Genomic DNA, 72,089 nt, shown 5'->3' on the forward strand with positions numbered 1-72,089 from the left:
TGCCCACTAGCCCACCACTAGCACTCTATCAGATAAGGGCAAAGGAAAGATTCAAGAGGAAGCCAAGGCCACACCACCCCTTCCCCCTATCTCCATGCCAACAATATCCCTCAACCTCAACCACCCCACCTACCCTTATCATACGACTCCCCCGTTACACCCCTTCTCAAATTCTTACCTCCCGACCCCTAACTGTCAACCACCTCCCTCCCATGAGGCAACACAACTACAAGAAGAGCTGCCACCCTTGCCCAAACCTAATTGGACCCGACTTCTCTCCATCACCGATTGGGTAAGGAGTCAAAACCCGCAATGGGGTGCTGACCACATAGTCCCAATGTACAAAAATTGTTCATCAAGGTGCCCAAAAAACATCCCTAAGGAATAGCGAACGGCCGTTCACTCCGCAAAGCCACGACTATTCACTCAGGCAAATCCACAACTGCGGCGGCGGCGGTCACTCTGCAAAACCACTCATGCGGTCACTCCGCAAAGCCACAGTCGTTCACTCATGCAAAACCACGGTTGTTCACCACCACGGCCATTCACTCTACGAATCCATGACCATTCACTCCTTTGCAAAGCCATGGCCGGTTAGTTGTTAATCCATGGTTGTTCACTCTGCGAAGCCACGTCCATTCAATAATCAATCCACGATTGTTCCCCCCCACGCCCATTCCTCTGTGAAGCCACGATCGTACCCCCCCTACAAATCCATATAAGGTTCCACCATCATTCATTTTTCTCACTTTTCTCTTGCCCCCTAGCTAAACTCTTGCAGTTTTTTTACTCAAATTTTCCCAACTTCCAACGCGCTGCTCCCATGTGGCCAATCCTGAGCACTCCGACTCCTCTCTCAAGGTGGTGGCTCAAAATCGCCAAAACAGAAGAAGAAATAGCACACAGGCCACCGATTCTAGGAGTACGACAAGAACCTGATCCAGCTCTCCCATCTAGGTGAAGCCTTGATGAAGCATGTCGATGGCCACGCCACCCACAGTCTAATGAAGAACACCCACAAAGTAGAGCACAAATTTCTCTACTACACTGAGACCTGTTACTACCGAGCCGTTGTGCTAACCCAGCCATCGCCACCTTCCTAGAGTAGATTGGTCTTGGCAGTTTGCCAACCATGTAGCACTGGGGACCCAAGCTCCTTAGCTTCCTCTACTTTACGAGTCATACAATGCCAGCAAGGCTACAGGGCAAGTGCTAGACTCACAAGGTTCTCCCCATACAGTGCACCTTAGCCTCAACCTAGTTCGGGATGTGCTCCACATCTCCCAGCTCAAGTAGCCTTATGTGTGCTGCAACACCATGTGCACGACACTTTCCAGATCCCCACCACCAAAGACGGCGTGGAGTGGCACAACATCACATGGCAGGAGCTTGTCATACTCGCCTGCGCCCTCTCCTTCCTCCTCACGACTGTTAACCCATTCCTAGGGTTAACAAGAGCAACTACCATTATCTTATATCAAGGAGTCAAGTGGATACACCAAAATGTCATACATTCAAGATATGAAGCAATGGTGTCCTAATTTACAACTTGGATGGGCGCCCGTAATGGTCTTATGTAATCCCGCTAAGAGCATGTGGTAGTAAGTTAGGATGAAGTCCCAAGTTATGTAATTCATGGATATATTATGAGAGTAGTCATTGTAATAGCATTAGGTCTCTTATGAGCCTAAAGTGCACGGCCGCCAGCCACAATTTAAGTGAGTCTGAACACTTATGGCCATGTATATAAGTGAATATCTCTCATAATACAAAGGACTCTCCCATTGTACAATAGAGTCTCGCTCTTGCTATTCCTCTTGCGAATCTCTCTCTCTAATGCATGCTAGTGAGTGTTGTGAGTGATGTGAGGTAAGAGGAGGGACAAGTACATATAGTGCAATGTGGTAGTGTGACAACACTCGCGGGACGTGGTGGAATCGCTTCTCAAGGAGTTGTGGAGCTTGGAGACCTCGAGGGTTACAAGCTCGGCCACTGGAAAGATCCTCATGAAAGTTGCGGTTCACTAAGTAATCTCTTGTTGGATGTGTTTTAAGAGGAGTTAGTGTGAGCCATAACAACGACACACAGGGCTTGCCGCTTTATAAGGTGTAACCTATCCATCCTCTCTCGTCCATCAAGTTGTACCCATAAACTGGGCAGAGTACCTCCACAAGGAACTCCACGCCATATGCTCCAACCCACAAGATAAGTTCGCTGCCTCATCACTCCTCACCCAAGTCTTCTACCATGTAGCCGACTGGGAGGAGCTTCCCCCACCTATCCGTGCCCCAGGGCAATAAATACCACCTCCCTCCCACAATCCCTGAGCCACAGTCTTCACCTACCACACCCCCTCCAAGAACCATCATGTTGATGTTTAGGAGCAGGATGAGGAGCTTTGTCAAACGTCCCAGTTCCTCGAAGAGACACTACTCCACTCCACCCCTAGCCCCAGGGGCCAATCCCTTTTCTCTCCCTCACCAGCTCGCCTTGACAAAGGCCCGTCGTCGGCCTCACCCTCCACCTCCTAGCGCCACACCATGGATACCCTCTGAGGGGTGCAGGCCGGCTCTTTTTTCTCCCAACAAGCCTTCTCTAAAGGAATCAGGTCCTCCTAGACATCCTACCCAACTTCATAAAAGGGTTTTCTAACCTCGCTCGGGAGCTCCTCACGTTCATATGACGGACTACATGCAGACGCAGCATGAGCAGGTCACAACCACTCAATCCGCCATTCTCCTTGCTGGAATAGATCAAATCTAGAACCAACAGGATCTCAAGGCTGCACTCCTTGCCAACACCGACCAGCTACAAGCTTCCCTAGAGGACCGGGAGCCCTCACCCAACTCCACCAGTAGCTCCACATAGCCCTTGAGGATGCCCAAACCACTAACCATGCCCACTCCCTAGCTCAAAGGGAAGGCTAGGAGATGCACCGCCTAGCCCAAACCACTGAGGATGGATGCAAAGAGATCCGTGCCTCCTTCGATTCCTACAAGCAAGTCACTGAGCATACCCTGCGGGGCAATAGGATGCCCAGCCGGGCAGTTGAGGAATGCACACTTCAAGTGTAGCACGCCCCTCTCGGGCAAACGCCCAGCACCAATGAGCGCAAAGTCAATGCTTTGATGGACGCTACCACCAAGCTACCCAGCCTCTCCATCCCACCCCAAAATCCTACCCAGCTTCTCAAACTCCACTACGGGGCTCTCCATCTAAACCTCCTCTAACACAACCTTTTCCTCAACGACCCTCTCACCACCTCCACCCTTTCCTACCTCATCACCAAAATCCCTCCTAGCTCCATTAACCTCCTCATCGTACTCTTTTTTCCAAATCCAAATTCCTTTCAACAACCCCACCATCCTCCTCACCTTTCCCATTCACCCTCTCACCGCCAACCTCATCAATTGGGCCACCCTCCTAGAGTATAGACGAGCCACCACCACCGATGCTTCCATCGAGTTTACAGACACCAATGGCCTCTATCCGTACCCCTATGCCTCTTCGAAATCCCTTACCTCCCTCGCCTTCCTAGAGCGACTCCGCTAGACCACAATCTACTTCACTTACAAGGCCCTCCATCGTCGCGCCCTCCCCCCTTACTACCCTATGTCCTCATCCTCTACTACCATGTCTACCGCCAACTGGAGGCCATCACCGCCACTGCCATCCTCCGACGACTCCCATATCGCCTTTCCCCAGGATATGTGACCCTTGATAAGGCACAAGAGGCCAAGGCCTTCTTCTTCTCCAAATGCCTGGCATGAGACCCCGTCGACAATGATGATGATAAAGGCAATGATCCCCCCACCTCAGAAGATCTAGCAGCCTCTCAACCTCCCCCACATCACCCTCCACCTTACCCACACTCCCACTCCCAAGCTCCATCTCTTCACCCAACCCACCCCCCACTGGTTTCCCACCCTCCACGCCAAACTCCTCTCGTGCACCAGATTCCCCTCTCCAACCTCTTCCCCTACCATGCTTCCCCTCTTTCCCTCACCTCATACAACCCCTCCTCATGTTCCCTCGCCACCCTCTTCCCCAACAACACCATCATCCCCTTCATCCCTCCATCTTGTATTGGGTCCGCCCTTGCTCCCAAAGGATCTTAGTTCTTCCTCGGCATGCCCACATCCTCTCCTCGACGTCTCCTTCATCACCGCCTCCAATTCCTCTGCCTCATCAACCCCACCCCACTGACCTACCTTCACCCAGCCCCCTAGAAGAAGATGAAATCCCACCCCAACCCCCACAGGAGCACAAGGTGGTGGATCCCCCTATGAATCCCCTTAACTAGTGCAATCCCTTGGACCGCACCGAGTTCGAGAGCAGGCCATCGCATCATGCTACCGACAGCTACAATAGGTGTCACTCGCAAAGATCATAGATGGCATGGACATTCATGTCCTTCGGCTCTACATGTAAAGATATATGGGATGACAGAGCTTACGACATGTGTAACGCCGGCCATAAGCAATAAGCCTAGGTGTACATAGAGCTAGAGAACCAATTTTGGCCCCCAATTGTTAAATGGACGGCTGACCATTGTAAAAAGAGAGCTCATCTATATAAGTAACTTGTGAAATATGAAAAGGATATACAATACCATTATCATATTCCTTTGTTTCCCTCTTGCTCTCTTGTCGCTATGGTGGTAAGCTTGTGTGTGATGCATGCTTACTAGATTGATTGTATGTGTGTGCTTGTAGGTGATACTCCCTTGCCTGCCTCTTCTCCTTCTTCTTGATCTCTCTCTCACACTCACTCTTGCACACACCAAGGCATTGAGATAGGCGTTGAGCTCTCCATAGCTCCTTCTCTCATTGCTCCTTAGCGTCTCCCCTTAGGTGTGATACAAGTGGTGGTGGAGTGAGTCCCTAGCAGCTTCACATCAAGGAGTTAACCCTTTGAACATTAGGGTTGGCTAAGTGCATGTTCCCAAAACGACCCTTGCTTTGTCTCTTTTCTCTTCTCTTCTTCCTCTTTCATGCAGGGAGTATGCTCATTTAGGTGATCAGTGTGCGCATGCATGCACGCACAATAGTCCCTTATATTTTGAATACATAGAAAAGGGGAGTCTCGCAAGCATAAGGTTCTACTTGTATTTAAAAAGTGTTTTCTTTGACAAATTCTAAGTTAAAACACCTAAGTTTGTGATATGCATAGATTGGTCATTCCCACAAAAGAGTTCATGTTTAGATGACTGAATTTAGCCTACCTAGATAGAATGAAATATTATCTTAAGTTTTATTTTGGTATATATAGCCAAGAAAGACTTTTTATTAAATGTAGTTTGAAAAGTTTTTTTACGCCTACATTTAAGGCTTTTCTAATATAGATTGGGAATACCAGGTGCACTAGGAGCTTCCACATCTCGTCATTGCCAAATCAGATGGGGTCGAATCCTTCGCACACCTCCGTTACTCTTTGGGAGGCATCCGCCAGACTCGCATATGGTGGAAGTGTTAGAAATGCGGGGTGTGCTACACAAAAAAGTAAATCGTGGCAGGCCTTTTGATTGACCGGGCAGGCCCGCGGAGCAACAACAGCGTCCAGATAATCTATCTATCCGGCAATTCATCCGGTGACTTCGCGGTCCCTTCTACTTGGCATTCGCCAAGTGCTTCCCGGTTCCTAAAAGGTAGGCAGGTGGTATGGGCCTCTTCTTCTCTCGTGCTCACCACCATAGTACCTTCACCAACATGAGTGTGGAATAGTAGGTTTGGCTTATTAGTAAGTCTCTCCACAACCCTTGCTCTATCATGGCTAAATAAGGCCTGAAAAAATGTTCGATTAAAAATTCATAGTCATGATTTTGCAAGCTTCAAATCATGTCTTTTGCAATTGCAAGATTTAAGCCACAAATTTCTACTTAGCCCATGACAAGCTTATTGCAAGCTTCAAACCACAAATTTCTACTCAACCCATGAGCACATTTCCATCAAATTCATAGGCCGATGAAAAAAGAACGCCTAAGCATGTCCATCCATGCTCTTAAGCTTGTTGTTTAAGATCTCTTAAAAGCAAAGATTTTTTAAAACATCTTAGTTTTTTTACCTTGGGTAGCCTAAGATGCTTGCACAAAAGCACGCATAAAGAGAAAACCACCTGGCACACTAAATAAAGCTAAGGTAAACATGATGCTGGTAAAAAACAAATTCCTTCCAGTATATTCCTTTTCTCAAGTTTTTTTTTCTTTGATTCAAACGAGTTTGGCGCATGTTTTCTCTCTTATAATCCTGCGTTTCACCTACAGCAACTTCCCCCTCACTGATAAGCTTCTTCTTGCATGCGCTAAGTTTGGCTTCACCTTCGCGAGCCCCTCTCAGACCGACATCAGCCTCTCTGGTAGGTATTTCTCCTTCCTTGTGTCTGATAAGGTTCCCCCTCACTGATACGCTTAGAGATGCAGCAGGTGTTTCTCCTTCCCTGCGCTAAGTTTGGCTTCACCTGCGCGAGCCCCTCTCAGACTGCTAAGTTTGGCTTCACCCTCTCTGGCTATGGCAGAGCCTGCGGCACCAGCTTTTCCCTTAGACTGACTTGAGCTCTAGCTATGGCGGAGATGCAGCGGGTATTTCACTAGGAAAGGAAGTTTGGAAGTAGCTCGATGACAGCTGCGAGTGGAGGGTAGCCAATTATGCAGAACTAGCTACACAGACAGAAGTCTGCGATAGTCTATTCATGCTGATGAGCAGTCTACACAGATTGGCCTTTTGGCAGCAGGACTGTGACGCCGACCCAGGCTCTTCGCAATACGGGCTTCTCCATCTTCGTAGATACGCTGCAGGTCTCCAATCTGCTAGAGCTACCTTGCAATTTCACTCTGTTTTCCTCTCCAAACATGGCGTTGCAAAGGCAAAATCAACACAGAGACCCATGTGTACTCGCACTTCCGGACATCTAGTCTGAGGCCAATGAAGTAGGCGTTGATGTGGCCTTGCCGTGGATGTACCCAGCAACGGCATCGCCTTTGCCTCCCGCTCGTCACACAGCAGTAGCAACAACATACTAGTTAGTTTGGAATCGCATATCAAGCACACTGATTTCACACACACACATCATCATCATCAAAACTAGGTGCACTCCATGCTCTTAAGCTTGAAAAACAAGATTGTTTTTTTTGTCTTTTTACCGTGTTTTGTGTGAGTGCTTGGGTAGCATGCTTCGTGTAGTGTTGAGCATATTTGAAATGCTCGAATGAACATAAATTTGACAGCATACTTGGAAGCGACAGCATACTTGGACGAAATGCTAGAATAACATTTGCAATCGATGAGCTTGAAGCTTGCTCTTATATTTGACGGGGATTCAAAAGTACCTCGCAAATTAGAAAATTACAAATTCATTACCACATTTGAAAATGAGTTTTGTATCATGAATCAATATATAGGACTAATGGTCACCTTCAACACTGAAGGTGTTTTGGTCCACTTTCAATATCGAAAGTGCTATTTGAAAAACGAGGGAAGGGCACGTTCTCCTATATTTATAGAATTTCGGGGAGGACTGTGCCAACTCCCTGCCATACTTTATGTATGGTTTTTTTTTTAACTTCACTCACACAAATGAGCACGAAAATCGTATGAGTTGATGAATGACATGTAACTTAGATTCAAATGTGGTAATGAATTTGAAATTATCAACCTTGCGATGTACTTATGGGTTGCAGTGTCCATCTTCATTCAAGCAGTTTAAGATGTTTATACATAAACGGAAGGACACATGTTCTTTCAAAGTATGGGTTGCAGTATCCATCTTCATTCAAGCAGTTTAAGATGTTTATACATAAACGGAAGGACACATGTTCTTTCAAAGTATGTTGACAACACACAGGTATAAGCAATGAAGAGGATAAGGGTACCCAAACATTGTATTAGCTTAATAGGCTCTTCAACTTGCTTCCTTGCTTAATGCAAATCCACGTTGGACCACCTTGCATAGGGTGCCACAATCGATCACCTTGCCGCGTTGAAGATCGTGGAGGAAGCCATTGAGTGTTGCTTTGGACGCCACGACGGCATGCATGTGAGGCCCACGCTGGCAATCGTGTGAGACACAGCAGGTGGAGGTGCTGGCAAGATTTTGACAGTGCCATCATGCTCGCAGGCGTCATGGAAGGAAGAGAGCCAAGATGGAGAGGGAGCCGGATGCTAGGACATTGAGAAGGTTCTAGCAACATGATTTTTTAACCCTTCTAGTATCTACACAAGTTATCGCTTTTTTGTCCCGACTGAGGTAGTGTAGTGGTCAAGCTTGTGACTTGTAACCTCTAGGTTATGAGTTCAAGTCCCACTAGGCTCTCTCATGTTATAAAGGGACACCTATGCTCGATTGATGTGTTTGGTTGCTCGGGCTCTTGCCCCTTGAACACTCGAGTGACTCCTCCTCCTCGGGTGGTGGATCACCCGAGATAGGAGGATCCATACGAGACCCCTCCGTTGTTCCAGCGCTCGACTCATCGCGGTGGTCATGGGGGATGCCTAATTCGTGGCTCTTGCCCGATGGTACGTGGCCCTTGCCTGACCATTATAATTGGCTAATTGTTGGAAGGGGAAATCAGCTCCACCCACTTGAGTGGGCCCCGGCGCGGGTGTGTACGAAAAGAAAAAAAAGGTATCGCTTTTTTTTGGAAATAGATATATATATAATAATATCACTCAAGAATTTTACAAAAAAGCTGAGAGGCCCTAGGTTCCAGATCATTCACATTACAATTGAGCAACTTACATAAGATCCCATCTATCATCTTCCCAAACAAAGAAAGATTGGCTCTAAGAAACATGCTATCATCATTGGTTCAGAGGTACATCCTTTCAGAGGCAGCTTTTCCAAGACTTGTTTGCCAACCCACACCTTCACCACTGGCATGGTGCCCAAGGGTTCTCTGTAAAGGCCACAAAGGTGTAGATGGGGTGTTTTTTCCTTGAGATACCACCTTCTTGTTTTTGGCCCATGTTTGGGAAGCCTTGCCTTCACATCATAACCTAAGTATCCCTGCATAAAACCAAACATTAGGAAATCTAGTATGTACAAGGGTTTGCTAATCATCAGCAGATCAACTGATCCCAGTCTCTGCAGAGAGTATATTACCTGGAATATGTAAACATTATTTAACTTATTAACATAATATATGGACCAGCACAAATGAATACATTTATACATTAGCTCAATGACATCGAGACCAGTATTCCCCTCTTTTTGAAAGACAATATTGTTCCTGGATACCCATATCTCCCATAAGCAACCAAATCTAATAATGTTAAATAATAGACTGATGACATCCTCAGCATCAACCCCCCTTCCAAGAACCCAATCCCCGCAAAGACCCTGAACTTCTAGGGACTTGGCTACCCATTTCCCAATTCTAACCCAAGTTCCCCTAATGGCAGGGCATTCCCAAAAAGCATGCCTCCCATCCTCCAAGGCTGTTCTACACCTAGGGCAACAACCTGAGGTGAAGTTCCTTTGAAGAAGTTTAGTCCCAAGGGGAAGGGCCAACATGTAGACTCTCCATAGAAAAACTTGAAATTTCAAGGGGATGTTTGCCTCCCATGTGTGTTTCCTCCTCTTTCTCCAAGTTCCAGCTTTCCTGCTTACAATATTCAGTGTTCAATTCACTTTTCCTCAATTCCAGGTATAGAACCTTAGCTATCCCTTTATCCAACTTCACTCCATTAAGCCACATCCAGTCTTTTATCCAGCAGGAGTCATCAAAGGCAGTGGATACCCATACTTTCTATATTTTTACCATCATCTGTCCTACTAGCTGCCTCTCTCTGGGAAGTAATCCAAAATCTATCACCAATTGATCTAGCTCTTTCCACCCTGCCAACAATGACCAATCCCAGACAGCTAGTCTTCTCAACCCTTTGTTATTTAGTTTTTTGGATAAAGTAATGTCTAAAAGAACCAAAGGAGGGTTAAAATTATGAGACCACCAAATCCCCAAGCTGAGAAAGGAATTACCTCTAACTCTAAGGCCCAATAAGTCGTGTTCAACACTTCCTTCCATTTCCCACATAGAAAGTTACAAAAGGGGGAGTTCAAGATCTTGAGGGGAGCAAAAGAAAGTAGCTTGTTTTTCTAGTTAAGTCCAAGGCATCTGCTTTCACCACATCTTTAAACATTCTAGACCAAACCTCTTCCTGAAGTAGGCATTTGTTACGAAGAAGAGCAATTCTGGCAAAGAGCATGAGTAGGAAGTAGCAATTCTGGCAAGAGCATGAGTAGGAAGATGCAAAATACCCAAACCTCCTTCCATTTTAGGCGTACTTAACTTGTCCTAGGCTAACCGCCACTCTCCTATTATTACTGCTCTTGTTCCTCCATAGAAAGTTTTTTACAGGACCTATGATTCTATTCCACTGGGCTTTGTCAAAGTTGATAATAGGACACCAAAACATGATATAAGCATTCAGTAAAGTATTGCACATGATTAATCTATCATGGAATGGAATCCTTACCCCTTTCCATTTTTTCAATTTTTGGAGAAATCTTTCTAACGCCCAATCAGATATTTGCTTGTTGGTAACCTCCACTCCAAAGGGGACTCCCAAATGCCTAATGATTTGGCCTCTCTTGACCACCTCACAGCCCCATCTTTCCTGGTCAAAGTCATTGTCCTCAATTAGACTAATTATTTTAGATTTTTAAATATTGCATTTAGAGCCAGAAGCATCAGCGAATTCATGTATTATGGATGAGGCCTATCTCACATTGTCATTATCTGCCCTTAGGAATAGCAAAGAATCATCAACAAAACATTGGATTACCAGTTGTTCCCCACTCCTCAGTTTTAGTCCAACAACCCTCCCTTTTTCACTAGCATCTTCAAGGGCCACAATAAGGGGGTGTCAGGCAATAGCAAAGAGCGAGCAAAGAGCTCAAGTTATCACTTTTAAAGAGGCCATTACAAAAAGACCCTAGTAAATAAATCATTCAACAAGACAATAACACTACCAAAAAGAAATATATTGACTAGAGGACACTTGACGTGCACTTTCCATAAACTACCAAGAAGAAATATATTGACACTATCCATACACTAACATTAACTTTAAAACATATGAAAGAAACACTTCTTGCACTTTTATGTGAAAGAAATAAAAATGTTAAACTTACGTAATAAACTTCTTGCAAAGAAGTAATTAGCTAAAACATAGAAGATTTAATTTTTTGTATGCCATATATGACATGCCCGAATATAAGCTTCTGATTATCTTCAAATGGACAGATAAATGCCAATGGGAGTATGAAAAACTGAAGAAAGCATAAGCAATGTAGCCATCCTTAGTGCATATCAACACTTTAGTATTTGCTCTTAGATACATGTTAGCACAGCCCAAGGAGCACAACATGGACTTCCCTTCAACCTTTGCTAGCCATCAACTTAATGGCATTAAATTAACTACACAACCACTGGGAGAGAGGGTTTAGCCATGGTATATGATGTGAAGAAGTATAGGCATTATCTCCTAGTATAGGCATATGATGTGAAGAAGTATAGACATAACCACCTAGCTCTACCAAATTTATTTTCTTTGTCGACCATGAAGCATTGATATACTTAGTGAATAGGCCTTACACCACAGGGTGCATCACTAGATAGTTGCTTATTTTTTTGGAGATTGATTTCACCATCACCGTATGTGAAAGGGGTTTGAGCATGTCTATGCCCAACCACCTTTCTAGAATTCCAAATGGAGAACCCCCCCCACCCCCCCAAGGTGGAAGATGAGCTTTGTGATGCTCCATTATTTCATCGAAATGGAGTAAAGACATCGCGAGAGGACATCGCCCACTTCTTGGAAGGATTTCCCATTGACCATCCCATCAAGAAGGATAGAGCCAGACGACTCATTAGGAAGGCGGTCCCCTATCAATTGATAGCAAGAATGCTTTATAAGAAGGGTCAAGATGGCATCATGAGGAAATGCCTTCATGAAGATGACTTTGTCGCCCACGATCTTGAGAAAGCCCATTTTGACATAGAAAGAGGACACTTTTCTATGGACACGGTTCTCCACGTCCTACTTTGGTGCACTACACTCTTTGTGAATGCGACTGAGTTTCTTAAATGCTATGATAAATGCCAAAGGTTTGTCATATTCTTGGAGAAGAATCAAATGCTCCTAACCCTAGTAATCTCAGAGTAACTATTTGAAAAATGGATGGGTCCTGTTAGCCTAGTTGCTAAGAGAACTTGTGGGCTTTTCATCATAGTCACATAGATTATTTCACAAAATGGGCCGAGGTCAAAGCTACACAAAAATGTAATGCAAGAGCTAGTACCAAGTTCCTCTATGTAACATACCTCTAAGATTAACCAAGTTATGAATAAAGATAATCCTAAGTTTTGGATGTTACAGATTTCAGTAATGAATTCCAAGAGGTTTTTAGCAGTTTTTCAGAGCATGCAAAAATTCTAAGTGTTAAAATTAAGTGAAAATTCAAGTTTGAGTCTTCTATTAGTTAATATGCTCAAAGGTAGCCTTTGTGTATAAATGGACATGCAAATCAAAATTTGATATTAAAAAAAAGTAAAACGTGGCCTATTTTTTGAGTCGATTTTCACATACAGCTGATTTTGACGATTTCGCCTCCACAAAGTTGCAGACCGTACACGTTCTGGTAATTTTAACTACCCACATTAGGGGAAGGTTGAGGTCTATAGGGGCCCTTTAAGCTGCCATATTATGATTTTAATGACTTTTTGTTAAAATGTTAAGTTTCTTTGACTTTAGATACCTTCTTATTCTTCAAATGGCTAGAAGTTTGAATTTCAAAGTTTCCCGCCAAAATTGAATTTAAAATTGAGTGGACAAAACCATATCATGTGACATATCTATGGAAAGAGCTCAGCGAGTAGATTCTGGATCTCTAATCTCCGACAAATTTTGAGCTCATATGTAGAAGTTATGGATGTCCGAAATTTCAAAAACTTCCCCCCCCCACTTTTTGGGAATGAAAAGTACAAAAAGGCATCTTCTAGAGAATCTTTTGACCACCTTTAGTCACCCAACATTTTTGTATACATGGCATCACATGATTGTCCCTTTTCCTTAATAACCTTTAAATCACATGGCATCTTAAAGGGCCCCTATAGACCTCAACCTTCCCCTAATGCATGACTAGTTTCCGGATAACTGTGTGCGAAGTTATACCTGTTGCAGGTTGCAACCGTGACAGTAAATCTGAGAGACTTACGAAATCTACAAACAGCTCTTCCACAACTTTTGGGGAGTAGACATGGATTCCCAATCAATCAAGACATCAGCAAATATATCGGGGAAGTTTACAAACACTCCTCTTAATTATTTTGCTTTAAATTCTTTTGAGATTAAATAAATAAATCGATAAGCATGTATATATGAGAGAATCTGAGTTGAGGTATGGCACACTTAACGGTTGAATTTTTTTAATTATAAATGATCGCCTTAGTCTAAAGACTCATAGAATAAACACTTTTGGAGATAAAGAATTAGAAGATAGAATATTTGACTAGTTTATGACTAGATTCTAAGTAAAACCTTCATTAGGGGCTATTTTGCAAAGAGTTTATCTTTTCGTGTGTTTACACGAAAGTTTTAGAGGAAAAGAAACTCTACAAGAGTGTATGAGACTTTAGAAAGCCAAATCTCTTTTGTTTTTGAGTTATTCGAGTGCAAAGTGGGGCACTTGGCTGTTTTTGAGTGTTTTATGCTGAAAACACAACTTTGGCCATTTTGAATGCTCTCAAAGAGACCTTAGAACTCATTTTTAGAGAACCATCACTGAGATATATTTTATAGGGCGTTAGAATTACTAAAACTTTGTAGTTTTGACTTTTCTCGAATTCCAAATGGATTCAAAGATATTACTCTCCCAAAGAGATGAATTATCAAGCTTTCCCTTGGAAATTATTATCAAGATTGACTATCTTATCTATATAGACCGAATGGACTAATGCATAAGCATAGTTTAGACTTAGCTAGCGACTAGAGATGATCTCAGTGGTTAGAACATGATAATTGATTATGTTTAAAACAAAGATTGCCATGTGACTTGAAAGAACTAAAAGACTAAGAGAAGTTAAGGACTGTTTGAATTAAAAACTTGTTTTATACTTGAAGTTGATTTTGATTGATTTGAATGTGCATGCCTTGAAATATTATGGACTAGAGATGAGTGTAAGATGATATGCATGACTTGTGATTGCTTTGTTTTGGAATGAATGATTGATATACATGTGTATGATGAGACTCTACGTGAGATTTTGAGATTCGGGCCGGCCGTTCTTAAATATGGAATGCGGGACGGAGAATGAGATTTATGTCCTTTTTGGGATCCATGTGGTAGAACCCAGAGAGGACGAGATTCAGAAAAATGTATACCCGAGATAGTCGCAATGTCCAGTATGGAGGTTGGGTGGATGGGCATCGGAGAAAGCCCTAGATTGACTAGATTTTGGTCATTATGACTAATCATGTTGTCGAGCATTTTGATAATGACAAAATCTTTGAGATAGACACATACATAGTGATTGATTGAGATGCTATGTTTTAATTGATAGAGATTTCTATTATGTGGATTTTAGATTCTATGATTCTTTGCTTATGTGATAAGAATCTTGGATATGGCATGCATGCTTGTTTGCTGTCTGAAAAGGTTGATTTGATTGTATTGCTATGTAGAAATAGCATGATTAAGTGCATTTTTAATGTTTTCTTAGATTAAGTGGTACAATTAAGATACAGTTAGAATTTGGGACCGTCACACTCTATCAAAATGTGATCACCCATTGTGGTTCTACTAGAACTAGTGAGTAATTGTGGTACACATTTTATAAATGAAGTGGTGGAGTTCTTGCTCAAAGAGTTCCTTGTGATGCATTGAAAGTCGACACCTTACCCACAAGTGAACAGCTAGGCCGAGAGTACAAACAAGACCTTGTGCACTATTCTCACCAAGATGGTAGAAGTATAAAGGAGCACTCTGGGAGCACAACTTGCACTCTGCTCTATGGGGCTATAGTATCAGTGTTAAAGAAATAAGAAGCTATAAAAAAAAGGAGTCAAAAAAAGAAAAATGAAACATGTCAAAAGAAAGTAGTGTGTTGGAGCTTTCATCGGAAGAAGCTTCTACACGGGCACACCTGCCCATGCACGCCACCTGCAATATATACACGGGCTCTAGATATAATAGAAAATAGGTATTTTTCTTTCACAAACTTGTATTGTACCACAAAACACCATCCAAGTACATTTCTGGATAGGGGGCCGTGGCGGGAGCAAGCCTACCCCAACATATGACCCATCATTTTGGAGCTTCCTCAAATTAGTAGAAACCTTCCATGACCTCCTCTTTGACCACACCGCCCATTTGATTCGCAGTGCCTCAATCCCAAATGCTTACTAAAGCCAAATCCATTAAGCCACAGAGGCTGCCCAGCTCCATTATAGCTTTGGACACACAACCATGCACAAAGTTCACTACCATGCATCAATAAACAATCTAATGATCTTGAGTTCCCAAGCAAAGGGATTTCAAGTAAACATCAAAGAGAGTCGAAGAAAGAAGTTTAGTTGGAGAAGTGCACACACACCTACACACATTCTTCCCATTACCCATACGTGTCACCTACATATTTCACTAGCACAAGAAACACATGCACCTGCATTTAACCTTGTCAATGCTAGCTCTCTTGGTACATCTCTGGATGGGTATGAACTATGACGGGACCAAGCATGGCCCATGATGGTACAACCTATCGCGTGGAGAACCCTCGACCTTGCAGGTACCTCCAACGAGCTTCCATGCATGTAACCTTTTCTTTGACTCCAATTCACCACCACCACAACCTCGCCCTAGCCACAATGTATTCACCATGAAGAAGCCGCATCTCTCAACATCACAATGTAACATTAGGCCATACTCTCATGCCATGCTATGACGATCCAGATTGCTATCTCTCCACATGCCAATCATTCCACGGTGGTCCTTGCTTTCATTTCCACAATCATAGGGTGCGTACTGCTTATACCAGTTACCTCAAAGTGAAGGTTCCACTCCACTTCCATAACTAACGGAGGCCTAGCATGAAGAACCTCTACATCACCTATCACTTTCCATGCCACCTCATTAAGTTGCCTACCACTAGGGCTACCTAAATCTTCCCACCACTTTGCCCTACCTCCCAGCCTACTGTTGTGGATTGGTCTCAAACGTTACCACTTAACCTTGGCCATTAACTTCATGGTGTATCTTGGAACATCCACATCTTTCCACCCTAAAAGTAGCTTCACCACCACTGACTTGGGTGATGTGAGGACACGGTCACCATTAGAAATGGGCATATGTTAACTATACCGTAGATTAGCATGGTTTCACCAACATATAAAGCGGCCTTACTATGTGCTTAATGTCAAATAGGAAAGTTCTACGGACTTCATGTACATAGTTTCTTAAGACTAATAGTATAGGCCGTACCATTTTTAAGTTTGGTGGGCATCGTGTGAAAACTAGTCATTTGTATATAAGTGATTTTTTACAATAAGAAATACACAACATTTCATTCCAACAATTTACTTGTGAGATCTCCTCTTCCTGCTTTCTAGTTTGCTTGTATGCTATTAAATCTTGCTTGCTTCTTTGATGGATGCATGCTAGATAAGTTTGGTTATAGGTTGTCTTCTTGCATTAGTTTTCCCTTCAATCCTCGCCTTTTGTGAGAGAGAACCATCATGAAGGACCATATCTTGTTGTCTCCATCTAGGCATAGAGAGCTCTCTCTTCACCTCTTTGGCAAAGGAGCATTCCAATGTGATAATGGAGTGAGGAGGCGGTGTGGACAAGCTAGTGTACCCACATAGAGAAGTTGCAGTTTACGACTCTGACGTAAGACCCAACAACTTATGCTTGGGCAAGGCTAAGGTAAGCTCTTGACTTGAACACCACCGACATAACTAATGACCCTAGGGAAGACACTTGTGCATGCATAATGACCAAGTTAACAAAACACAACTATTTCTTAGATGGTCAATTTCTCTTCATATTCCTTATGGTACCATGATATTTAAGTGGCCCATACATGTTGGTGGCATTCTCTTTGTTCAAGGGTCTAGTTATATCTTTGGCAACCAAAATACTCTAGCCAGTATATGTGTCTCTATGAAGATGCATGTCATTCATCTTAATTGACCGACTATCTACTTTATATGTTTCTATGATTTGCCTTGGGAGTGAAGAGATTTTTTATTTTTCCCATTTGGGAAAACTCCTTTAGTTTCCGTCTTCTAGAGAAACTCCTCATTAAGGAGATCCTTTAAGCCGATTAAGATATAAAGAAGTTGGATTTTATGCAAAATGAAAAGATACACTTCACACATGGGCTTAGCCCATAACGCACTTATAATTTAGTATTTGCTACATTGTTTGACTTTCTATCACTTATTTTTCAAGTGTGCCCTTGTGCTATCTTTGGGTCCAAGAATGCCCTTATGCTATCTTCAACTCCAAGTTTCAATCATGTATAAAATAAGAGATTGGCATTCCAAAAACCTTTTGGTCACATGTTTGTTGGATCCATTCCATAATGAAAATATGACTTTGTAGCTAGCTTGACTACTATGTGTAGTCCTATAAGATAGTCAATGCGATTGATCATGCTAACATTTATGCATCGTTATGAATCTCATATGTCAGCTTTTGCATAGAAAAAGTTTATCAAATTTTATCTATCTATATGCATGGACATTCACATTGGGGAATAAAGGTATTGATGTGCTTATTTGTCTATTTTGTAAAATTTAAATCTATGTTATCTTCTAGTAAGTGAAACTCTACGTTGTTTCTTCAAGATTACAATTCTAATGTCTTTCATACTGAAAGAAATATGCACACATGTTCAATCTTGTAGCACTCACTCTCCTAAGGCTTGCGAGGTTATTTGTGGCTATAAAAATAAAATTTTCATATGTGCTTAATTAGCTAATGTTAAAAAAGAAACTTATGGTGCTACATCTTGTTTGGCATGTCATTTATGCCCTCCTTGGGCATCAACCTTTATATGAAAGTTTACTAGTTTTCTTCATAATGTGAAGAGAGATGCTTGGTGACAACTCAAAAGTAATATCATTGTGACAGTTCTTAATGCTGAATTTTCTAGTGTGGAGAGTGTATAGAAAAACAACAAGTATGAAAGGCACTAGGGGAGAGTGTATTGAAAAAGAACAAGTAATATCATTGTGGTCTTCGTGGTGGTAGGAGATTGTATTAAAAAACAACAAGTATGAAATGGCACTAGGTTAGTTGGGCATGATAAAGCAAACCGTGCATGACAAAGAGGTTTGGCATTAAATGACAAGTAGATTGCACCAAAAGGGCTTATGAAAAGGAGAATTGTTGTAGAAAAAAGTTTATACAATGTATGGAAAGTCCAAGCTCCAAAAAGCATAATATGTGCCGCTAACAACTAGCACAATGGAAACGAAAAAGAAAAGAAGATAAAAGAATTGGACGGGACAACTATGAAAAGGCACCTCACTCAACACAGAAAGCAAGAAAACATTAAGTGTTGCCATGTGAGTAAGTGTTGCCGACTTTTGTTTGTCCCATTCTTTTTGTTCAATTTTGTGGTTGTTGTAGCATTTGGTTTTTTATGACAAACTTGAATGAGTAATCACTTGGGTTGTCATTTCCTTGTGTAAATTGGGGTTGTCAAGCTCTCCTTTTCTTCAAAGCAATGAAAGCCCTATCTATGGGAGCTTGAAAGCTTGCTTGAAGTTGGAGCTATGAATAATGACATTGTTTTTCTTCATAACCTTTAAGATTTCATGCCTTAGGTCTACATACGTGAAGGCCGGATATCTTGAATGGGCCCACGAAATTTTACTTTTTCTTTGAATAACAATTAGCTTGACTATGTACCTCAATAATTCAAAGAGTGGGCTACCTTGAATGCAACTTATTCAGTGTATTGTAGCTAGGCATCACAGGTGACCAGTTCAGTAGGGTAGACTTATAGTATAAAGGTTATCAAATCGTACTCTTCAAAGGGGGATTTATGTTTTACAAAAACACAACAAGGGTATGAAAAATTTACTCGTTAAGAGAAAGGTAATCTTTAGATGGGCGATAGTATACCCTTCAAATCTCTCTACATAGAAATGGTGGACCCTTTAGATAAAATGCAGGGGTTAGTGGTCACCTTCAAATTCAAGGTTGGGGAGGGAGGCATGGTAAGTGATAATGTTGGTTTTGAACTTTGCACAAGGTATTATGGTAAGTGAAAAGGTTTGGTGAGTGGACACTCACTGCCCAAAGTCGGGGGAAATAATCTCTTTTTAAAGTCTCTTAAGAAGAGAGAGCATTTATCAAAAGAAAACCGTCAAGCTCAAATATTAATGTAGACTTAAAATTTATTTACTGTACTTTAAATGCTGTGAAGGCGTTGCAGTCGTGCAGGGAGGGAATCTGTGCACGGTGCAACTACACACATATACTCTCCCAAAAAAAAAACCAGATCGAAGAGGGAGTCGAGCCAATCCTATAGTATATTTTACACCGGGAAAAAAAACCGATTGATTTACTCGTCTTTACTAAAACCGATTGATTTATTTTTTATTTTTTTGTGTTAAAACAGAGGAATATATTAGAAAAAAGGTGAGGTTACAAGTCCCATGAGGAAGGTCCATGGGGAGACCCTGAGAACTGTTAAACCCTGAAGATAATGGGAGAGAGAGAGAGAGAAAACCGATTGATTTACTCGTCTTTACTAAAACCGATAAAATTTGTAGGTTTTTAGTTATTAAAATGAGATTGTGTCTCTTGGCTGGGAGAAAAGTTTTCGTAAATTTTTTTGTGCTTGCCACCTGGCACGCGCCCACGCCGGGGCTTGGGGTTGGAGTCGTAAATGGGCGGTTGGACCGATGGGGGTTGCAGAGATAAAGTCAGACCCACACAAAACACACCACAGTTGAAACTTGAAGGCCATCTTCTTTGACTGGTTTCATTACCCTTTGGGAAGGTACCAGGTACTAGGGTGGCAGCTAGAGGCTGGTCCAATTTTGAATATGTAATATTTTTATATTAATGACCCTCGGGAGTCCCCCCCGTCTAGACGCTTTGTGTCATGCGCGCCGGAGGCATCAGGATCCGATGGAGTGTTCAACAAAGCCTCTCTCATCTGGTTTCTTTTCTAACCTTTTCCTGGCGCTGCTCTCTCACGTTGATTGCTCCTTGCCTCCCTTCCTTTCTTTGGTGAACCTGGCAAAACACGTTGCCCCCCAGAGGGCCACACATAGACTGGCAATGTCTTGAATTTGTCCTCCTTTTCTTTTCCTTTTTTTTCCTTTCTTTTTTCCTCGGGAACTGTGTAATTTTTCCTTTTTCTATATTGATTATTATTTCGGCCTTAGAATTGTTCAAGAGTCTCTTAACATGTGTTTCTATCAACTTTAAAACTCTGCTTGAAGCGATGCCCCAATTTGCAACGTGACATTAATTCAAAGTTCAAACTCATTTGCCCCGTGACACTCCCTTCAAACTTTCACCCAGATAATTTCGGCTATTAAAACAACGGCGCCTTTTAAAAAATTGTACCTTTCAAAGGACACTTGCAAGAAAGGTTATCCTAAAACGAAAATTTGGGTTACCCTTCAAACTTCAAATTTAATGCATGTTGGAACACACTAGTGTCGCGGTCCCGTCTCCAACGGGCAAGAAGCATTTTGCATTTAGGTACATGCAAAAGATATATGTGTAAAATCACTCTTCCTTTCCTTTTAGAAGCTAGGCACATCGAGTTACACACACACGCATAAAGATGTACGTATGTATGTACATGTACGTATGAGTACGTGTACGTAAAATCCATTGAAACCATACATGCCACAACTGGAAGATATGTGTAAGTGTGTGCGCGTCTATGAAAGCATGTGTGCATGTCACATACACACATGTAAATATGTGTCTGTGTATGCGCACGCATCCATAATATCCATAGATACTGGTCACACTCATACATATATGTATACATCGCCCTCAACTTGCCAAACTAATATATACAAACATCGTGATTGCCATATATATCCATATAGAAGCTTCTAGCATTACAAACCCATAAAATGATGAGTATCTTAACACACATGAACACAACCTCAAAACAATCTTCGAACAATAGGATTCTCTCTCCTTGGTAGCCTATATCCTGCGCCTCCATCTGGCAAAATGTATGCCATAAAAAATATTAGCATTGAAAATATAACTCTTGTAGAAAAAAGTTGGATAAAGATAAAAGCTTACAAAACTCATTTGGTGGATCAATATTTGAGGCGAACGGCGTTTGAACAGGCTTGTAAACAGCAAATCGAAAAATTCTGTATTGTCCGATGTCTATGTACCGAAAATCTAACTTATCAGGCTTTTCATAATCCACAAACATTACACGTACATGAAGCTGATCTGCAACCTTCCCGCATAGATTGTAAATTCCTAGGAGCCCAAAGCTCCCGTCTCGTAACTGTCTCGACCATACAAACCCAACAATAATCTGGGTTCTAAAAAGTGAAGATATTCCCTGTTGCAAATGAATGTTTCAATAAAAATATAAATTAATCAAACAAAACACAAAAGCTACATAAAAAGAAAGTTTGTATGTATACTGTAAAACACCAGTGCTCTCTAACAGTTCGATAATTAGAGAAACTGTTTGCTTGGCCTTCCCAAAATAGAGGGTCTACAATTCAGCCATGAATATTAAATAAATCTTAGAAAACAATAATACTTAAATTATAGCAAACGTCTAAAACATTTACCTTCAATATCTTGTCCATCCCCATAAACGAACGAAAATGATCTCCTTGCCACATCCATCCTAAGCAATATATGCCTGATTATCAAATATAACACACTCTCTCTCTCTCTCTCTCTCTCTCTCTCTCTCTCTCTCTCTCTCTCTCTATATATATATATATATATATATATATATATATATACACACACACACACACACACACATAATATATAAGGGCACTGTATATAAAAGCAATCCAAAAGTAAACAAAGACTACACTTGCACATCTTCAGAAACATCCTTCATAAACAAAGACTGCACTTGCACATCTTCAGAAACATTCTCCAATCAAATGCTTCCTTCATTGCACAAAGATAGGTATAAATGTAGTCTCTTACATTTGCAAACTGTCATTTACATTTAAATTCTTCGACATGCCATTTGCAAAACCTCCTTGTAGACAACATTGGTTGTGAAGAGTTCATTTGAACCTATTGTGCCAATTTCCTATTCCACAATATGCTTTACACACACTTTCATTGCATTGGATGATCTAACACGTGACATAGCGACGTATAGTTGTCCATGTGTGAATACTTCTGTGGCACGTAAAGTCCCAATACACTCAATGTTTGTCCTTGGGACTTATTTAATACCAAAAGCTAACCTGACAGAAAATTGCCTCCTCATGTCAAACGGTAATTGAAGCATGGTAGGCACAAATGTTATCCTGGGAATAAAGACTCTGTCTCCAATGTTTGTAACTGTAATGATCTCTGCTTCTATCACCTTTGAGTTAAATTGCTTGCATATCAATGTGGTACCATTACAAAGTCCCCGTCAAGGGTCCAAATTGCGGAGCAAAGTGATGGGCGCATTAATCTTTAGAAGTAAGCGGTGAGGAGGGTAACCACCACCTAAGTTCAAACTGTTCAAGTACTCAATTGGATACAGTATTGCGTCATTCTCGCAAGAAACAATAGAATCTGCACTAAGGTATTCTCTTTCAAGACCAGGCAACGAACTCAAGGCTAGTTCATTGATCTCATCAACCTCTAAATTTCGTGGTGCAAGAATAGCACGGTCTTTGAAGAAGCATACATAATCCTCAACTCTATGAAGATCTTTGTATACCCATTCTACCAAACTCAAAACAGAGTTGCCATGGATCAACATTTGCGATGTAACTCTGCTTTCATTGTTTGGCTGACCTATAGTGCCATCCCCAATTTGTAATGTCCATTTGACAAATTCATGTTCTATACCACAGTAAGCACTCTGTCTAACCCACATGTTTTGGGTGAGCTTTAAAACACTCACATATCTCCAAATATGTAACCGGCATAACGTTGCATCAACAATGTCTTCGCGCGATCCCTTTGGCACACAACTGGTAAGATTTGCCTAAAGTCACCACCAAAAAGCATAACTTTTCCACCAAACACTGTATCACTTTGCATAATGTCTCTCAATGTCATGTCCAGTGCTTCATATGCGTACCTATGCATCATTAGAGCCTCGTCCCAAATGATTAACCTTGCAAGCTTCAACACCTCGGCCAAGGGGCTATTAGCTTTGATTCCACATGTGCTAGAAGCATTAAGTACCAATGGAATTTTAAAACGTGAGTGAGCTGTACGACCATTCGAGAGTAATAATGCGGCTATTCCAGACGATGCACATGCCAAGGCAATGTGTTTCTCTCCACGCAATCGAGATAGCAAGGCATTGTAAAGATAAGTTTTGCCTAATCCACCTGGTCCATCAAGAAAAAAACACCACCCTGGTTCAAAGAAACGGCTCTAAGGATAGTATCAAATGCTCTTGATTGACAACTATTAAGACTCCTTTCCATGGAAACAGACAAATCAGCCTGCTGAACAGAATCAAACATCATCTCTTCCATTAGCAAACCATTGTTGACAGTGACAAAACTTGATCTATCTTGAGTAGGCAACCCTTCAAAATCAGCTCACCGCTTTCCATAATGGTGTAAGAGATCTTGCATGTGCAACAAAGCCTGATTCTTTGCTATAGAATGACAAACACCGACATCCACACACCCTCTTTGTAGCAATGAATGCAAAAAATCTTTCGAAAGTTCAGCGGAGAATTTATCCCAAAGCTGCCCAGGGTATATAGGCTCACAAAAAACCATTATAATGACAAACAATTGACACAACTAAAATCTTGTATTCTGAATCGCAGCTTCATAGAGACACATGCACCACTCCTCATCACTCTCTAGCATCCCTCTGGCTTCACATGCAGCTTTAAAACATGGATACAAATGTCCATTCACTGTTCGCAAATCCTCAAAAGATTTGCACCCTTTGCACACTGTGAGTAGCATCCGTAAGTAATATTGCTCACCTGCTCACCTGCACTCGGACTAACATTATACATACGTCCAATCATATTTTCCCTTTTTCTTTTAGTCCATGAGCGAAGAGCCGAATTCCACACCCACTTGCAAGGGAAATCAACATATAGCATGCTATTTACATCTGCATACAATTGATTGGCTTTGAACCATTCATTCAATGAGAGAGATGTTCTTTGGTTTCTGTCACATCACGCAAGTTATCCTGGTCATTGAAAAGCACATTGTTGTGCATTGGCAAATGAACATGTAACCTTTGTATATCGGGCTTTTCATCGTGCAAATCATATTGATATATGCACCCACACACCTCTGAAGCAGAAACGTGTCGTGCATCCAGATATTGACTAACCTCATCAATAACCCATTTCTGTCTTGCAATTTTATAGTAGCTCTATCATGTCATTTGTATACATACTTATACAAATATTTTACAGTTGTAATGGTAGAGCATACTTCTATGTTAATATGGGTTTTGTACCTCAAAGAGAGAAAAGGGTTATATGGAACAACCCATCGACTCTCCACCCTATAGTCCTTTACCTGGATGAAACTACCATCATCTCGTCGCATGTAAGTTGGATACCCATTGTCATCATCAACGCTAGTACTATCGTAAAAATTTTGTGGATACCAATGTTTGCAACTCCCATTAACCATGCAAGGAGAGCGCATATTTAATTCACCACATAGTCCATGGACATTGCAATGACTAATTATGCTGTGCAACTCTGGAAACATCACCTTGTCCGGAAGTTCAGCACACACCAACATATCATAGAGTGAGGGATCTCGATCGGTTTACATCCACTTTCCAAAATCAATAATATATGTGCATGTGGCAAGCCTCTTTTTTTAAATTCAATAACATAAACAAATCCCAATACCGTTCTAAATATTGATTTTTTCACCAATACGTGCATCATGTCCTTATGCTTCTCATAAAAGACCCGTGCAGTCAAGTCGGGTCAATCTTGGGCAACCTGACCCGGTAATAAAGCATTGGTTATTTCATCCCACTTAGGATTGCAAGTAAAGGTGATAAATAAGTCAGGTTTACCCATCTTTCTAACAATAGCCATTGAATCTTGGTACAATTGATAACTCTATATATATTACTACACAAACACACAAATATAATTACATAAATATAACACATATATGAGAGTGTATATATACATATATATACACATATAAGTATATGTATAACTATATATACATACATACAAATGTAAATAAATACATATATATATATATATATATATATAAAGATAAATATAATGCAAGATTTAGAGAAGAAGACAATGGACCTTTGCGCGTAGGGGTGTGTGTGTGTGTGTAGGTGAGTGTGCACATGCGTGTGACAAATTCTACTCTCTCTCTCATTTCATATTTCATTAAAAACAACACATGGGTATATGTAAATAAATACACACACCCACACTCTCTTTCTCTCTCTCTCTCTCTCTCTCTCTCTCTCACACACACACACACACACACACTATTTCAAAAAGCCTTTGCGCGTAGGGGTGTGTGTGTGTGTGTGTAGGTGAGTGTGTAGGTGAGTGTGTGTGTGTGTGTGTGTAGGTGAGTGTGTGTGTGTGTGTAGGTGTGTGTGCGTAGGTGTGTGTGCACGTGTGTGACAAATTCTACTCTCTCTCTCTCATTTCATATTTCATTAAAAACAACACGTCGGTATATGTAAATAAATACACACACCCACTCTCTCTCTCTCTCTCTCTCTCTCTCTCTCTCTCTCTCTCTCACACACACACACACACACACTATTTCAAAAAGCCTCAAACACACACATACACACACACACAAATACACACACTATGTCAAAAAAACCCACACACCCCCATAAAATACACTCTATTCACTAACTCAAAAACCCTAACACACACACACTTAAAATTTAAAAAGACATTTTCACAAACTTTTAAAATTTAAAAATACATATTCACAAACTTTTAAAATTTAAAAATACATATTCACAAACTTTTAAATTTTAAAAATACATATTCACAAATTTTTAAAATTTAAAAAATACATATAACACACGCACTCACTATTCACAAACTTTAAAAATTTTAAAAATACATATAACACACTTTTAAAATTTAAAAATACATATAACACACTTTTAAAATTTAAAAAAACTTTCAACGTTTAAAAATACATATTCACAAACTTTTAAAATTTTAAAAATACATATAACACACACACACACACACACTATTCACAAAATTTTAAATTTTAAAAAAACATATTTATGTATTTTTAAAATTTAAAAATACATATTCACAAACTTTTAAAAATTAAAAATACATATTCACAAACTTTTAAAATTTTAAAAATACCACACACACACACACTATTCACAAACTTTTAATTAAAAAAATAAAATTTAAAAAATCATATTCTCTCTCTCTCTCTCTCTCTCTCTCTCTCTCTCTCTCTCTCTCTCTCTCTCTCTCTCTCTCTCTCTCTCTCTCGGCCACCAACATGCCCGCATGCAAGCGTGAGCTAGGCCAATCTCTCTGTGCTTGAGCTTCTCCCTTTCCCACACACACCCACACCCCCCACACACACACACGGCCCACGCTGGGCTTACCATGGAGGGGAGGCGACAAACAGATGACACCGAGGAGGGGAGGCGCTAAACACCAATCTCTCTCTCTCTCTCTCTCTCTCTCTCTCTCTCTCTCTCTCTCTCTCTCTCTCTCTCTCTCTCTCTCTCTCTCTCTCTCTCTCTCTCTCTCTCTCTCTCTCTCTCGGCCAACGCGGCTGCATGTAGAGGAGGGGAGCCGGCAAACAAACGTCATCGAGGAGGGGAGTCGACAAACATACGTCACTAAAAGGACGAGAGGTGCCAAACAACCAATCTCTCTCTCTCTCTTTCTCTCTCTCTCTCTCACACACACACACACCCACACACCCCCCCACACAGACAGACCTTATTTATGTTAACCATTTTCATTTTTTGCAGAAAACTCAGAGCTTACCATGGAAGGGAAGCGGACTGCAGAACGACACGTGCAGACGACACCGAGGAGAGGGGAGGCGCACTGTAGACGATACCGAGGAGGGGACGCACGCTACAACACACCAAGGCGGGTAACCTGCATCACAACCAGCAAGCACACTTCAGGTCACAACGTGACAAAGAACCAGCAACAACATGAGACGGGAGATGGGCTAACTCACCAGCCACACACAGCCAAACACACACGCAGACTCAAGTCTCACGAATTTTTGAATATCTACCCCCACTGCATTGAGCGTATGGCCGCCCATGAAACCTCTGTGTGGTCAGAGAGGTGGAGGCGTGCCAGAGGCATCGTGGAGTACCTGCAGGCATCGTGGAGGAGACATCGTGGAGAACCTGCAACCTGTGGAGGTGACAGGCAACTACATGCAATGCGGTGTACTATAGAGGTGGCTGCATTCCACGTTGCAAGGTAGCCTCAACAGGGCTTGCACCTAAAAAAGTCACCACGTGGCAAAAGCGATGCAAGCCCTGTAAAAGATAATATAGAAGAGTTGAAGAGGCCTCGTTACATCTATCACGTGGTAGTCAATAATATAATTATTGGGACCAAAATTCTTTTTTGCATTAATTAATTACTTGAAGAGAAGGGAACGTTAGGAGTTGAATAAACCTTAGCTTAAACCTTAGGTTGGGACCTTAGCGCATGAAGACCTTAGGCGAAATGTTCAAAAACAAATCAGGAAAATGACGTGTGGGCTTGATGGAGCTAGAGGGTTCTGGAAGATTTTGGGAAGCCTATATATAGGCATTCTAAGCATGGCTTTGAGGTTGGGCTATGGATCGAGAGAGAGAGAGAGAGAGAGAGAGAGAGAGAGAGAGAGAGAGAGAGAGAGAGAGAGAGAGAGAGAGAGAGAGAGAGAGAGAGAGAGAGAACGCTGGTTTTTTTTTCTATTGTTCGCGTATTGACGAACGCTAGGTCTTTTTTAAATGAGATGAACGCTGGTTTTTTTCCCTCTTCGTGTGACATGAGAGGCTAGGGAACGAGCGGAGAGAGATAGAGGCTGCAGATGGGGGGAGAGAGAAACTAAGGTTTACACCTTAGTAGTATTCATTAATTAGTGTCCCTTGAGGGGCACTAATTAATGAATATGGCACTAGTCCGAATATGTTTTTGAAGAAAGAATTAATTCCCTTTCAAGATGAGGGCAAGTACGTACTAGTTATTGAGGAAAGAATAAATTCCCTTTCAATAGGCACCCAACATCAAAAATTGGTATTTATTTATTTGTGGTTTTTTTTTGGGGGGGGATGGGGGTTATGGTTATTGTCTTCTTCTCCTCACTGGCTCGTGCATGGTTATGGGTTATGAGCTATTGTTTTCGCCGCATCATGCATGGTTGTGGGCTATGGCCTCCTCTCCTCCGACTAGTTCGACTTAGACAGGTAATTTGTGGCCTCATCTCTTTTCCAATACAGGAAACATTAATGATGATAATAGTTATGGAAACCAAAAAATTTTTGCTATGTCCAAGTGAAGTCACCCATGAAAGAAGGAAACAAGTTGGAAGTGACTCATTCACTCATCTCTCTACTCAATTTATTGTAAACAAGTTGGAAGCAACTCATTCCCCTTTCTACTCGATATCTAAGAATGGAATCTCAAGGTGCATTACATGTGGGATTCAAAACAAAATCTCTCTCTCTCTCTCTCTCTCTCTCTCTCTCTCTCTCTCTCTCTCTCTCTCTCTCTCTCTCTCTCCTTAGAGGATGGGGGAGGGGGAAATATATACTTCCATCGGACAAGCCTAGGATACGCTTAAAGACTCACCCCCACAATGAGCCTATTTTGAGATCAAGGATGGTGTCTCACCTTTAGGTAGGAGCTATATGACCCACTCTAATTAGCATGGCCTTGCCTATCCTAACTTTTGTAAGGCACTATTATGCAATCTTTAGTATGTGAAGCTTATTGTTTATAAGATATCATTGGAACATACAAAGGGGGCTTTAACTATTTTTTCACTTATGTTGATCACTCTTGGTTCTAAAGTTATACAAGGATTCCAAAGATAACTAATTTTGTAATAGCACTACAGAAATCTAATGGACTCATGAGATGATATGAAGACGAGAAAATCAAAGCCGAACACAACTTATATGATTCTTCTGGGATACCAAATTCGAGAACCATGTGGCAATAAGGAGACAAGGTCTCATTCAACAACATAGGCTAAAGTATATAAACTAAGGATATTTAGATCACCTCCAGTTATGGAAAATTACGTATACATAGATATGCATAAAGTGATTAACACAAAGCACCTCAGAAATACTAGATTGTAAGCACCTTTGGAACCCCCTTAATTTGTTTACATATAATGCTCTCACAGCCTCTCCAAAATACAAGATTGTAAGGCATCTTTGTAACCCCCTTAATTTGACACATAATGATCTCACACCCTCTCCAAAATGAGCATATACATGAAGTTCAACAAGGTGTGGAATCCATCATGTGACATTTACATTCTCACCTCACCTCATATGTCCATTTATGTTATGATACCTATAGGGGATACTATAATCTTCTCGTATGTTCAAGAAGGTGTGGAATCCATCATGTGATATTTACATTCTCACCTCACCTCATATATGTCCCTTGTGGATCCCATCATGTGACATTTACATTCTCAACTCATGGCATATGTCCATCTATGTTATGATACCTATAGGAGATACTATAATCTTCCTCTATTTTTTACAGACTCTATACCAATTTATTCTAATAGATCATTCTCACCTTCAAAAAACATATATAGATCTCTCTCTCTCTCTCTCTCTCTCTCTCTCTCTCTCTCTCTCTCTCTCTCTCTCTCTCTCTCTCTCTCTCTCTCTCTCTCTCTCTCTCTCTCTCTCTCTCTTAGTTGTTCCTTTGTCATGCATTTAATGATTTTATGATGAAGTTATTGTGCGTTGTTTCCTTTATAAGATGTCCTTTCTAAGATTATAGAATTCATTAACAACTCAATGCTAATAAGGAGCAAATTTAAGCCCTAGTAAATGAAAGCTCATATTTCCATATAAATGTTACAAAACGAAAAATCTTTTATGTGGGTGCTTTGGGGTCTTGTGACTTAAATGAATTCAATAAAGGGCTTGAATGTTAGCAAGGATTTGCATTTTCATAATTCATTATGTATGGAGCAACTTTCTAAGGGCCTTAATAGTTGCAAATTATGATGTCAAAATTGAGTGTCAAATTATGATGTTATCACTCATTGTGGCCTCATCAAGGGAAATCTCTTGGTTTCACAAACATACGAGAGAGAGAGAGAGAGAGAGAGAGAGAGAGAGAGAGAGAGAGAGAGAGAGAGAGAGAGAGAGAGAGAGAGAGATAATTAGTGAGGGAAAGCTAGTACATCACATGTGGCCATTTGTAAAGTAATTTTTGGTAATATATCTTGTATTATGAAAAGAGAGAGAGAGAGAGAGAGAGAGAGAGAGAGAGAGAGAGAGAGAGAGAGAGAGAGAGAGAGAGAGAGAGAGAGAAGCAGGACAACAAGGGGGAGGAAAGGTAAACCTTCTATAATATTCTTGTAATTATAACTTGTCATTGGTAAAGAAGTATGATTTTTGGATTGCTAAAGTAAGAAATAAAAGAATAATTCTACAAATGTAAGAAAGTTAGATTACTCCATAATTGAATTATCCAATGTGATATTAGACATTTTTACTATATTTACATGCAAGCTTACATGCTTCACAAGGGGTATGCACAATTTTGTTTTTCATAGGATAAGTTGACAAAAGCAATGAATGCCAAGGGTAAATAAGTCATCTTTAAGTAGAATATAAAAGTATAACACAACAAGATATTTCTACACAAACATTGAATGGTAAGGATGAATAAACAATCTACATGTTGTCTCACTTGATGTTGATTACAAAATGTGATGTGCTAAAAGTATTCAATTGTTCCATAAGCTCAACTTGGTATATCTCCCTTATGTGCTAGAAGCAATCAATTGTTCCACAAGCTCAAGTTGGTATGTCTCCCTTATGTGCTAAAAGCAATCAATTGTTTCACAAGCTCAAATTGGTATATCTCCCTTATGTATCTCCCTTATGTAGTGCACATGCTTTGCAGATATGTGATCTCGCACCATATGTGCACACATGCATGGTTTAGCACCCAAGTTGGAATCCCTATCAATATTTATTGTGTTATGTTCATGGTAAAATCGACACATGAAATTTCCATCTCCCTACCTAAAATCAATAGGTGCAATGTGGTTTACAATACTTCCATATCCTTACCTAAATTTGACGGGTGCGATTTGGTTTACAATACTTCGGTCTCCATACCTAAAAATCGACAAGTGCAATTTGGTTTACTACGAATCCCTACCAATATTTCCATCTCGTTACTTAAAATCAACAAGTGCAATTTTGTTTACAATTATTGACTCGTTCTACTTCCAAGAGTCCACATAAGAGATTGTGCCATATACTGTGATATGTCTTGCGAGAGAATTAGAGAGTCCATCATATGAGAGGCTACGTGGTGACTAGGCTCACCTTCCTTAGGATAGATTTAGAGAGTCTCTATGAGAGGTTACTAATGACTAGCCTTTCCTTATTTAAGATACTCAGTGAAAGGTGACAAGATTTGTCATTGTCATTCACTCATAATGTCAACATTCTATGTACCAAAAACTACCCAACTATGAGAGACAATCTTCAATAAATCTACATTTTATGTACTGAAAAATACATTGCTATAAAGGCCTCGGACTCATGCAAGGCCCTTGACACATTGCCAATGCACATTGGATAATCATTGACAACCTACAAAGCCAAATCATGAAAGATGGACAATGGCTCTCTTGTTTTTTTAGCAAGATGTTAACTATGAGAGACAATCTTCAATAAATCTACATTTTATGTACTAAAAATACATTGCTATAAAGACCTCGCACTCATGCAATGCCCTTCACACATTGCCAATGCACCTTGGATAATCATTGACAACCTACAAAGCCAAATCATGAAAGATGGACAATGGCTCTCTTGTTTTTTTAGCAAGATGTTAACTATTTTTGTGAACTACAAATGTATAAAGGTCATAAACTTGTGCTATGTATGGAGCACATCCATGCATGCTCACCCTTCCAAGAAGTAGACCTACACACTCCCGTTTGCTCTAATGTTGCATACTATGAGATCTGACTTTACTATGAGATCTGACTTTATTATGGTTGCCTTTCAAATGTGGGATTTGGTTTCCTTAGTAGGCAAAGTCACTACAAATACAAACTAGAGTCAGAATATTCATAGCTCTATGGATAACACAAGGAAGACAACCTCACTTTTAAGGATTTGATTCTCTTAGTAGGAAAAGTCATTGCAAATACAAACTAGAGTCAGAATATTCATAACTCTATGGATAACACAAGGAAGACAACAACCTCACTTTTAAGGATTTGGATTTCTAGAACTAAAGATTGGCTCATAAAATCACATATTGACGTATTGCTTGGAACTCCACCCTAGAGACTTATTTTTAAACACTCCATGGACTCGCAACATTGCACAACCCCAAGAATCATGGTACCTCAAGGCATAAATTTAGACACTGCTACTTTAATTCATCTAGACAGCACATCTCAAGGCATGAATTTAGACACAGCTACAAGAATTTATCTAGACAACACATCAAAGGACCATAGAAGCCAATTGTGGAGTGCCACATAAGGTCGAAAGTAAGAACATCGTCTACACAAACATGGTTAAAAAATACTGATCCACAAATCCTTAAAACATAATATGTTTTGCAAATTTTCCATCTATGTTGTCAAGTACACCCAAAGCACAAGACTTCAAGTTTCCCCAAGAAAACCTAGTAGGTTATGAGAGCCATAGTTCACATAAGGACATGCTTTGTGCAAACATTCCAACACACCAACGCAATGGCTTACACAATTGAAAAACACCTTACTAACTTTCCTTTGATTTGGAATGATTCAATTGCAAATTTCTACCTTGTGCGAAAATAGGCCCATCAGTATAGAGCACGAAGTTGACTTGTGACTAAGAGACAAATATCATCTGTATCCACTAATGATAGACATGACAAGGCATGGTAAATGAAATTAGTCAACTATCAAAAAGTTACCTATTTATCGGATGAAGTGGCTCATTTGATACACATTGGCCACTGTCATGGATTTGGAGAGGTGTGTCAATCAAGTTTTGATAAGCATCCCCCTTACATTGTACTCTTTGTCGTGTGTGCACCACATTCCATACCAACAAAAGACATTCCACCTCTTGACAAGTCCATCCCACCATGCATATTATTCCTCACTAATGGGGGGGATGAGTTCTCGAAGTAGTGATGAGAAAATTATTGCTAAGTTACCCTAATATATAAGCCTTTTTCAAATACTCTGTCAAATTATGAGAGCCACAACTCCCATATTGAGGACATGTTTTGTAGCACATCAATGGAATGTCTTGTACGAACTTGGAAACGTCACATATGAGGTTGTTGGCAAACCTACAAATAGCCATTCATTCATTATCCATTCGATGCAATCCCATAACCTACCCCATTGTTGGCAAAAGTTCTAAGATGACATCAAAGTCATAGGCTTTTGGAAGCTCTATTACTTGAGTACCCATAAAGACTCTACTAAGGTTTGGAATGGTTCTATTGTGGATCAATTGTAAGTTTCTACTTTGCATGGAAATAGGACCATCGCTCATGCTCATCGGTGTAGCATGAAGTTGACTTTTATTCATACCCTTAGTTGTGCGGCTAGATGAACAAGAGACAGGTATCGTATCATGTATGTAATAGACATGATGAGGCCTAGAATATAAAATTTGTATATCAAAAATTTTGCTTGTCTAATACAAAATATTTGCACCAAGTTTTGACAAGCATGCACCACATTACATACCAAAAAAAAACATTCCTAGATTGTGACTATCCCTCTTCAATGTGGCATCGCCCCTCCGTCCACAACGATCGCTAATCGCACGAGCTCCCACACGGCCATTCCACAATTGTGCCAAGGTGATAAAGAATGAACACCATTAATCTCGATTAGAAGAATGGATTCCCCTGATCGTGATGAGGAAATTAGTGCAAAGTTGGCCCTTGCATGACACTGATCATTTCCATGGATCAAAAAGCAAGTGCTAATGCAAATATGAATTGTAGAAGTCCCTGATACAAATGACCATTGACATAGAGACTTCCTTGGAATGTTTCAAGATAAGTACACTTCTACATTCGCGCTTTTGAGGGAGCTGCAGATGGGGCACCTGTCTACTTCGTCTTTGCAAGCGATGCAGAGGCAGAGATGCAAGCAGGGCAACAGGACGACGGAGGCCTCCTTGGCCCTGCACCGTCTGCAAGCCCTTATTAATGTAAGCTCATTATTGTTAGTGGAGTGGTTCAAGTGGGCAGACTTGATCATGGTCATCATAGCCCTAGAATGCTGTGCTGGTGGGTTGCCGTCGATATAGGCGGAGGCAGCGTCGTCTGCCTCGCTATCGCCACACCCTTCCAGTTTGCTCTGCTCCCTGCTCTGATGTTGCACCAGTACAGCCTGCTGGAGATTAGTTCTGAGAATGGCCACCATAGCCTCGTTGTTCTTGGCCTTGCTCTGCCACATCTGGCTCTCCATGCTTAACTGCCTCACTGTATCTTCCAATTCTAAAGTCCTTCTGCTTACCCTCTCCAGCTCCACCTCCTTCTCTCGCAGCCTCTTGGAAAGATCCCCCTCTATTGTTGCCAGGAGCGCTTTCGAGTGCCTTTGTGTCCTCTCCTCCAGAGCTTGCCTCAATTGCTCGGCCTGTGCCACCCACCATTATCAATTAATGCAATCGACTTGTCACTAAACCAATATAACTACCTTAAATGCAGTGGGAATCCTCGCTAATGGTTGGGTATCCTTCGTCAACAAGAGATGGTTGGCATAAGATCAATTTCTCACCTGAGCCCTGAGTAGCTGATTGAGTTCCTCTTGGTGTTGCGAGAGATGAGCAGAGAGCTCGTCTCTGAGGGTGATGCCTACGACGGGAGTAGATTCAGGCCTCGAGCTAGTGACGGTCGAGCGTTCGTCGTCAAAGGCCAAACGCAGGCCCGTGGAAACATTAGCGCCGACTTGAGGCACAGCGATAGAAGAACTTCCCAGCGTCTGATTAAGGTCTACGCCTAATTGGAGATGGTTCTGTCGTTGTTGCTGCATATGCGGAGAGCGGCGATCGACGGATTCCTTACGCCTCTTTCTAGCTCCTCCCGTTAATGCAGTACTGCCCACAGCCACAGGCGGCGCCTGCTGTTGTGGCGGCGGTTGATAAAGGGCAAAATTTGGAAGCACCAATCCTGGGACTGGCAATGTTGATGCTGCTGCAAATAATTGAAGAAACAGAAGAAGAATAAAAACCAGAGGCACCCCCCTGTCTATCAAATATAAAACAATCACAGGGAAAGAAAAAAAAAAGGGCAGGGTGCTCACCATGTTGAAACAACCTCTGCATGCCTTCCACTGCTGCAGGCCCTCCCATTAAAACCTGCTGCTGCTGCTGCTGCTGCTGCTGCTGCTGCTGCTGCTGCTGCTGGCATTCACCCACTAAGGCCCCATGATAGGGGATTGGAGCAAGCAGCGTTCTTGGATCGATGGTAGATAGATCTAGGCCAGACAGTTGCGTTGCCCTGCAAGACCCAAGAGCATGAGCTCAAATCATCTTCGTGTTGATTGCATGATTTTACCTTATTGAGCGAGAACCCCATGTAACCAGCATAATTATTATTCATTTGAATGAAAGATAAGTAGAATCTTTCAATCTTTTCTTTGCAGGCCGAAGAGCTTAGCAGAAGCTAACCTGTTCCTAGGCTCGCCAGGCGATGGGTGTTGGGCTTGAACTGCCATGAAGCGTTAGAAGCTTGGCAGCGAAAAGATATATACTGTTCGGGAGATTGGCAGGGAAGGAGGAGGAGTGGCAAGAGGGGAGGAGGAAGCTGCTATACGTGCTGGGAATTAGGACGAACAATGCGTAGAAAGGCAGACAGATATAAACAAGGAGGAGACCTCTGAAGCGGAGGAAGGTTGGGTGTTGTGACGGGCGGGAGAGGGAGCTTGTTGTGACGGGGAAGGAAATCTTAGGATAATATGTATTATGGACAGTAAAAGAGAAGACTCCGGGAAGAAGTCGAAGGCAACCCTCCAGAAAAATATATTATATATATATTAGACATTGCATAAGCCGTTTGCCTGCGTGGCATCAGTTCACCTTGCGGGGAGAGGTCCCCACCATCACCATGCCGGTCCCACTTCCTTGGTCTGCTTTGTGTGTTTGTATTCTGCTCTCTCGAGTGAGGCCCCCCCCCCCTTCAGTACGTTGGACGGGCGGTCCCCAAAAGACTAGGTGGTGTGGTTCTAGAGACGAGAGACTTTCTGTATCCGCCTCTCCCATGCGCACCCTCGATGTTCGCCTTCGCCGCAGCAGCAGCCGTGGCGGTTTCAACTCACAACTTCTTAGAGCCTGCTCACGCGAGAATGAAAATGCTCCATTTCCCTATGTGTTCACACGGTTTACTAATATATGTGAGTGGTGTACGCTCAAAGGTAGTTTTTGATTTTTAAGTACATTTTTCATAGCTCTCATAGAACCCAAGAATATGCGGTTTTGTAGGAAGAAGCCAAGTTTGATTGCCTATTCAACCACCCCCATCGAGGGGGCATTGCACTCCAAATTGTCATATCTAAGAGCGAGTCCTTACAAGTTGGTTTGCATGATCATGCTTGCCACTTGAAGAGAAAGAAAGCTATGGAGCACAATATGGGAGGGTTGATCATGGGGGCATCACCAAATGGTCTAGAAGCCTTTCCCAAAGAAAATCCCCCCTCTTTTGTAGGGTAATTGTTTCAAAGCATGCTCCCAAGATCAAAAGTGGGTTAAGGGCCTTCTCCATTTAATAGCTCTTGTACTGTGCTAATTTCAAAGTAAGCTCTTACGATTTGAGCATTTTGTCTTAAGCATTGGGCGGCTTACACAAGTGCTACACAACTCATTATCGGAACCACAACCACCTCTTCCAAGAAGGTTGCATCTTATAAGAACCACATCTTATGGAACTTGCAACACGGAAGCATGGAAACAAGTGCATAATAAGCCAAAGGTGAGCAAGATTGGCATGCCTCTACACTTAGAACTAAAAGGCACAAAGTTAGAAGCTCCCAAAAAGAACCACCGCATTTTCACATTACTACTTACTTGCGGATAGTTAGCCCATGTACTCATAAATACCATACATGATGTTTATATGTTGAAAATAGAATTGTACATTGCCTTGTAAGCATCTCTCATAATCGTCCTCTTGTTTTGCAATGGTAGAGCCATATGGTATTTTAACCACACGAAGTGCAATACAACAATTTCGATCATCCAAGCCTTACATACCATCAAACAATGTGCCAATGCTTAGACACCTTTGATCAAGTCATACACCTTTATGTGTGCCATGAAGGTCAAGGATGCTCTATATTTGCAATTATTTTTGTACTCTTTTTTCTTACCCATCAAATGTAGGGTGATTAGCTGAGGTTATGGTCATAAGGACGGGTTGGAAAAAATGCAAGAAGGGTTCATACATTGGAGGGTTCAAACACTTTAGATATAGACTACTTGATTAACGTGACTTGTGTGTTACTTCAACTTAAAAGTGGGACAAGTGAGCCCAACTCCATCATTTGACTTATAGCCAATGATGAATATAATCTTTACATCACACCTACTATACGTTGCTTTTTTTAAAGTGACCTTAGGGCTAAGTTGACATGAAAAGCCAAGGATTCTCATTTTGGCCTCTCCTCTTAAAAAGTTTGGTTTATCTTATGCAATGGGGTTTTTTCCTCATGCATTGTTTGTGACACCAAATCATACTTCAATTGGATCTTCACTGCTACACCTTTCAAGCCCAACATCGAAAAAACTTCTCTCTACTTCATAATTTTCCTCCCTTCCATCCTATAGATGCCCACTTTCTAAGACAATCTTGTGTAATTAAATCAAAATAGCATCATACAAAACTCCTTCATTTTCAGCTTTTGCAATAATTTCATCATGTAACATTTCTTCTAAAGGCACAAGCATGCTCCTAGCAATCTCCAAGTACACAAATTTATAGAGGTATCATGCATGGCCCATCATGATTAGTGAGTGTGTGAGTCACTTTTTGGTAAGTGGATTCCAAAGGTTTGAGAAGGCCTAAAATTCAAAGGATGTCCAAGATGGTAGTCTAATGGAAGGCACCTTCATATTCTTTTGTCATCTTTCTATTCACCCCTATTGCTCTTTAGTGACTTTTTCTGGCAAGGGAAGTTAAACCACATGGAAGGATGCTCATACACAATCAAACATCCACTTCCGTGAGTAACCAAATATGCAAGAGTCATCCAACTCGCTCTTTACCCATGTGAGACTGATTGAAGTGAGTGATGTTGAGGTCATTGTGGTGCATTTGTTTATTGCATAGAACGCTTCAATCATACATAGCATTGCCAACTTTAAAAGAAGGGTAGGTAAACAAGCATGGAAGGTTATCACATGCATACAGTTGCTAATCTTGAAGGGTGGTAGGTGACAACAATGCACATGCATTGAGAGTGAAAGTTGAGGAAACCAATAACAAAGATTTAAGTTTGAGACGTGTGTTTCTTTACATTGACCATCATAGCTAAATAGAGGATCAACTATCATGCACACATACTAGATCTTTGCATTCACTCAGCACTCCACTAGTGTATCTAATCCAAGAAAAACCTTGACTATACCATTTTGCTTGAAAATCACTAAGGTTGTTTCCTTGAAACATTCACAAAAAAGTAACTCTAGTTATAATTCCTTACAACCATGGTGGTAAAGAGTCCACCAAACTCAACTTTAGCACCACCATATACATTTATTATTGTATGATTCTAGTCCACAACAATAGATGCAAGAAGTTCCTCTCTCAATTTTCCGGTATATATCTCTCTCTCTCTCTCTCTCTCTCTCTCTCTCTCTCTCTCTCTCTCTCTCTCTCTCTCTCTCTCTCTCACACACACACACACACACACACACACACACACACACACACACATACACACATGCATGCATAAACACACTCACAATCATGCATAAAATATTGGCAAAAAAGAAATTGTTTTAAAATGAATGCTCTTTTAAACGAATGTTTTTAAAATGAATGCTCTTTTAAACGAATGTTCTTTTGTTTTTATATTGCTTTTATGGTTGCTATAAATGTAGTCTCACAAAGGGGTAAATTTGATAATTTGAGTAAAGTTGAAGTAGAGTTGTATGCTTTTCTTCTTGTAAATAACTTTGACATAGTAAAATTGCTTCTCAAGCTAAGTACCCCTTGAACATAACCCATCACCAATAGGTAAGGACTTAGGATGCCTCAAAGGTGACAAATGAAATACAAGGTTGATAGCTCTAATCAAATAAGAGAACAAATTAAGGCACTTGGAGTGTACCTCAATCATGGCCATGAACACTTGCACCTATGAGAGGTGGTTTTACATTAAGTAGAAATGTAATTTTTATACCATTTATTAAATATAATACCTTCAATATTCATCAACTAAAAGTGCATCTAGCATACTAAAGATAAATTAGGAGCTCCTTTTCAAGTTTCACATGATTGTACTACATATTAGTTACCTTTATTTCTCTATAATGTTCAATACTTTTTAGTTCTTTTTATGTAATAGGCACCACCATTGCAAAGTTTACATCCCGTGGGCTACTTTGTCCATTCGCATCCTTTCATATCACCTTTTTTTTCTTATAAAGCTCAATTCTTGTGCTATCACTACTTATTCTATATAGTATATGAGAGAGAGAGAGAGAGAGAGAGAGAGAGAGAGAGAGAGAGAGAGAGAGAGGATTAGCAAAATCTTTTTTCTTTTAAAAGGTTAAAAAAATTTTCATTTAAAGCTCTCTTTACCATGACTTATATTATATGCATGGACAGAAGAGAGAGAGAGAGAGAGAGAGAGAGAGAGTGAGAGAGAGAGAGAGAGAGAGAGAGAGAGAGAGAGAGAGAGAGAGAGAGAGAGAGAGAGAAGGTGACAATATCTTCACTTGAAGATGATGATGTTTAATTTACTATTTTTATTACTTGATCAACTCCTTTTAGTTGTCCGAAAGATTCTTGAAATGCATGCTTGCTTTATGGACCATGAGAATAAATGTGCAAGACAAGGTTATGTTTATGCAATGACTAAGATTTTATGAGGCTTTGTACACAAGAGTTTGAAATGCATTCATTCAAATTTTGATAAAATGGTTTATTGTCTTGTCTCGTTGTCTTTTTTTAACTCCAAGAGCACCACAATAGAGAAGACATTGTATGCTTAATGACATTAACAACATGGAGATTTATGCTCTTGTAGTGGAGATTGATTTCTTAAAGGTTTTGAAATTAGCTTTTTATTAAATGCATAATTGGTCATAAAGAGTGCTACATGAGGGTCTTCTCATGGGATCGTTGGGTGTGGGAAAATCAAGTGAAGTTTTCTTTTAATTTTGTTGACAAACTTCACGCCATGAAATTATGATCACATTCTAACACGAGAAGTAAAATAAGATGCCACTAGTTCTCTTCGCTTGGATGGGTTATAACATTGATACATATTTTTTCTTGTTTATATGGATTTGTTATAGATGGGGACACATGCGCCTTGCTATTGGATGAATTGGTGGCCTTTGCAAAACTTGTCCCTCTGTGATCCCTAGTACTCCTCTTATTGGTAAGGTTGAAACTTTGGTATGGAAGATTTGAAATTCAAATTGTTTAGTGAGATGGGAGAATGAATGTAAAAATGCCTTAGTTAACAACACTTAAGGTGCTGTTTAATTTAAGCATGGAATTAGCATCTATGTTGCTAGGCATTTGCACTTTAGTTGTTCTTTTATCATGCCACTGTTGATTCATACTTAGGGTCTTCACACCTTTGTGAAGTGGAAAATACTATAGCACACTTGATTCAAGGTGATTGCTTGATTACCTTGAAATGAAGGGGAGGCTCCACCAAGTGGAGCCTAGTCATTAGCTTATGGGTATCCATGACTTGCCAATTTGGTTATTAGGGGACCTTGGCTCATAATCACATTTCTGGAAGGAGGTATAACTAGATTGCAGAATGGGTGCCTTCCTTGGAAGTAGTACACATGTGTAAGTGTTTTTTTTTGGGAATTAATATTTGTATATATACCATTAAGAAAAGGAAATCTTACTCAAAGCAACAACCTCAAAATAAAGAGACAAAGCAAGCCAACTAATTCTTTGAGTTCAGTAAGTCACCAATGAAGTCCCACTTTCATCTTCCCAAATAAAAGAGAACTTTTCCTATCTAATATGATAGCCTAAATCTATACAAGACTTCAGCATTTAGTTTAGTCTTCCTAAAAAGAAAAATGTGTAGACAGGTTGTTTTCTTAAGCCATCTTTGCGTCTAACTAGCAGAGTCATAGGTTGGTAGCTTTGAAGCTTTAGACCTGGGTACTTGAAAAAAAAAGCATCTTGGAGGTTAGACCTGGGTACTTGAAAAAAAAGCATCTTGGAGGTTAGACCTCCTCTATATGTGTCAGCACCTTCTAAAACATTTATCAAGACTTTCCCAATTTGGATAACAGTTCACATATTTCATAGTTATGTAAGCAAATAACCTTTACAAAAGCATAGCAGGTGATTTTGTAGATTGCTTTGACCTGTCACACAGTCCAAGTCTTGAGCAACATCAGAGTTAAAGATCCTACCATTCTTGGATGTCCAAATTTCCCACAGACAAGTAAATCTAATTAGAGTAGTTATCAAAGCTAGGTCTCCTCCCTTGGTCTCTTCCTTACCAATAAGCCACTTAGACTAGGTTAGTCTAGTGCCAAGAGCTTGGCCAACCTATCTATTCGTTGCTTCCCAAAAGGGTTTCAAAGCAGGGTAGGCCCAAAAAGCATGCCATCCATCCTCTAGGGTAGTAAGGAACCTAGGGCATTTCCAAGAAGTGAACCCCCTTTTTATGAGTTTGAATCCTAGAGGTAGAGCTCCCATTAACACTTTCCATATGAAAAGCCAAACTTTTTTTGGTATTTTGAGCTGCCCACAACAGTTTCAATCTCTTTGGCCAAGTAGAGAGGCCCCATTTTACTCTCCAAATTTGATTGCAGTAGACCACATTTCTCAAGGACCCGATGGAGTGCTTATATAATAAGTTGGTTTTGGATGATTCTAGTGGACCCCCCCAAGCCAATCTTTAATCCAAGTTTCTCTATTATAGGCAGTGGAAATGATTAGCCCTTCCACAATGTCTTAACACCCATCTCAATAACCTCCCTTCCCTGAGATTAATGGAAAACATGCTTCTGATGTGCCACAAATTTTTCCACCCTTCAGCATGCCCTCTCCAAATATCACCAAAGTAGGAGATTCCTTTGTTGTTCAAGGCCTTGGAAGCCTATTCATCTAGTTTGGCAAGAGACTTAGTAAAGAAACTAGACCACCAAACATTCAATAAGAAGAGGGAATTGTCATTAAATCTAGTAGACCCATTCTATCTCACCAGATGTAAGTGTTTCTGACATAGAGGTGTGTAAACACACACACACACACACACACGCACCCCCCTCTATGAGGGTTTTCTACACATTAGACACTTGAAGGATTAAATAAAGGATCTCATGGGCTACAAGCAATGATATTCAATGCCCGCTTTCAGTAGACACTCGCGAATTATTGAAGCCTGAACTTTAGTAAATATGACGTGGATGAAGCAACCCCCTCCCTTCTCCGCCATCCCCCCTCCTAAGCACCTCTTCACCGCGTCTCTACCCCTCACCACGTCCGCCCCTCACCGCATCAGCCATCCCCCCTCCTTCGCGTCTCCTATGCGCCTTCGCCCCTACCCTCAGCCAGATAAATCCTAAGCATTCACAAGCCTTCCTCCACTAGTTTTGTTGTAGATCAATTCGGGCTTTCTTACCTGGCCTTTATGAAGAGAAAGCTCAAGTGAATGGTCTCCTTAATCTGGTGCCCAAGCGCGTTGCTCTATATGGAGCGATGGGAGAGAGTACCATACGATGTCCCTGTTGAAAAGCCCATCGTTGTGCGCCTTTGCCATAGTGTGGGTGGTGTTGTGATGGAGAGTTTCGGTCAATAAAAGACTCGAGAGATGAGCCAAACAGTTGCCAGCAACTTTTTTTAAGGTTCACAGTACCGTTTCCAAATTTGGCTCGACAGCGAAAATGCATGGCTTCATGCCATGAAGAAAAAAAACTCACTCGTAAACCGACTCTTTCTAATTAAGTCTTCTAAAAAAAACCTTAAAAATACGGTTTCTTAAAAAAAAACCTTAAGAATATTTTTTTAAATCCGGGACCTATAGTTAGATGGGGCAAACAATCTGAGCTCATAAAAGCAATTAATTGGTGTAAGTGAAACGGGTATGTATGAGGTATGGTGCATGCATCATGCAAACACTCCACAGGATGCCTTTCAAGTGTCAAGTTTCAATCTCAGGATGGATGGGTCACGGGACTCGTCACGCACTTGGGGTTCAACTTTTGTGTAACGGCAACCCACGATACAGCAATCGGCTATAACTATGCGTGGCAGGCCCGGAAATCTTTTCTTTGAAAATTGGGGGTTTACAAATTGCAAGGCTGTGTCCTTCACATGAAGGCAATAAGTTACTAGCATCTTTTGGATGTACCTCCGCCGGACACTCACTTGGACAGTTTCGAGGGGCATCGGGCAGCATTACTGCCTACTACGGCCCTACTACTCGCATCTCGCTTTCACACACACTTCAAACTTCAAAGAAAAGGGCTCCCTCACCCACGATTATCCGATTCGCAGGGTAGAGGGGGCCCGGCGGGATCAAATTGAAGACACATTTGCAGGTTGTCCATGTGGGCTGCATGACAAAATGCAAGTTCCAACGTCCCCAAATAAAAGTTGAAAAAAAAAGGGAGAGGGTGGACCTTGCAACTTGCAAGGAAAATACTCTACACACGTATATATACTATATATCTCACACAAAACAAGCTTTGATTTGGGAAATAGTTATCATATCGGCGTGAAGTAGTGATGCTGCCTTGTCATTAGCTGGCCACGATGCCTATGACACGATGCCGGACACAATCGGACGGCCAAAGGGCGTCTGGATTCTGGACCACTGGCTCTACAGGGTGGGAGTGGGCGGGTTCATTTATATGACTCACCCTGAATGGGCATCAGAGCATCGTGACAGAACTAAATTCAAAGGTGCTGCTGCTCCAGTGCACTGTTGTTGTTGGGTCACTTGGATGTGTGTGTAGGTAAGTAAGGACTGGGTGGCCTTTTCTGCCACTGTGCGGCCCAAATAGCGTCAAATTATGGTTCTTCTTTAATCATACCAGGGCGTTGGTGACAAGCACAAGAAAAAGTCTTTGGTTTTATTTGAGCCCACATGATACATCCTCTCCTCCTGCTCACCTGCTGTCCTCCTTGCTTTTGTGTGTGTGCGCGCTGTATGTGTATGCGCGCGCAGTGCGCACAGCGGGATTCCCTGCAAGTGTGCACAACGTAATGCCAACCCTCTTTATTTCGAAAGGATTAAACTGTATTATGAGGTGAGCTAATCGAAATGCATTAGGAGGGTTCGCATGCGCATCATTATTTATCGAGATTGACGTTTTCTTTTTTTGTCCGTGGGTCTCTGTGGGCATGTTCACGCGAGACCTGAATGCCCGCATTTCTGGTCTGTGGGCATGTTCACCCGCGACCTGAAGCCCGCATTTCTGGACAGTGTAAATAGCTGCCCGTTTTGTCATCCCGGATATCTTTCCCTTCTGTCCTCATCTCCAAACCTGTGCAAATTGCGCACTTCACGTAGCGTGACCGCGGGCAACCCCATAAGCACCAGCGCGCCACCAGCCTCCTGAGAGCGGCTGCGCGCGTGAACAGGTCCTTTAGCGAGAGAGCATTTCGAAATTGCGCACTTCACGTAGCGTGACCGCGGGCAACCCCAGGAGCGCCAGCGCGCCACCAGCCTCCTGAGAGCGGGTGCACGCGTGAACAGGTCAGAGCATTTGGAAAGTTACCACTCACCAGGTTAGATAAAGGAGATTCACACTAGTTGGGAACCGTGCTTCACATGTCAAATTCTACCCAAACCTCCTCAAAGCTTTCCTGAACCTCCAAATTCTTGCCATGTAGCAACTTTGTGAAACTCTTCCTTAAGATAATATAGAGATAGAGAAGAGATGACGCAAAAACAACTATATACATGCCAATACAAGTCGGAAGATATAAATTTTGAATGCACATATTAATAATACTATCCTCCCATCCAAGGTATCCCTAAATCACATTCTTGATCAAGAGTCAAAACAAATAAAGGAAACGCCAAGTATCATGCCTCCATAGACTATGGGACTATGGCTTAACTAACTCACGGCTCTTCAAGACTTTTAAAAAAAAGAAAAAGGAATAGCTCCATCTACAAGCAAGTTCCAAGCTTCCATAGCTAGCTATATTGAAAGAAAAGTTTACATAGTTGTTTACAACAAAATGGGGATCACAAAGCTTGCAACCTAACATTACACAACAAGAAAATGGAAACATGTTCCCTTTGCAAGGAGGTAGAAGATATTATGATAGTATGAAATCACAATTTCACAACTCTTTGCAAAATTATGACCTAAGGGGAAGGGAAGGAATGAATGGGAAGAATAGACCATTAACCAAAATTGTCGATATGCACGTGACCAAAGTAAGCACACATTAAAGTCAAATTGAAAGTATTGAAGATCGTGTGGAACGTGTCCTCACATACCCCCCAAATCCTTTTCTCTTCCCTTGTGAGAAATTACGAAAGGAATTTTTCTCATGTCAATGAGAACGACTCCAACTTCAATGATAATCAGCATGCTAACCTAGATTCAATCCTTGCTTGGTGCTTTAAAAAAATATCCATGAGGCTCGATCCAGCTTTTTTCCCTACCATACCTTTTTGAGCCCCTTTTAATGGCAAAAGACTCTTATGGGGGTAGTAGAGGTTAAGAGGTTCTTACAGACGTGGAGGTAGTTTCAAAACTTTCTTTTATATATACAGAAGTTGGTTTGCAAGGATTACAATAGTAAAAGTAACAGCTTTTTTATAATCAATTATTATTCAAGGTGATGAGGAGGCAACTAGAAGGCTTCCTCTTCCATATGAAGAGGGTGCTACACAAAAAATAAAAAGAATGGAACAAGGGAAAGTCAGCATCGCTTCTTCACATGTTAAGTGAGGCGCCTTTTCTTTGTTGACCCATCCATTTCTTTCCTCTGTGTTCATTCTAGTAATAAGTGTTTGAAATGCATTGTGTGTTTTTGGTGCTCAATGACCTTTTTTCTATAATGTTTGATACCTTTAAATAACCTTTTCTTTCTTCCTCCACTTTTTCACCTTTTTCTTTATTGTGCCCAACTACCTTAGTGACATCGCTCACTTACCATTCCCAATGAGCTCTTCCTTCAACTTTACATTATGAACCACGCACTTTAAGACTAGAATTATAATCTACAACTTATCAACCAACTTGTGTCACTTCTCTTTTCAGACAATGTGGACAAGAAGTGAACTTTCACAGAGTGGTTTGCTTTGATGAGGCAAAAACAACATGCTAAAGGACATGACCACCGCATTTTGCTTTCCCAATACTAAATCATTTAATAAACATGAAAGGGTTATCTCATTATTCAAACATGCATAAGTTTCGTCTTAATCTTTTCATGAGTAGAGAAGAATCCTTTAAGGCAAATTAATCTATTTTCCACTACCATTACACACACAAAGAAACAACTATTAGTACTCTTATGAAGGCAACCAACATGCATTATCTTGAAAATTCAACATGTATTAAACACTATTAAATAGAAGAAATCAACATGTATTAAACACTATTAAATAGAAGAAATCAACATGTATTAAACACTATTAAATAGAAGAAATCAACATGCATTATCTTGAAAAATCAAAATGTATTAAACACTATTATACGGAAGAAATCTAAGCAATAAACACCACTTTCACTCTAGTTTGATTGACATACACAATCATTGTGTGTGTACACGCATGCACACACACAAATGCATGTGTATGTGAACACTATAGTGTGTGCATGCACAATACAATTTTAATATCATCTTAATAAGACTTTACTTTGTAAAAGGTGATGTTAAAGGTTAGCCTCAATTCTTTTACACTTAATATCATCTTAATAACACGTAAGTAAGGTGATGTAAAAGGTTAGCCTCAATTCTTTTACTTAAAGGCACACGAACGCACACACACAAATGCATGTGTATGAGAACACTATAGTGTTGTGTGCATACAATTTTAATATCATCTTAATAACACTTTACTTGTAAAAGGTGATGTTAAAGGTTAGCCTCAATTCTTTTACACTTTTAATATCATCTTAATAACACGTTAGTAAGGTGATGTAAAAGGTTAGCCTCAATTCTTTTACTTAAAGGAAAAGCATGATTAATTATATTGAATTAACACTTTACTTGTAAAAGGTGATGTTAAAGGTTAGCTTCACTTCTCATTATACTTTTAATATCATCTGAATAACACTTTACTAAGGTGATGTAAAAGGTTAGCCGCCTCAATTCTTTTACTTAAAGGAAAAGCATGATTAATTATATTGAAATAGTAGTGAAATGTTTCATCGAAATCAATAGTTATAGTTCTTCTAATGCATTTTGGAAAGAGCATGAATAGCATTAGAGCTTATGGCCAAGTTTATATTAATGATACAAGTTCTCTTTAAGGTGCAACTCAAAATAAAAATTAGAAACCTTATATAATGATGAGGAATAAAATGGATTAACCATTTTGTGTAACCATTGAGGAAGTGCATGATGCCATGATACCCCTACAAGATTGAACATCACAAGTTATATACTTTTTCTTCGACAGTCTTCATGCATGTATTTCCTTGTAATCATTTATCACATGTATAGGAAGAGCCAATCCATCTTATAATCAACCAAAATTTATAATAGGTTGTATGTGGGCTAGTACACACTTGCTATATAGAGCTATTGGGAGCTTGTGGGGTAATATCTCATGCATATTAGGGTCTAGCAGGATTCATAAAACAAGTACAAAAAATAAGTTGGCATGACCAAATATAATTCGATTAAGTCCACATGCAAGATCTTATAGTATGGTTGTAAAGTACTTAGATGATGATACATGCACTTTTTGTGTGTTTTAAGAAGGAATTATAAAAGTAATTGCAGAAGAAATATTAAATAAAAAACCTTGGAAAGTTTATGTATTGAGCTTATGAAGTCATGTGGACATCTATGGATTGTCCAAAGGCACTATATAATGCAGCAAAACTAAGATCCAAAATATGTAAATAATGGGCCATGGACAAGGCTACTATAAATAGGGTCTTGGGTTCATTATAGGGATCTTTTGATCATTCATATCTTGGACACATACACGTACTCTTGGCTCCTTTCATGGTCTAGGGCTCATGGGGCAAGCTTGTTTGATAGCTATCCTCATGGTGAGAGGTAAAATCACTTAGGCCTTATGCACATACCTTCTTTGTTACATGTGCATGTGGATTTCTTCTCTTTTCATCTCATAATCACATGGATTTCTCAGATGTGTTTGATGCTCTTCAAATGGATGCTAGATTTGGACTTTCTGTGTTGATTTCTTTGATATTTGGTCTAGATTCATTTCAATTGGTATCAGAGCTTTAATTTTGATCCACTTTCTTAGATTTTTTGGAATTTTTTGAGTTTTCTTGATTTTCTTGATCAAGAAAATGGGAAAATCGGATTGTTGAATCTTTTAATCTTTGTTGTTCTAACCTTTTTGGGGCCATGGGTTTGATTGGGATCAATTTTTGGGATACTCGCTCTAAAATTTGAAAAGGGAAGGATGAAAATTAGGGGAGATTAGCTAATCTTGTTAGTGTTAATCCAAAACGTTTTCCCCTTTTTCCCTCTTCTCTGTGCTTGATCTGAGAGCTTTGGAGTAACATTCATCATCATTGAAGCTTGGATTAGCCTTTGGGAGTCCAATAGATGAGTTTTGAAATTCTAATGATGCAAATCGGTGGTTGTTTCTTCTCCTATAACCTTACACGAAGTTATGTAGTCCATCGCTAGTGATTGGAGCAAGATTCAAGGTATTGCTTGATGTTCAAGGACTTATGATTGTGTTTGAAGCTTTAATGGCTGTTCACGGCGCTCATTGTACGTGGTTTACTGCATCATAAGTCCTTGATGTTCAAGGACTTATGATTGTGTTTGAAGCTTTAATGGCTGTTCACGGCGCTCATTGTACGTGGTTTACTGCATCTTTCCTCCTAACGGCCTACGCGATTCGTCATCTGGCGTCAACATTAATTAGTTGCTTATGGTGTTGTAAACACTAACTTGGCTTAAGGTTCTACTGTGCTTATGATTGTGATCAATTTTGGCAATCACTTCTTTACCTTTCCATGTCACGGTTGGCTACACGATTTTACCCTCTTGTTGGTAGCTATGAAGGTGATGGATAATGCTTATAATTGCTCATAAGTTGGGGGATTTCCTTTCATCAATGTGATTCAAATGGCAAGGTGATGTGAATAATGCTTATATTTGCTCATGAATTGAGGGTTTTCCTTTCATCAATGTGATTCAAATGGTAATCAAATCTCCATTTTGGCTTGATTGATGCATAATGGTGGAAAGAGGAGTGCATTAAGCTATTTGGATGCATGATGATAGAAATGACACATGCCTTGAGATGTTTTTTTATGTGTTCCTTGGAGCCCATGGTGAGGGGCATGCTACTGGAATCATTTGGGACAAGCAAAGGCTATTGGATATATGAGTTGTAAATGATAGGCATGTTCTATAAATGTCATTGGTATGTCTCCTATGCTCTCATCCATTTCTATGCTTTCCATTAATTCTTGCACTATTAGAAAGCTAGTTATGTGGTGAGGGTACCTTGGCAATTGGTGGAGAGGCCAAGGGGAGAATGTCTTGAATTTGGTATGCCATGAGTGTCTTGGAAAAGTGGTACATCGGAGGATTAGGTACATGGAGTGAAGACATGGCATCAACTCTTGCCATTGGATTTTAAACTTTGGTAAGAGGGTGAGAAGGCTTGGCCGGGAGATCGGCATGCAAAATCTCTACACCGACTTACATAAAAAGCTCTACACCAATTTTCCTCAATCCAATCAAGTGGCAATAGTTTCAAGGACACTAAGCAATGCACTTGGCAATCAATGGTTGACAATATGGTTATGCAAGGATACATAGTTGATTTTTTGGTTGCATTTTTTGAGATCCACTTCCAAATGCAATAAAGTTATGGTAAAAATTTTCCAAAATCGAGTCAAGATGCATTGAAAGTATGCTATTTGGATGCCACATGATGCTTTGGGTATGCCGAAATGCATTGGTGCAATGGTATGCAAAGGGGATGCTTACGTTGACATTTGGGCATTATCTACATATTTTGCAAAAATGCAATTCAATCTGAGAGGTTTTGGGCTGACCCAAATTGGACACAGGCTACACTATATTCCCCATCCTAACACCTTCCAAAGGAGCCAAACGACATACCATTTGGAGTTATTGGTGAGTGGTTACACCCGTTTTCATGGAGCTGCCTTGTTTTGGCAGTTTATAAACCAAAAGTGATCTTATGGACTGAACTTGATGGGTGTGTAGTACTCCTCAAAAGGATCTAACAAGCTAAAGATTACCCAAATAGGACTTTTGAGTAGGGAGTTACGACCCATTTTCGATAAAATTCTGTTTCATAAAAACCCAAAACAGAGAGTATTAGGGCCCACTAAACTCAAACTAATCACATAGGCTTATTCCTCATCTCATTATCTTTACATAGAGCCTTAGTTTTTTCAAATCAGATAACCCTAGCTCCACTTTTGGTCAGAAAGCCAAAAGGTCGCCTCCGGAAGTTATCATTGGTCATGGAAGACATGGAAGGGGAGGAGACGGTGGAACATGGTAACATGGAGGTACCAGAGGAGACTTTGGGGCAACCTTTGAGAGAGGTTGAACAAGAAGTGAATGTGGGAAGTGCCTCCAAGAATACCCCCCAACCCTCACAATCCGTCTCAAATGACACTATTATCCAAATGTTTATGGAAATAAATGCAAAATTTGACACTATGGCTACAAGAGTCATAGTGGTGGAAGAAAAGTTAGCCCAACCAACGGGTCAACTTAAGTATAATTTTGGTCATAGAGGTCATCAAGGAGACGAACAACCCTTCCATGGAACCTCTTTTGAAGACCAAAGAGAAGGCAAGCAACATATGCAAGAGGCTTTTACAAGGGTTGCACATGAGAATCCTACAAAGAATGCCTCAAGTGGATTCATGGCAGAGGGTAGAAGACCTCTCATGAGTAAAAACCCTCTAATAATCATGGAAATGCACCATCTACCACCTTCCATGGAACCTCTTTTGAAGACCGAAGAGAAGGCAAGCAACATATGCAAGAGGCTTTTACAAGGGTTGCACATGAGAATCCTACAAAGAATGCCTCAAGTGGATTCATGGCAGAGGGTAGAAGACCTCTCATGAGTAAAAACCCTCTAATAATCATGGGAATGCACCGTCTACCACTTCCAAGGATGTTAAGGATAAGGTCTCAATCCTCAAATTCAAGGGTGAAGGATCAGCCCTACATGAATTGGAGGAATGGATGAACAAAATGGAGACATATTTTTAGCTATATCCAAAGAATGAGAGGGATAAAGTGCACTTTGCATCCTTACACTTGGAAGATTATGCCCATCAATGGTGGAGACATTTGGTCAAAGAAGGGACTGCACTATATACTTGGTCAAAGAAGGGACTGCACTATATACTTGGGAGGAATTGAAGAGAAATGAATATGGCATTTGTTTCACCTTTGGTTCCTGAGACCGATACCATGAAAAATGGTATGAACTCTCACAAAAGCGCACATTGGTTAGAGAGTACATCAAAAGGTTTTTGAAGCTATCTATGTTTGTGGTGGACTCAATGAGGACACGAAGATGAAAAAGTTCATGCATGGTCTAAATTCCTACATCAAGGCAGATGTATCGACACAAAGACCTAGCACCATTAAAGAGGCTATGAGGTTAGCGGAGCTCTATGAGCTAAAGTATAAAAAATCTCAACCCATTATACCCTCTCAAAAACCATCCAATACTTCTTCAAATGTTAGAAAAATCTTTCCTTCCACAACACCCACTTTTACCTCTAGGTTTTCATCATTTGGAGGTGGACAACCCAAAAGTGGAGTTCAAAATGATGCTAAGAAAGGCAATGGTTTTGTCAAGAAGACTTTTCAACCCTTCAAGAGGACACAAAGGATGGATGATCCTAAGATTCAAGAGTTGAGGAGTAAGGGTTTGTGCTTCAAATGCAAAGAAAGTGGTCACCTGGACATGTTTGCAAGTCAAAGAAGATGACGTCCACTATGATTCTTATGGATGAAGAGGATGATTCAAAGAAATCTAATGAGGTAGAGGAATATGAAGATTGCATTGAGGAGGCACATGATGATACTTTGGAGAATCACTCTATCATCCAAGAAGAGGATGAATTTCTATTTGTGTGCGGTGGGGAAAGTCATGCAAGTATTTTGAGTGATGATACATCCAAAAGTGCAAAAAATGTAGCTTATGTATGCTCAATTTCTCAAGAGCTTTTGGCAAGATTCAAGAGCCCAAATACTTTGAGATTAGTGGGAACCATTAATGGGAGAACTGCACACATTTAGTGGATTTCGGGAGTACACATAGCTTCATTAACTTTAAATCCATCAACTCTCTCAAGTTATCTCCAGCGGAGCTACCCATAACCTTCCAAGTGCAAGTGGCAAATGGGAAAAATGAGAAATCTACATTGGCTTACCCTTCTACACACAAGTGACACTGTCTTCTTCATACACTTGGAAAGGCAATTTGGTGGTCTTCGCCATGGGTCCCATTGATGTGATTATGGGGTGTGATTGGTTAGCTTCTCTGGGTGATTTCCACATGAACCTTCAACAAGGTGTTATGAGCTTTTCACATGGTGGATATCAAGTGGTATTAGCTGGAAATGCATCAAAAGGGTTCTCTTTGATCACTCTAAAGCGGCTTAATAAGGATCTTAAGACGCATGGCACTATCTATGTGTTGCATATTGTTTAAGAGGGGATGGATAGTATTGAGGGACAACACATAGACAAAGATATGGTGACTCTTCTCAAAGAGTATGAGGACATTTTTCAAGTGCCAAAGAGTTTTCCACCCAAGAGGGAGATTGACCATGCCATTATGCTTGAACCAAATGCAAAGGTTCCTTACCATTTGTCCAAGGTGGAAAGAGAGGAAGTGGCAAAGTGAGTACAAGAATTGCTTGCCATGGGTCTTATCCAACCCTCACAATCTCCATTTGCATCACCCGTTCTATTGGTGAAGAAGGATGGATCCTTTCATAGTTGCATTGATTATCGTGACTTGAACAAAGTCACTATCAAGAATAGGTACCCAATTCTCGGCATTGATGATCTTCTTGATGAGCTCAAAGGTGCAAAGTTCTTCACTAAGATGATTGATTTAAGATTGGGTTACCATCAAATACGAATGAAGAAAAGTGATGAGGAGAAGACGGCATTTAGGACCGAAAGGGGATTATTCCACTTTATGGTTATGCCCTTTGGCCTTACAAATGCCCCAAGCTTTGATGAATAGGATATTGGCAGACAATCTGTACATTATTTTGAGCTCTTGTTCATATCTCCACCTGCATTCCTCCCTGCACCATACATCATCCCAAGTATGAATACCCTTTTTATGGAGTTTGAACGCATGTTTATACATCTTTGCAAAGATATTGTTCGCCAGTGTTGTGGAGAACCAAATGGAGTCCAGATGTAAGACGTGCAAGTTTTCTTATTTTACAATGTAGCTTAATTTCAAGTTTGCATCGATTCTACGCTTGCCAATATAGCTTTGACCAGAGGACTGTCCTACGATTTGATTTTTATAGAACTGAAGAAGAGCATCAACAATGAAAGTTTTTTCCGCTGAGGGAAGTCTATAAGATTGAAGTTCCCTAGGTTTTGGTTAAGAAGAATTGCTCAATCTTCTTGAGGCGTTATGAAGCTTATAACAATCCATTTTGTAGCCATGAGACCTGCAAAGTCAATTATGTTTGGTAATCCTAGACCACCATGCTTTTTGGGTCTTGCACATACATTCCATGCCACTTTAGGAATTTTGGCTTCATCGGCATTTCTTGACCATAAAAAGTTATTGCATAACTTCTCTAGCTGCTTAAGGTCAGAATTTGAGGGGCGCTAGCATGACAAAAAGTAGATGGCAGTGGGGAAGAGGATAGGTTTTAGGACCACAATTTTGCCAGCAAGAGAGCAACAAGACGGTGTTGCATACCAGACCAACGTCTAAATTTGCTCTACACTTTATCAAGGACCCACAGGTACCGTTGATTCATAGACACCCCAAAACCATTGGGATCCCTATAATTCTGAAGATTTGACCTTCATTCAAGATCTTCCATCCTTGGTCCATCAGCCAACCACTGCGGCGGCTCAAACAACATTGTTATGATTCCAATTCTAGAGTGATTGATGATAGATCTTGTTGCCACTAGAATAGGTGAAGGCATTCCCATAATGTACAGATTGACATTGAGTCATTGTGTATAGTACCATTAGTATCATATGAAATTGTTGGAGACAAGTTTGGCCATTGTTCGGAAGGTGAATGCCGTGCATTCCATAGCATTGTGAACCAACCATCCAAGTGCATTAGCAGAAATGGAAAAAAACAATGGAGCTAATGGACAACCCTGTCTAATAGATTTGATCAATTCAAATGGTGTAGTGAGGTTACCATTGACTGTAACCATGGCCATGGCATTCCCAAAAAGTACTTTCACCATTTTTAGGAAGTTTGGTGGGCCCCAACCCCATGTCTTTGAGGGATTGTAAAACAAAATCCCATTCTAATTTGTCATATGCTTTGTCAAAGTCTATTTTAAAGAATATAAAAATCCTGCTGGGTCTGTTGGGCATGTTCAACTCCCTCCCATAGGGTTATAATGGCATCCATAATATCCCTTTTTTCTTAGGTCTTATCCAATCCTTTAGGTGAGCAGAAAGCCATCTGGCTAAAGCTTTGGCATAAATTTTATAGGTTGTGGAAAGCATAGTTATTGGTCTCCAGTTAGAGATTTCCTCTTTGGAACCTCTCTTATGGATTAGTTTGATAACCCCTTCGTTTATGGAGAAGGGCAGGGCACCAAACCTTATTGACTCTTTCCACACCTCAAGAAGGGGGTTAAGTAGGAAGTTCTTATAGGACTTAAAGGAATCTACTGGAAGGCCATCTAGGCCATGTCTCTTGCCATTTTTTATGGCCATAATTGCTTCCTCAATCTCTCCACAAGTAAGCTCAGTATCCAACAGAGTTTCTGCAAGACTCTGAGAAATCATTTTTTTCCTATATTTTGCTATAGCTTGCATAGCTAAACATCTTTCTTTTGTGGGAGCTTTTTTGACAGTGAAGATATTAGAAAAATGCTCCTTTATAATATGTAGATTCTCAGCCTAACTCTGCACAAATTTCAATTTTATTTTTGAGCATAGGGATGTGGTCTACCGCTACCTTCTTTCTCAGAATGGTGAACATGGTCAATCTATCTTACCTGCCCACCATTCTCTAATGAAGAGTTTAATGTGTTGGCAGTGAATTTCATCTTCTTTCTTCAGATCCTCTCCTACTTTAATCAGACTTCCTTGAAGATGGACTTGACCTTGGTTTATTATATGTTCGAGAGACTGAAGCTCTCCAAATTTCTGAGACCTTCTCTCAGCTTTAATTTTCCTATCCTTTTTTTTAATCCCTACGAGCATTTTTTGAGTCTCGCATTGCATGGCCCTAGGCCTTGGTAGTGACTTGTCCATATATTAATTCAAGATTAGTGCATATAGTTAGGAGTTGGAACATTTTGGGGTCCGTATGGAACCACCCTGACCTGAATTTTTGGAAAGAGCACAAAATTGGATAGTGGTCCTTGATAATGCTATATTATGTTGTACTTTAACTTTAGTGTTTAAGTAGCTATTACAGATGGGTTGATGATGAATAGTATCGATCTAGTATGGCCTTTCTTAGCTGATTGCCTTGTCTCTCCCATTTCCCCAAGTGAATTTGTGGTCACATGCCATGCCGTGAAGGGTATGGATTCCCTTAAAATCCAACCACCTAGTCCTTTCTAATCCTCTAACAGTTTGACCCAAGTTTGAGAGTCTATCTTGTGGGATTTCAACCATATTGAAATCCCCTAAAAGGATCCATGAAATGAATTAGAGATTCCCACAATTTTGCTTTGGAGGTAGTAGGGCCAGTTGCATACACAAAGACCAGAATAAACTTCAGCTCATGTTGTTCAAGATGTTTTCAACCCATCGATTTTTGGTGATCTATTTCATGGTGCAGATAGAAAGGCATCCATGAATTGTGTATACCTATAGAAGTACCTCCACCACCCTGTTTATGGTTGGAGCTGAACCGTTTGTGTTGATTGGACACCAGTTCCAGATTTTTTTTTGAAGATGTTCAATAGCCTTGACTTCTTGTGCAGACAAATTATGATAGCTTGGATGTTGATTTGGTACATCCAATTTTTGATTATTCTAGCTCTATTCCCACATGTTAATCCTTTAGTGTTATAGGATATAATATTCTGGCTCTTTTCCCACATGTTAATCCTTTAGTGTTAATCCTTTAGTGGTTATAGGATATAATATTGAACTCTATCATAACTTTTGATTTTTTTTTGGGGGGGGGGGAGGGTTTAGTCTACTCTTGTGACCTTTTTTCTGTGGGGATCGGGGAAGCCATCCCTCCAACCTGGGATTGTCTTCTTTTTAAGGCTAATGGCTCCGCTTTGGGTTGGCCATCATTTCTAATGTTCTATTTTACCCACAGACAGAGATGGTGATTTTTTGTTTCCTAATGGAAGGGATTCTTCTTTATCTTGAGAGGGTCCTGGGTCAAGATTAATTCTGGACACATCCTAGAAGTCCCTTTCTTCAACCTCCTTTTCTAGATCACTATCCTGGATTTGGGTGTTTGGGACTTCCTTGTCCTCTTCCTCACTTGAGAAATCTTTAATAGTTTGCGTGGGGTCGGAGATGTCAACTAGAAGAGGGGAGAACCTATTAGGGTTGTTTCTTTTGGTTGGGTTCGGAAGGATAGTGAGCAATCCTGCCCTTTTTCCCTCCTACCAATAGGTTGGAACCCTTGGCTATCCTCTTTATGGTCTACCTACTGGATTGGGGCTTGAGGCGGTGGCATAAATTTAATTGGGCAGTTTCTAAAATGAAGTGGTCCTTTAAGCCACAGTGAAAGCAGGTATTGAGCACATTTTTGAAAACAAGAGGTTGGTCTAAGACTACATCTGTGCTACCAACGTCAATGACAATAGAGTCCGGGAGCTCCTTACTCAGGTCAATTTCTACCAGGGCTTGAGAGTGCCATTTGGGGTTAAGCTCTACATTTTCCCTAACCCCTAGGAGCCTACCAACCGGTTCAAGGAGAAATTTGATTAATGGATATAGGTGTATTGGTAGGTTGGGAAGCTCTACCCAAATAGGGCACAAGGTTGGTTTAGGGCCGACAGCGAAAAAGTTAGGAGACCTCGGAAAGAGGGATAGAGGGGAATTTCTAAGAGCATTAAGCACCATCCCTTCCTCTAGAAACAAAAAACAGAAGTAATTATTCGGCAAATACTATATGTGTTCTACAATAAGGCCTCAGATCTAGGACTTCAACACTTCTGCTAGATGTCTTGGACCATAGCACAGACCAATAAGAGCTCTGGTATGGTAAGTTCGCTGCTGCCAGTCTTGAACTAAATTTGCAGGGAAAGTGACAGAGAGCTTACCATTTCAGTGTGTTGCAGCTTCTCCTCCAACATTTCCAGTGCCTCCGGTCTGGTGATGTTGGGGTCCAGGTCGACGTGGGCTCTACCAGGCTTCTTTGAGAAGGCTCCCTTCAGCTGCAACATTTCCCTCTTCATCAGATAGAAAAAGCGGCATGTCTCCGAGGTTTTCTTCTTTTTGGAGCTCTTGTTGGGGCCATCTTGTGGCTCCATGACTGCGATGGAGCTCTAACGGTGCAACTGGCTGGATATGCCCGACGGTCGAGTAAGGCAAAGGAGAGAAGAGACTATTCTCATGCAGTGAGATAGGCGACAAGTGTGAGGGTTGAGCCGGAGGTTTATCAAAAAGAGGGCCGGTTTGCATGTTAACCGCATGCTTCACATGCGGAAAGAGGAATCCTGAGGTCTGGCATTGCAGCCTTTCTTCCTCATGATGAGTGAGGAGTGGGGAGGAGTATTCTATGTGATGAGGCTAGTTGTGACATTCTGGTTCGTGCATAGTTAACTATGTGGTGGTGACGGGACTAGTTTACTGCTCGGTGCTGATTTGCATCTGTACAGCTCTCACAGAGGTTAGTTTCAATCTAGCGCTTGGTTTCGGGGCTCTCAGTAGACTTGACTGGGGTCCCTTTGACCATGTGGCCATCGGGACAAGGGAAGGTCTCTTCCCGCTTCTTAGCTTGTAACCAGACTAGAAGAGGCGAGATGAGAGAGAGAAGGAGAGGTGGCAAAAACCCTAACTAGAGCTTCCGTACATTCACAAGCACCTTAGCATCAAATTTCAAAGTAGCTGTTTAACAATTAGGAATCTGGTATTTTGTATGGTCTTCCTTTTTTCTTTCTTAATATAGTTCGCGTCTATAAAAAAAAGAAAAAGAAAATGTGTACTTATTAAGACATATTTTTACCACCTTTCATCAGATGGTAAAAAATATCGTTGTTGGATACTCCAATGGAAATCCTTCAAGCTTGTAACTATCCTTATTTGGCACAAGGCTTTGATGCACCCTTGTTTAGAGCCGCAAGTGTGCTTACAATTGATATCATTATGCTAGGTTAAAGTAGGACTTATACCCCTTGTTAGTTAGCTTGAGGAGGTAGGGGTCTTACAATTGGTATCATTATACTAGGTTAAAGTAATGTTTTTTAATCTTTTATTAGAAATTTTAAAATTTCCCGGGCCTCCCCTTTATGTAACTTCCTCCATCTTTCTTATTTCCTACCACCCCTATGTATTTGTTTCTCTTTTATTCTATTTTTGTTCTTTTTATTTTACTTAATTAAAAAGCCCTTAACATGTAATTTTTCCATTTTATTATTAAAATAAAACTTCTTAACATTTTTTTTCCCAAACAACACGTGGCCACACTGCATCACCTGCGCCAAGCCCTTCGTCTCCTCTGTGACCCTAATGCTCACAAGCCGCCTCTCGTGCGCCACGTCACCCACATCGCCTCCTCTGCATTCGTCTCCTGCGAATTCACACACCGAATGCTCTGATCATTATATCAACGACAATCGTTCCATGTGCCCAATTTCATACACAAATCTCACATCGATGAGCTTCTCTAATTTTTCTGACTATTTATCTATATTTGGAATTTATGTGATAGGATCTCTATTTGGATGATTTGGAGAGCGATGGTGTATTTTTTCACCACTTCCAAAGGAATTCGCTTCATGTTAGTGTATTTCAAGGTGAAAATCCAGTAAGGCCTATCAATTCTCAACGGTGAGGTCTTTGGCAACAAATACGAGCTTAGGTTCTTCTAGAGGGCCAGCAAGGTTCACTTCTTTGACCTCAGTGGGTCGTGATAAGAGGCATAAGGCTCTCTGCCCAGGTTTCTTTTAACCTTCTCCCCATGTACACTGTGCAGCATTTAAAGTACTCGGGAACTTACCTCAAATCTTCTTCTTCTTGAGGCTCATGCGAGCTCTCTGAGTTTTGCTTCTCTGCCTTAGCCATGAATTTATTGAGCTTAGATCTGATAGTCTGGTAGAGTTTGGCTTGCTCGGAGCTCCTCCTCAACTTTATTGGCCACTGTCTTGGCTTGAAGGGTGATCTTATTTAGGTCAACTTCCTACTTTTAGAGTAGGTCTTATGAGAATCTACGACCTTAACATAGGGAAGCTAATGAAGATCCGTCTCTCCATGGGGAGAAGATTTTCTTAGGTTTTCTCCTTCTTAGCCTGAGTAATACAAAAGTTAATTCTTCCACATTACTAGATGAATCACTAGCTACTCCTGGTTTGAAATCGTTGTTTGGTCCTAAAAGGAATGCTGCACACTAGCTACTCCTGGTTTGAAATCGTTGTTTGGTCCTAAAAGGAATGCTGCACACTAAGCATGAACATGGAGATTAGTTATGTCTTGTCTAGTCTTGTAAACCTTATTCTAAGCTCTTATGGAAGAGTGTCCATGGTTGCCAAGACATAAACCCAATCTTTAGAAGAGTTTGGCTTGCTCGGAGCTCCTCCTCACCTTTATTGGCCACTGTCTTGGCTTGAAGGGTGATCTTATTTAGGTCAACTTCCTACTTTTAGAGTAGGTCTTATGAGAATCTACAACCTTAACATAGGGAAGCTAGTGAAGATCCATCTCTCCATGGGGAGAAGATTTTCTTAGGCTTTCTATATGGTTTTCTCCTTCTTAGCCTGAGTAATACAAAAGTTAATTCTTCCACATTACTAGATGAATCACTAGCTACTCCTGGTTTGAAATCGTTGTTTGGTCCTAAAAGAAATGCTGCACACTAAGCATGAACATGGAGATTAGTTATGTCTAGTCTAGTCTTGTAAACCTTGTTCTAAGCTCTTGTGGAAGAGTGTCCATGGTTGCCAAGACATAAACCCAATCTTTAGAAGAGTTTGGCTTGCTCGGAGCTCCTCCTCACCTTTATTGGCCACTGTCTTGGCTTGAAGGGTGATCTTATTTAGGTCAACTTCCTACTTTTAGAGTAGGTCTTATGAGAATCTACAACCTTAACATAGGGAAGCTAGTGAAGATCCATCTCTCCATGGGGAGAAGATTTTCTTAGGCTTTCTATATGGTTTTCTCCTTCTTAGCCTGAGTAATACAAAAGTTACTTCTTCCACATTACTAGAAGAATCACTAGCTACTCCTGGTTTGAAATCGTTGTTTGGTCCTAAAAGGAATGCTGCACACTAAGCATGAACATTGAGATTAGTTATGTCTTGTCTAGTCTTGTAAACCTTGTTCTAAGCTCTTGTGGAAGAGTGTTCATGGTTGCCAAGACATAAACCCAATCTTTAGAAGAGTTTGGCTTGCTCGGAGCTCCTCCTCACCTTTATTGGCCACTGTCTTGGCTTGAAGGGTGATCCTATTTAGGTCAACTTCCTACTTTTAGAGTAGGTCTTATGAGAATCTACAACCTTAACATAGGGAAGCTAATGAAGATCCATCTCTCCATGGGGAGAAGATTTTCTTAGGCTTTCTATATGGTTTTCTCCTTCTTAGCCTGAGTAACACAAAAGTTACTTCTTCCACATTACTAGATGAATCACTAGCTACTCCTGGTTTGAAATCGTTGTTTGGTCCTAAAAGGAATGCTGCACAGTAAGCATGAACATTGAGATTAGTTATGTCTAGTCTAAGTCCTTGAGTGCATGTGGCAATGTGGGGTATGGGTGAATTGGTTCTAGTGATAGAGGATTTAGAATTGATTTTTTTGCAGCCCCTCTTCAGAATGGTCACAAGTTTTGGTTAAGGCCTTTGTCATGCTTTAAGGTACATATGCTCTATGATTGGCTCTAAAAAGGGTTAGGGATAATGTTCATGTAGGGTGTAAGTGGTTCGTATTTGACCACTTGCTCAAGTATGGGCTCTAATTTAGTATATACGTTCTTTACAAGCTCTTGCACTGACATTGGGTGGCGGTTGAATATGGTAGGAGCATTTGTCAACCCAAACAAAATTATTATGAACTTATAATGCACATACTTTGCACATATCTGGAATTGAATGTAGTCTTGGATATGTTATGCTCTTTAATCTTGATCTAGTAATAGCCTTACTTCATATTAATCTTCATGAGAACAGTTGGGCACCATACAAACTATCAAAGAATTCATTGATCCAAGGAATGTGATATTATTTTTGGTGGTTAAACAATTTAACACATGTTAATATATACACACAACCTAAGTCTTCCATCCTTAATCTAGTTGAACATCACAAGAGCACCCCTAGGAGTCACTTTGCTTTGAATCCCATGAAAATCCCAGTTGTACCATGTGGACCATGAGATATAACTTATTCCTAGATCCCTAATGGCAAAGAGGCTAGGGCTTACAAGATGTCTATGTGTGAGGCCATTGAGCTTAAGGAGAAGTTAAAATAGTTTTTTGGAAACTTTAGGAACCTACTTTTATAGTGATTTTTCTCTGACATGAAAAACCAGGGTGCTTTTCATGGTCATGAATGTGGGAGCTCCTTATACATAAAGATGTTATGTGGGACCTCTCTATGCATAAAGGCAAGTTATGCACAAGTGATTATACATAAACATTTACGCATAAAGGCACCCACATAAGAGCCCATGCATTTTATTTTTGCACAAAAATATTCCACAGAGAGATTATGCATAACCTCTTATGGATAAGACTTTTATCCTAGAGATTATGCATAAGAGCTTATGCATAAAGCCTTATGCATAAGTCTTTATGCACAAACATAAGGAGCTCTTATGATACAGCTTTAAACATAAGGAGCTCCAAGCTTATATGTACACTCTTATACATAAGATTAGATCCAAGCTTATGCACAAAGGATCTTATGCATAAGCACTTAAAAATGAGGAAAATTTTAAAAACTCCATCAAGGGTGATAGACATTGAAAGACAATGAGGACTCAAATCTTACTAGAGGATGAGTGTAAATGTTGGTTTGATATGGAGAGAGGTTGGAGAGGCAATCTTGATATGCTCAAGAAGAGCCTACAAATATAAACAAGAGGTTAGCATAAGTTAAGAGAAAGAAAAAGAAGTTACAAAAAGAAAATGGCTACCATCATGTGGATGATGCATGTATGTCCATGGTGTGCATGATAGCATAGATGTTTATGATGCATGTATGTTTATGCCATGTTACATGTTGACATCATAGACTTATTACATGTGACATGGACACATCAACTAGCACATTATTAGAGCAATCCACATAAGCACAAAACCCATGGAACGAAAGCTTACAAAAAAAAAACCTACATAAGCAAAACCCATGGAACCAAAGCTTTAAAAAAAAAAACCTACATAAGCAAAACCCATGGAGCCAAAGCTTGCAAAAAAAACCCAGATTAAGAAAAACCCATGGAATCAAAGCTCGCTGAAAAAAACCTCGCCATGCTTGCCAAAAAAAGTCCCCCTCAATGAGATGGGATTCTCACCCTCATAATCTAAATATGGGGATTCCCGACGTTTTTCAAGAATTTTCAATAATTTTAATTTTCTAACTCAAGAAGTTGATTTGTTGAATATTACTTACATTATCTTTGCTTGTCTAAATGTCAAGGCTCTAATGTAATATTTGTTTCAAGGTTAAGGAGAGTCGTAGGATCATGTGTGAGTTTCCACAACTTTGACCTCATCATTGACTAGGATGCTAGATATCTTTTGCTGGATGATTTTTAAGCATCTTTTTTTGGCATCTTTCTATTCCTATCTAAAAGTAATACATTTTAATCAAGAATAGTAAAATTATTTTTCTTTATAAGAAGTGTGCTTATTATAAAGGAAACATTGCCTAACCAACAAGAAAATAAAATTATAATAGATCAACATAGACAAAACTCTCGTTTAACTTCAAGTGTAAGAGCATTATTGTATGCTTTGATTTACTTAAACCACTCTAATCATAAGATCATATCTACTTGTATGCTTTGATTTTACCATAAATTAGAACTAGTGATGCACTTGTATCCTTGAGTATTTTAATGGAACAATGATACTCTTGTTCAACTTCTCGCATTATTGTTTATCATAATTTACTTGAACCACTCTAAGCATAAGAGCATTATCTACTTTTATGCTTTGATTTACCATAATTTACTTCAACCACTCTAAGCATAAGAACATTATCTACTTGTATGCTTTGATTTACAATAAATTACTTGACCCACTCTAAGCATAAGAGCATTATCTACTTGTATGCTTTGATTTACCATAAATCAACTAGTGTGTACTTGTATCCTTGAGTATCCTAGTTGAAATTTTCCATTTATCAATAAAAGCTACAAACTTCCTATAGAAAAGCAAATCTTTTAGAAACTATTTATTTACATTTAGTAAAAATCTAGTAGGAGCTACAAATGTCCTATAGAAAAAAAATCATTTGAGACAAAGTTTACTAGAAGCTCTTCATTTACATTTTATTATCTCATAAAATATGTTTCTATCCACTACTAACATCTTGAATCCTAGGATGGTGATATTGACTCCAAGCTTTAATACACATTTGCTATCTCAAAATGATTGCAAGATCTTCCCCCTCTATTCAAAAAAGTACATAACTAGACAAAAGTAGCAAACATATATGTTTATTATCAATCTAAAAAAGACATACCTACACAAAATTAAGAAGAACAATTATTTTATCTTTTGAATACATGAAATGATATTTTAATCAAAAGTAAGAAGAAATTTTATTCCCTCTTGAATGTTATAAGTACAATAGTCCTAAGATAAATTTTCATTCTTGAATCTTTAAAGCCGAGGAAGAAACTTTGAAGTTGTAGCTGCTATGATATTAGCATCATTGTATCCCATTTTTGTGCCATTATCACCTTTTTCATGTCCTACATTAATTCCAGATGCTCCATAATTTTCAAGATTTGCATTTGATGAGAATCCAAATCCCGTGGAGGATTTTGAGGAATTTTTGAACCCTAGATATATTGATCATCTCATCTTTATAAAAAGACTTAATTTGATCATTAATATCATCAAGCCATACTATAATAATTCTATTCATCATTGGTCATAGTCTCAAAGTAGCCATACGTGAATGATGTTATTAGCACTCCCTGGAGTGCTTGTCCATACGTGTTAAGGAGACCAATGTACAGACATCAAGAATATCTCTAAATGCTTAAAACTTTGTTGTTATTGGTGCTTCCGGTGAGCTTCCACTAGTGTTTGCCCATGATGTGTTGAGGCGACATCAAGGGTATCTCTAATGCTTAAAGCTATGGAAATATTACTCATATCAAATCTTTGTCTTTGTTATTCTCTTCATATACGAGTGTTTCTACTAGTGTTTGCATATAATGTGTTGACATGAGGAGACATCAAGGGTATCTCTAATGAAGCTATGGAAATATTACTCGTATCAAATCTTTGTCTTTGTTATTCTCTTCATATACAAGTGGAAACATGTAATTATCCATAGGATTCATATATGCTTATAAGAAAAATCATCCACAAGAGGAGTGTTCTTATTATTACATATATTCTTAAGCTTTATTCAAACATTTTATGAAGGCTAAAACATTGCGTCCACGTCTCATTTGGCAATATTACATCTGAAAAGGCTTCTTATACCATTTTTTCTTGACCACACACTATAAAGAATCTCAAGAGAAAAGTCTTGCAATATCAAGAGTGTCTCCTCTACATTCCTCAATGTAGCTAAAGACCAAATTCCCATATCAAAGTGTATGTGCATATGTACGTGTTTAAGTATACAATGTATATATACATTGTGTGTATATACATATATATATATACATATACATACACACACACACACACACACACACACACACACACACACACACACACACATTGTGGATGTGTGTGTACACACACACATACACACACACGCGCTCACGCGCGTGCACACACACACACACACACACACATTCACATACACACATACACACATACACACATATATACACATGTGCACGTGCGCGCACGCACACACACACATACACACACACACATTCACACTTAGTTCTATTTGAGGTTGAGGAACTCTAGGTGTTTTTTGGGTAATTGCTACTAAAGGCCTTAACACCAATCACATGCAGTTTGGCTCTGTCATAATCAATAGCATTGTCATACTGCTCTGGCCGCATGCGATGGGCCACTCTTCACATGATCTCTTTGCAGACTCCTCATCAAAGATGATGGTAGTGATAACTGGCTTTCTCTACTCCGCTCTGACTATAAAAGGGGCTTCATCTTCGTGAGTTAGACTCACTTAGCCTGTACTGTGAATCATGGGTGTTGTTTAGCATGTCTCTCATTTTAGCTTCTTCTGGGAGCTTATCCTCTTAGGTATTTGTCATTTAGCCTATGGCTTGTTTACACTCTTTACTCTATAAAATATTAGGTTTTCTATGAGATATTGAATTTCTAAATCCCAGCAAATGGATTTTTATGGGTTAACACTTTAATTTGGCATGCACAACTTGATCTGATAAACTGTCGCTTCTCTGATGAATTCTGGGATATTATATTCCCTGAATCCTTTTGATAGTTTACATGTATGTAAGCTATGAGAGTTTAGGGCATAGATACTTTGTTGCTTGCATGACCTAGATAAGATTTTGGTTGTCTTCTTATATATCTGAACACGACGGATATTTTCCCTAGCATTACATATGCATGTCTGGATAGGGTTCCTAACATTGGTCATTTCCAAAAACGGTTGCTCTGTAATTTAGGGCATACACATCTTGCTATTGCATGTCCTGATGATTTTGGTTGTCTTCTTATATATCTGAACACGACGGATATTTTCCCTAGCATGTCTGGATAGGGTTCCTAACATTGGTCATTTCCAAAAACGGTTGCTCTGTAATTTAGGGCATACACATCTTGCTATTGCATGTCCTGATGATGGTCTTGTTTCTCTGAATGGTATGACTGAATACTGTTACTCTGGTTTTGATTAGGAGTTTTATGGGATAATACATTTGTTGTCTACATCCTGCATATAAACTTTGAAAATATTAATACTTTGTTTGGGTATGAACATTCTAATTTGATGAAAGGCTAAGCTCTCACTTCTTTGATGGACCCTTTGATAATGATTCTTGAATCCTTGGTGACGGACTACCAGTATGATGGCTCATAGAATTCATAGCATTTGGATCTTGTTGCTCATGTATAAACTCTGGCTGTACGCTCTTACATCTCTGAACATGGCAACTGATTTCCTTATTAGTGCATAAACATAGGGTTCTTACATAAGTTATTATTGATATTTCTTGGTGACCTTAAGGGCATACACATTTGCTACTATTGACTCGGTGATAGTCTTGGTTCTCTAATTTTTGCAACGACGACTTTGGTTATGGCTGGGTGTCTATGGGATGATGATTGTAATGATTTATTTGGGGGTTAATGCTTTGATATATGCATTTGTTGTTTGTGACCCACATGAATACTTTGAAAAAAAACTTTTGATTTGCTGCTCTCAACATGGCTACTATATTAAGCATTATTGCGTATTAGACAACGGACTGTTAACTTATGTAATAGCCATTTTTATGACTTAATGCATATCTAGCAATGGATATTTAACATCTTCTATTGTTAAATATCCATAATAGCTAAATTGATATATGACCAGCATTGGGATAATTCTCCTATGATTAGTGAACCCATTCATGAGGGGTCATGTTGGAACTTATACATAACCTTTTGAGATTGGTATATTGCAGTGAGATCTTTGACTAGCTCTTATGAGGAACCATAGACGTACATTATGGTTGGACCCATTGTGAAAAAAAATCCATTAAGATAGTGAATCAGCATCTACCTTTGTGCCTTTTTGCATTTACTGTATGCCACATAATCTTCTAAATACTTGGCTTTATGCTAATCACGTGTGCACTAATAATGACTTTTAGTAAAGGGGTCCCGAGTCTTTGCCCAAAGCCTAGGCCTTAACTTTATAACCTAATGGATTCACTCCATCTACTTTGTACTTAACCCAACTATAGCTTAATTCTGAGGATCTTTGGGTGACATATATAACACATGGTAGACTTAGGAAACCTATAATACATATGTAGGCTAACAATTCATTTGTTTGTTTTGGATGGATGCATGTAATAGGATCTACCCTCTCAAATGTCTTACAGTATTAAGCTTTACGACATATTTCACTATCTGAGATAGTCTCCTTTCATTTATAACATGATTATTGTCTCCTTTCATTTATAACATGATTATTGTAAACAATATTATTGTTGTGTAATCATGTTTCACTATCTGAGATAGTCTCCTTTCATTTATAACATGATTATTGTAAACAATATTATTGTTATGTAATCATGTTAAAAACTTCATTTAACAAGACTGATTGGGTTCTCGAACTTTTTGTTCGGCTATAGATATGTTATTAAATGTAGATCAAAAACACACACACACACACACATGTGTGTGTGTGTATTTGTATATATATATACATATATAACATATGTGTGTGCATGCATGTGTGTGTGTGTGTATATACAACTATGTATATGCATATATTAATGTGTGTGTGTGTGTGTATATATATATATACACACACACATTGATATATGTAGATATAGATATACAACTATGCATATATATCGATGTATATATATGTGTGTGTGTGTGTGTGTGCATATACAACTATGTGCACACACACACACACATGCATATACAACTATGTGTGTGTGTGTGTATACATAGTTGTATATGTGTGTGTGTGTGCGTGCGCGCGCGCACACACACACACACACACACACACAGATGCATGCATACACACACACACACACAGATGCATGTATAAGTGATTCTTAGTTATTATTTGTACCCTACTATATAGCTAGATTGAATTTCAAAGGTCTTAAGTCGATTGTATGATTTAGTTTATTAATTAAACATTGTTCGATTTGGATACTAACAAATACTCCACAATTTCTTTATGTCTTTGAGATGATTATTTTAAATTAAAGTAAAGCATAGGGTCAATAGAGCTTTGAACAACAAGAAAGGAAACTCAATTCAAATTGATTTGATTATCATATTACTCTTAATTTTATTAGATTAAATTAAAATTAATTATATTATTAATAATTTTGCTAGACATTTTTAAAGAGTTGAATTAACTTTATTTTTACATCTACTTAAGTACTTGAAAACAATTTAATAAAATTTTTTGGTTTTTAGTGAACAATGTTATATAAGTAAATAATGCTCTTATGCTTGGAGTTTAACCTAAAGTCTTGTTTATCTTGAGATATATACTTTTGTTGGTTGTTTGATCAATGCTCTATTTGGTTTGTGGTAAATCAAAGCATACAAGTATATAATGCTCTTACTTTTATAAGAGTTCAACTAAAGTTTTGTCTATCTTGGGATGTACTCTAAGTGTATTTTCTTAGTGCTAAAGGCAATGTTTCCTTATTGATCATAGTTCTTATCGAGAATACAAAATTAAGTTATTCTTGACTTAAATGGTTTACTTTTAGATAGGACTAGAAAGATGCCAAGAACATCATCAAAGCTACACGTCATGAGGAATTGCAAGGAGTGGATAGTTCTTAGGCATGGTTGCATTAAATTCTTCCTGAATGTATATACATATATATACACACATACATGTATGTGTGTATATCCATATATATACACACATACATGTATTCTTATTGAATAAATGCACACACACACACACACACACACACACACACACACACACACACACACACATATATGCACATATACATATATGCATTCCTACTGAATGCATATACACATATATATATGCACGCGCGTGCACACACACACACACACACACACATACACATATACATTTATATACACACATACACATATACATGTATATACACACATACACATATACAAGTACACACACACACACACACACACACACACACACACATGATCATACAAAATAATACACACACAAACCCACCCCTTGCACATACACGCACACACATACACACATGCATATATATGTCTCTCTCTCTCTCTCTCTCTCTCTCTCTCTCTCTCTCTTTCTATATATATATATATATATATATATATATATATATATATATGTATATGTATATATGTATATATATATATATATGTATGTATGTATGTATGCATACACACACACACATGTGTGTGTGTGTATGTATCTACACATATATATATATACACACAGACATATGTGTGTGTGTGTGTGTGTGTGTGTGTGTGTGTATAGGGTGAAGATTTACAATGCATGACCAAGAATTCTTGTAGCAAGAATTGTATTACCTCATTTGTGTTGAAGTGGGTGCCATTGTCACTAACAAGCTCAAGGGGACACCTAAAGAGCGAGTGATCATGCACTCGTAAAGAAATTTAGCTGTGGACCTTGCATCGGCTTTTCTTGTGGCATGAGCTTCAACCCATTTCGTGCAGTAGTTTGTGGCCCACTATGATTTACGGGGCTTAAGTGTGTCAGCAGGCAGCCGGACTAATGGGTCCCACAAAATCGATGCCCCATTTCCCAAAGGGTTGTAAGGACGATGGGAGAAAGGGGTATCCTATCCATAATGTGTAGAATCACGGTCAGTAGAGATTCATCGCATCGTTTGACGTATTCGGTGGCATCTCCAAACAAAGTTGGCCACCACAAGCCTACTGGAAGGATCTTTTGAGTAGTGGTATCTGCTGCTCTACTGTTGCAAAGCATCCACTTGTAACTCTAGAGTGGACTTGTTCCAAAATAGAGACCTATTCATCCTCGTGGTGGACACTGCATCTTATGATTCCATCCTTTTCTTTTTTGTAAAGTTACCCTGCAATCAATTGATAGGGGGCGGCTTTCTTGATGAGGTGTCTTGCCCGATCCTTGTTGTGATTCGTGCTTTGGTGGTTATGCCATTAGCTAGGAAGTTTGAAACTTTCTTTTCCCATTTAGGAATCAGGCATAGTTGGAACATGGGGCATCTAGCAAGCCATCATCAACACCCATCGGTGGCTCTCCATTAGGAATTGGCGACATATGGTGGGCCAATACATGGTGGGAACCTTTACGTACTGTGATGGTAAAATCAAATTCAAGTAAAATTACAAGACATTTGGTGATCCTACTCGTGGTGCAAGGTTTATTCACTAGATAAAGAAGAGCTTGATGGTCTATAAAGAAAACAAATTTGGTTGCCAAAAAGGTAATGATGAAATTTTTTAACTATATAGACCATGGCCAACAACCCTTCTCTTTATGTGGTTGTATAATTTCATTCTGCTTCATTTAATTGGCGACTAGCAAAGATAATAGGGAAATCCCTATTGTGTTATCCAGGTTAAGCCATCACACAACTGATTGTTGTAAGAGCACACGTAGCTATGTGGACATGGAATATGATTCCCCAATCAGGGGATCTAAAAATAGGAGCGCTCGCTCGCCAATGCTGTTTTGAGGGTATCATATGCTTGTTGGCACTCCTCTATCCTTTCAAAAATCACCAAGAGTAAAGGGGACACGCTATGTCGGCATACATAAAGATGAAATGTTGGTAATAACCTACATGCCCCATGAATTTCTGGACTCCCTTGAAGTTGGTAGGGGGTGGTATCTTAAGAATGAGTTGCTCCTTGCTTTCATCTATGAAGATACCATGTTATGATATAATGTGTCCTAGGATTACTCAATGACGGATCCGAAATTAACATTTCACAGGGTTAAGAGAGATCCTATAGAATCGGCATCTCTCTAGCACTTTTCTTAGACACCACAAATGTGCTTTCCATTTAGAATTGACACAAAGGTCATCCATAAAGACTTCAAGGAATTTTCGTAAATACTTATAGGTTGTGCACATTAGGTGTTGGAAGGTGCCTGGGGCATTGGTCAAACCAAATGGCATGACTTAGTATGCATA

The 72,089-nt window shown here is 39.9% G+C and overlaps 1 protein-coding gene across 4 annotated transcripts; it reads right to left on the bottom strand.

The window, feature by feature from the left end:
* Window positions 1–34,356: 34,356 nt before the first annotated feature.
* LOC147624825 (putative BOI-related E3 ubiquitin-protein ligase 3) lies at window positions 34,357–36,284 on the bottom strand. Of its 4 annotated transcripts, none has more exons than XM_086818052.1 (5): window positions 36,052–36,240; window positions 35,770–35,881; window positions 35,685–35,739; window positions 35,160–35,572; window positions 34,357–35,018 (listed from the first exon to the last, which is right to left on the bottom strand). In XM_086818052.1, the coding sequence occupies exons 1-5, from the start codon at window positions 36,096–36,098 to the stop codon at window positions 34,431–34,433; spliced, it is 1,215 nt and encodes a 404-aa protein (XP_086674178.1). In that variant the 5' UTR covers window positions 36,099–36,240; the 3' UTR covers window positions 34,357–34,430. The 4 variants fall into 4 exon arrangements, with proteins under 4 accessions (XP_086674178.1, XP_086674177.1, XP_086674176.1 ...); XM_086818051.1 differs by having other exon boundaries at window positions 35,160–35,575; XM_086818050.1 differs by having other exon boundaries at window positions 35,685–35,881; window positions 36,052–36,284.
* Window positions 36,285–72,089: the final 35,805 nt, after the last annotated feature.

The sequence above is a fragment of the Cibotium barometz genome, chromosome 24 (genome assembly GCF_041138505.1).
Source record: "Cibotium barometz isolate CiBa-2024 chromosome 24, ASM4113850v1, whole genome shotgun sequence".
Classification (NCBI taxonomy): domain Eukaryota; kingdom Viridiplantae; phylum Streptophyta; class Polypodiopsida; order Cyatheales; family Cibotiaceae; genus Cibotium; species Cibotium barometz.

Excerpts from the sequence above, each read along its gene's own strand:
- LOC147624825 (XM_086818049.1), bottom strand. The coding sequence starts at position 36,098 with ATGGCAGTTCAAGCCCAACACCCATCGCCTGGCGAGCCTAGGAACAG. Across the intron at positions 35,882-36,051 it reads CCTGGCGAGCCTAGGAACAG|GGCAACGCAACTGTCTGGCC; the intron begins GTTAGCTTCTGC and ends TGGGTCTTGCAG. Across the intron at positions 35,576-35,684 it reads GCAGAGGTTGTTTCAACATG|CAGCATCAACATTGCCAGTC; the intron begins GTGAGCACCCTG and ends AATTATTTGCAG.